The sequence below is a fragment of the Nicotiana tabacum genome, chromosome 19 (genome assembly GCF_000715075.1).
Source record: "Nicotiana tabacum cultivar K326 chromosome 19, ASM71507v2, whole genome shotgun sequence".
NCBI lineage: Eukaryota > Viridiplantae > Streptophyta > Magnoliopsida > Solanales > Solanaceae > Nicotiana > Nicotiana tabacum.
The window spans coordinates 77,230,553-77,302,641 of record NC_134098.1 but is presented as its reverse complement, the minus strand read 5'-3'; the positions used below and the strand labels follow the sequence as shown (position 1 = coordinate 77,302,641).

General features: G+C 39.3%; 2 protein-coding genes, 1 long non-coding RNA gene and 1 pseudogene across 5 annotated transcripts in view; 3 read left to right on the top strand and 1 right to left on the bottom strand.

Annotated features, from left to right (window-relative positions):
* Window positions 1-20,959: 20,959 nt before the first annotated feature.
* Window positions 20,960-34,673, top strand: LOC107791956 (CDPK-related kinase 5). Of its 2 annotated transcripts, XM_016614116.2 has the most exons (11): window positions 20,960-21,674; window positions 23,408-23,538; window positions 23,811-23,852; window positions 23,962-24,070; window positions 24,176-24,254; window positions 24,359-24,655; window positions 24,733-24,845; window positions 33,353-33,460; window positions 33,552-33,614; window positions 33,704-33,871; window positions 34,005-34,673. In XM_016614116.2, exons 1-11 carry the CDS (start codon window positions 21,153-21,155, stop codon window positions 34,143-34,145), a joined length of 1,773 nt encoding a protein of 590 aa, XP_016469602.1. In that variant the 5' UTR covers window positions 20,960-21,152; the 3' UTR covers window positions 34,146-34,673. The 2 variants fall into 2 exon arrangements, with proteins under 2 accessions (XP_016469602.1, XP_016469604.1); XM_016614118.2 differs by lacking the exon at window positions 23,811-23,852 and having other exon boundaries at window positions 20,961-21,674.
* Window positions 34,674-50,556: 15,883 nt separating this feature from the next.
* On the top strand, window positions 50,557-60,037 carry LOC107791955 (uncharacterized; annotated as a pseudogene).
* Window positions 51,973-55,073, top strand: LOC142161730 (uncharacterized). Of its 2 annotated transcripts, XM_075238030.1 has the most exons (4): window positions 51,973-54,223; window positions 54,520-54,625; window positions 54,712-54,811; window positions 54,901-55,073. In XM_075238030.1, exon 1 carries the CDS (start codon window positions 52,483-52,485, stop codon window positions 53,548-53,550), a length of 1,068 nt encoding a protein of 355 aa, XP_075094131.1. In that variant the 5' UTR covers window positions 51,973-52,482; the 3' UTR covers window positions 53,551-54,223; window positions 54,520-54,625; window positions 54,712-54,811; window positions 54,901-55,073. The 2 variants fall into 2 exon arrangements, with proteins under 2 accessions (XP_075094131.1, XP_075094132.1); XM_075238031.1 differs by lacking the exons at window positions 54,520-54,625; window positions 54,712-54,811; window positions 54,901-55,073 and adding an exon at window positions 54,311-54,513.
* A 9,138-nt stretch (window positions 60,038-69,175) lies between the features above and the next one.
* LOC142173243 (uncharacterized) overlaps window positions 69,176-72,089 on the bottom strand; it is an 8,118-nt gene continuing 5,204 nt past the window's right edge. The window contains exon 2 of the long non-coding RNA XR_012702809.1: window positions 69,176-69,433. This is a non-coding gene — a long non-coding RNA (uncharacterized LOC142173243). The remainder of the gene's footprint in view (window positions 69,434-72,089) is intronic.

Genomic DNA, 72,089 nt, shown 5'->3' with positions numbered 1-72,089 from the left:
CTACTGATCTCAATTAGAATGAACTTTTTTGCTTACAACATCAAAAAAGATAGGTTAGTGAAATTCTCCCCTTTTGGTTTAAATATAGTACTAATTCTGCAGATATCTCTGAGCAAAGGATGCTTCTTATGGAGCAGCTTTTATACGCAAACAAAGGCACAATATGGATTATTCCTTGTCATTTTTGGCATCATGGCTCATAATTATGGAAATCTATTTAAGCAAATCCCGCATTTCCATTTAGTCGAAACAAAACAAAAAGACAAAACCGGAAGAAAAACAGACATTTCTCACAACTCTAACTCAAAATTGTGCTCTTGTCGATCAGAAAGAAAACTCTAAATATAGCAATAAGCTTTTTATCATCTTGTTTCCTCAATAAATTTCTAAATGATAATTTCAGTTCTGTAAATAGAATTTCCAGATACGCTCTTGTTAACCCAACAGGCAAAAATTATAACAAGTTATAAAACCAAACTTAGTAAAAAAATTGTAACTTGTTTAGCCGAAAAATCGGATAACGTTAAATTTAGATATGGTTCTAAGGGTATGCAAATTTTTTTGATACAAAATGACGATACAGGTATTTTTTGCTATGAAATGGGAAATGATGGACGGGAAGACTAAAAAATATTAGAAGAACAAGCACAATGAAATCTTAATATGTCTTGCCCTTTCTATTGCAGTCTATCTCCCTTTTTATAGTAGAGGGTCACTACTTTATCTATAATAACATAAAATAATACATATAGTGGAGAACCCATGATGGTTTGTCTCTCCCTTGATTCTCGCCAAGATTCTCTCCCTTGGTGCTGTTGTAACGCCTCTTGTCTGCGAACTTGGCACTGACTCGAGCTTGGTGCTAGATCGAATCCCCAGTCTTAGTTCGAGCTCGGTTCTGCCTTGGAGCATCGATATTCGGGGCCTGTGTCGGTCGTCGTTATCCCATAGTCCGATTCGGACGCGGGCTCGATAATGATATCGAGTTTTGCGGTTGATTGGTCTTATAGCTCGAAGCTCGACGTCTCTACTTCGGAATTCGTCCGAGATCGCCATGCGGATACCCTTCGATTGAAACATCATTGTCTCGACCGGTCTTTATGACTGAGAATCGATTTTGACCGTACACAGATAGTCCTCTTATTTTCTCGGAAAGGATGTGGCGAGGAACGATATGATTTCCCTGCGGCTCGATCAAATTTATGCCGATGTTTCTATCGAACCCGATCTCGACGTATGTGATAGCTGTCCCATCGGCTCGATTTTACCGAGGCATTTAATGTATGTCAGACGGTGGTCGGCCACCGCTGATACCAAACCGTCAGGCCTTAGTCTATAAATAATCTTTCCACACAACTTTTACCATTTTTGCGCCTTCTCTTCTTCCAGACTTTCCTATTTATCCTCTCTACTTCGCTGTTACGGGGCCGTCCATACCAGAATTTTGGTGCTGTCTATTTCCTCCTTTGCACTCTTTCCTTTCATATCCATGGCGAAAACTTCCAAAACCGTACCTCAGAAGGAAAAAGCCTCTTCCTCACGGCCGTCTGATGATAAGGCGTCGGCGGAGCCGTCAGTTCATGACTACATTCCTGGCCCGTGCATTTTGAAAATTGATTTTAAGGTGGAGAACCCTTCCTCCGTTCCGGGTCGATGCGAATACGTATCGATGTATACATGCTCTATAACGGAGGATTACCTCGAGGCCGTCCGAAAAGACTGCAACTGGGGTTCCGAGGTCGTGTTGCAAATTTCGTCTTCCGATGAGGATGTTACCACTTACGTGGAGGGGTTTTTAAGTGTTTACACTTATCCTTCACACTGGGACCCGTCGACCCAGTGATTATTGATTTCTGCAAAAGGTATCAAGTCACCCTTGGCCAAATCCATCCCTCTTTATGGCGTATAGTGATCTTATTGCGCTTCTTCTCCATCAAAGCCGGGGGATTGGATTTTTCTCTGAACCATCTCATACGACTGTATCGGCCTCAGATCTTCCGAGGGCTAATCAGACTTCATCGTCGGGCGTCGAAGGCGTTGATGTCGAGCATCGATGAAGACAAGGATCGAGGTTGGATGGGTCGTTATATCGGAGTGAGGACCTGTGATCTCATTCCGGAGGAGAATGTGTCGTTCCCTGAAGAATGGAATTTTGAACGTAAGTGGTTTTGGTTCACTTTTCAGGTGCTTTTTTGATTTTTTCTGATGTCCTTCCCTGATGTTCAGCTGCCCCTTGGATGCCACAAAGCGGTGCCCGACCTCGAGGACTGGGTTTGGAAGCTGGCCTCGACCTCCTCTTATGCCGAGTGCGCTTGGCGTAATTTGGCAAAAGGCAGATGGAGGCCAAGAACCATGGTGAGGTTTGCTTCTTGTTTCCTTCGAAGTATTCTTTGCGTTCTATTCATTACTGATTTCCTCTTGTGCAGGCGTAACCAGGGATGCCGCTTTGAGGCCTTCGAGCAGCGAAGAAGGGAACAAGTCCTAGGTCTCTAAACATGGGGAAGATAAGAAGCAAAAAGCTTCCTCTCGGTCGGGGGACCCTAAGCCCAAAACTCGTCGGGTGAAGAGAAAAATAATTTCCCTTTCGATTGACTCGGTCCAACGACTGAGAGAAGAAGAAGAAGAAGAAGAAGAAGAAGAAGAAAATAGCTCCTCGGCTTTGGTAGTCCGGTCTACGGAGGCCATCGCGGTTGCCAGAGCTCCCGAGCTGATGGCGGCTGTGCCTGTAGAGGTTGTTCCCGAAGACCAGAATCTCGACCGGAGTACTCCGAGCGATTTACTCGGGGCTATGACAATGGGTGATTCGCCTTCTCTTCTATCTTTTTCTGAGGAGGCGCTGAAGGAAGCTCGAGAATTGAAGACTCCCGATATCAGCGCAGGCTCTGGTGCAGGGGATCCTTTCAGGGATTGTTTTACTAGAGTCGACGATGGTTCCGATATCGATGATGCTTCTCTTTTATTAGAGGAGGCTCAGTGTTTCATTACTCGGGTAATGATTCTTCCATACTTCGTTTATTTGTTCTTTTCCATACTTGACTCGTGTTTCTTACTGTGCAGGCCATTAGTAGGTTTCGAGTCGATCTTAGCCAATGTGAGGCCGAGCTCCGGAAGGTCTCAGGTGAGAGAGATGCCCTGCGGCTTCTTTGCAGCCAAAAGGACGAGGCTATAAAGGACCTCCAAGCGGATTTGGCTAAGGTCCGTGAAGAAGGGGTCGAGCTCGATAAGCAGGTAAGCCTCGTTCTGTTAAAGTATGGGTCTGACTCAACCGTGGAAGTTAACCCTTCATTGTCTCAGTTGCAGCAGAAGATCGAAAAGATCGGGTTACTTCGAGAAGAAGTCGATCAAATCTGAGCTGAATGCAATCGGTGGAAGGAGACCCTCGACCGCCTGGCAGCGGAAAAAGAGACCATTTTAACAAAATTATTATCGGCCAACATTCAAATTCGAAGTGTCAAGAAAAAGGGGTCGGTTCAAGCTAAGAAGATTGAGGAGCTTGAAAAGGGAATTGCTGAGGCTAAGGCGGAGGTTGAGCCGTCGAAAGTCTTGGCGGATAAGTCCATTGTTGTATATCGGGCTGATGCTGAGGCTGCTCAGATGGAGGCCCGGGCAGCAGCGAAGGTCGCCGATACTCGAGCTCATTGGATTGCCGAACTTGCTAAGTATAGGTCTTGGAGGGAGACCCTCGAGGAGATACACGCTCGAGGTTTCGACCTTACCGAAGAGGTGAAAAAGGCAAAACAGCTCGAAGCAGAAGCTGAAGCCTTGGCTTCTGATGATGATGATGATGATGATGGTAGCGAAAGCGGATCCGAGGATGGGGAAGAGCTCGACCAGGAAGCTTAGTTTCGAATTCTTCATGTTTGTACATTAATCTCGTAGGCAATTTTCGTATATATATGTATAATCAGGTTGACTTGTTTTTGTTCTGTGAAGATTTTTAATCGAATGTTGACCTTGTAGTCTCTCTGAGTCGATGATTCAAACTTTGAAGGAACATAATCCGTAGATGTTAAAAGTAGCTTATTAGCCGTCGAGTGAATGTTTGGAACTTGAAATATTGTAGCCCGTAGGCGTAATGGTCGAGTGCGTGCTTGTTCGAACTTGAGATAAAGGTAGTCCGTAGGCTTAATATTCGAGTGATTATTTTGAATTCGGAATGTAAGCAGCCCATAGGCTTAATAGTCGAGTGAATATTTCGAACTCGAAATTTAAGTAGCCTGTAGGCTTAAATGGTAGAGTGAGTGCTTTGCTCAAACTCAGAATAACAGTAGCCCGTAGGCTTAATAGTCGAGTGAATGTTTCGAACTCGAAATTTAAGTAGCCGGTAGGCTTAAATGGTAGAGTGAGTGCTTTGCTCGAACTCAGAATAACAGTAGCCCGTAGGCTTAATAGTCGAGTGAATGTTTCGAACTCAAAATTTAAGTAGCCCGTAGGCTTAAATGGTAGAGCGAGTGCTTTGCTCGAACTCAGAATAATAGTAGCCCGTAGGCTTAATAGTCGAGTGAATGTTTCGAACTCGAAATGTAAGTAGCCCGTAGGCTTAAATGGTAGAGTGAGTGCTTTGCTCGAACTCAGAATAACAGTAGCTCGTAGGCTTAATAGTCGAGTGAATGTTTCGAACTCGAAATATAAGTAGTCCGTAGGCTTAAATGGAAGAGCGAGTGCTTTGCTCGAACTCAGAATAATAGTAGCCCGTAGGCTTAATAGTCGAGTGAATGTTTCGAACTCGAAATGTAAGTAGCCCGTAGGCTTAAATGGTAGAGTGAGTGCTTTGCTCGAACTCAGAATAACAGTAGCTCGTAGGCTTAATAGTCGAGTGAATGTTTCGAACTCGAAATATAAGTAGCCCGTAGGCTTAAATGGTAGAGTGAGTGCTTTACTCGAACTCAGAATAACAGTAGCCTATAGGCTTAATAGTCGAGTGAATATTTTGAACTCGAAATGTAAGTAGCCCGTAGGCTTAAATGGTAGAATGAGTGCTTTGCTCGAACTCAGAATAACAGTAGCCCGTAGGCTTAATAGTCGAGTGAATGTTTCGAACTCGAAATGTAAGTAGCCCGTAGGCTTAAATGGTAGATTGAGTGCTTTGCTCGAACTCAGAATAACAGTAGCCCACAGGCTTAATAGTCGAGTGAATCTTAATTCTGGTTCCACAATAAATCTCAAGTCATTGCACATGTGTTTATGTTTGGGTTGATCTATATGAGCATGGTTCATTTTGACCATTTGGCTCTTACAATTTTTCCTGTTGGAACCTTGTTGTGAGATGACTATCTTGCATCTGAACTCGATGTATTTGAGGGCCCTGATGCTCCCCCGGTATTCGAGGTCTATTGGAAAGAGGCCTCGGATATTGTTGAAAGTGCAGCACGATCGATGGTTGCCTCATTAAAAACCTTGTCGAAAAACCTATTTGGGAGAAAACCGGTCTAAGGGAAAAAGAGTGCAACGCGTGCTCTTGATCGAAAGATCTTCTTCAGCTCTTGTTCGGACTTCTGCATGGGTTAGTTAGATGAATATGGAAAGGTCGTGCCTTAGCAGTAGTACCGTTTTAGATGTGATACATTCCAACCACTTGATAGTTGTTTGCCGTTTATGATGTCGAGCCTGTATGATCCTTTTCCAACGTTCTCGAGCACCTGGTATGGTCCTTCCCAATTTGGTCCTAATTTTCCTTCGTTCGGATTTCGAGTATTGATGGTGACTTTTCTTAACACTAAGTCCCCGGGCTTGAAATGGCGGAATTTAGTTCTTCGATTATAGTACCTTTCGATTCGTTGCTTTTGGGCGGCCAATCGGATGAGGGCAGCTTCTCGTCCTTCGTCCGATAATTCAAGGCTGGTGTTCATAGCCTCGTTATTTGATTCTTCTATCATGAATCAAAATCTGGGATTAGGTTCACCGACTTCGACTGGTATCAATGCTTCGGAACCATATACTAAGGAGAACGGGGTCGCCCCCGTACTGGATTTTGACGTTGTTCGGTATGCCCAAAGGACTTCGGGCATGATTTCTCTCCATTTTCTCTTCGCATCATTCAATCTCTTCTTCAGGTTTTGAAGAATAGTCTTATTCGTTGATTCGGCTTGACCGTTCCTACTGTGGTGGTATGGTGTTGATAATATCCTTCTTATTTTGTGATCTTCGAGGAATTTTGTGATTTTGCTGCCAACGAATTACTTCTCATTGTCGCATACTATTTCGGCGGGTATCCCGAATCGGCATATGATATGATCCCAAATAAAATCTATGACTTTTTTCTCTCTTATTTTCTCGAACGCCTGCGCTTCAACCCACTTAGAAAAATAGTCAGTCATAAATAAAATAAATTTGACTTTACCTGGGGTCAACGGCAGAGGGCCGACGATGTCCATCCCCCATTTCATGAATGGCCACGGGGATAGGACCGAGTGAAGTTGCTCCCCGTCTTGATGGATCATTGGCGCAAACCTCTGACATTTATCACATTTACGAACAAATTCTTTCGCATATTTGCCCATATCGATCCAATAATACCCCGCTCTGATCACTTTTCGGACTAATGTGTCGGCGCCGGAGTGATTGCCACAAGTGCCCTCGTGTACTTCCCGGGGGATGTAATTGGTATCTCTCGGACCCACGCATACCGCCATCGGTCCATCGAATGTTCTTCGATATAGTGTTCCGTCCGCAACCAACGTAAATCGAGCAACTTTAGTCCGTAGGGCCCTGGAATCTTTAGGGTTTGAAGGGAGCTTTCCATTTTTAAGTACTCAATATACTTGTTTCTCCAATCCCAGGTTAAGCTAGTAGAATTTATTTCGGCGTGCCCATCTTCGATTACCGATCTTGAAAGTTGGACGACAGTCCCCGAGCTCAAATCACCAACCTCGACCGACGATCCCAAATTTGCGAGAGCATCAGCCTCATTATTCCGTTCTCGTGGAACATGCCGTAGGGTCCATTGTTTGAAATGGTGTAAGGTGATAAGCAGTTTGTCCATATACCTTTGCATCCTACCTTCTCGGACTTCGAAGGTTTTGTTTACTTGACTCACCACCAGCAAAGAGTCACAGTGCGCCTCAATGACTTTTGCTCCCAAGTTTCTAGCTAGTTCGAGACCTGCAATCATGGCAAAAGGAGTTCCCTTTCGACTTCGGGTATGAGGGTTGGCGTGAAGTCGGCCACGAAGTCTGCCAAAATTTGAGACTTGATGGCCGTGCGGTGTTGAAATTCGATATCGTACCCACTGAGTTCGATGGCCCATTTGGCCAATCGGCCTGATAGTTCGGGCCTATGTAAAATATTTCGGAGTGGGCAGGTGGTTAATGCGCTTATGGGGTGACATTGAAAATACGGCCTTAACTTTCTATATGTGCTTACCAGGGCAAGTGCCAATTTTTCTAAGTGCGGATACCTAGTTTTCGCTTCTCCTAAGGTCCGACTTACGTAATAAACGGGAAATTGCGTACCTTGCTCTTCTCGAACTAGGATGCTGCTTACGGCGACTTTCGATACTGCCAAGTACAGGTAGAGCTGCTCGTCCACTTTCGGAGTATGAAGCAGTGGCGGGCTCGAGAGGTATCGTTTCAATTCCTGTAATGCTTGTTGGCATTCCGGCGTCCAGGCGAAGTCGTTCTTCTTTTTGAGTAGGGAGAAAAATTTGTGACTTCGATCCGATAATCTTGAAATGAACCGGCCTAAGACTGCAATTCTTCCCGTTAACCTTTGTACAGCTTTCACGCTGTCCACGATGGTAATGTCTTCGATGGCCTTGATTTTGTCGGGGTTGATCTCAATTCCCCGATTTGAGACCATGAAGCCGAGGAACTTGCCCGAACCAACCCCGAAAGCACATTTTTCGGGTTTGAGCTTCATGTTGAATTTCCTCAGAATCTTGAATGTTTCCTGCAAATGGGCCAAATGGTCCTCTATGCGCAGGGACTTAACTAGCATGTCATCAATATAGACTTCCATCGTTTTACCTATTTGTTCTTCGAACATTCTTTTTACTATGCGTTGATAAGTAGCTCCTGCATTTTTTAGCCCAAAGGGCATTACGTTATAACAATATGTTCCATATCGGGTCACAAATGAAGTCTTTTCCCGGTCGTCCAGGTTCATCTGAATTTGATTATACCCGGAATAGGCATCGAGAAAGGTGAGAATCTCGTGGCCGACTGTGGCATCGATCATACGATCGATGTTGGGCAGTGGAAAGGAATCTTTAGGGCATGCTTTGTTCAAATCCTTATAGTCCACACACATTCTAAGTTTGTTTCCTTTTTTAGGTACAACAACCACATTGGCTAACCATTCGGGGTATTTTACTTTCCGAATGGATCCTATCTTGAGAAGTTTGGTTACCTCGTCCTTTATGAATGCGTGCTTTTCCTCGGACTGGGGCCTTCTTTTTTGCTTCACCGGTCTGAATATAAGGTTCAAGCTTAACTGGTGCGTCGTTATGTCCGGCGGGATCCCTGTTATATCTAGATGGGACCAGGTAAAACAGTCGATGTTATTGATAAGAAATTGAATGAGTTTCTTCCTGAGTTCGAGGCTCAAACCCGTTCCCAGGTATACCTTTTGTTCGGGCCAGCGTTCGATCAGTAAGATTTGCTCCAGTTCCTCAATTGTTGATTTGGTGGCATCGAAATCATCGGGGGTTACGAAGGATCGAGGGATCCGTCGATCATTATCTTCTTCTTCAATGTTTTGCTTAACTGGTCGGGTTGAAGCCGATGTCTGTGATTGCTATTTGGCACTCTACTTTGAACCTGATCCTTTTATTGGTGAAGGTGAGGATATTGATTTTTCTTCTTCGACGGAGAACATTTCCTTTGCGGACGGTTGTTCCCCGTACACTATTTTGACACCTCCCGATGTTGGGAATTTGAGGACCTGGTGTAGGGTCGAGGGTACGTCTCTCATGTTGTGGATCCACGGCCTTCCGAAGAGGGCGTTATATCTCATATCACCTTCGATCACGTGAAACTTTGTTTGCTGGATGGTTCCGGCCACGTTTATCGGTAGGGTAATCTCGCCTTTAGTAGTTTCACATGCCATATTGAATTTGTTTAGAACCAGAGTTGCGTGTACGACCTGATCCTACAGGCCGAGCTATTCTACGACCCTCGATCTGATGATATTGGCCGAGCTACCTGGATCAATTAACACACGCTTAATCTTAATTTTATTCATGAGTACGGATATTACCAGCGCATCGTTATGGGGTTGGATGATTCCCTCTGTATCTTCATCACTGAAGGATAAAGTCCCTGTGGGTGTATAATCTTGAGTTCGAGATCGTTTCACAATCGACGTTTTAGCGTGTTTAAGCATCGGTCCCTGGGGGGGCATCGATGCCGCCGACGATCATGTGAATGACGTGTTGCGGTTCTTCTGGCTCGTTTCACTTACCGAATTCCTTGTCTCTAAAATGGTTCTTCGCCCTATCGCTTAAAAATTCCCGAAGGTGCCCTTTGTTAAATAAGCGGGTCATTTCCCCTCTTAGTTGCCTGCAATCTTCCGTTTTGTGACCATGGGTGCCATGATATTCGCACATTTGATTGGGATTCTTTTGGGCAGGATCAGTTTGCATAGGTCGAGGCCATCTGGTGTCTTTAATGCGTCCGATAGCCGATACAATGGCGGATGTACCAATGTTGAAGTTATACTCCGATAGTCGAGGGATTTCTACAGGATCTGTATATTTATCAAAGCCGCTCTTGCTCATAAGTCCCCGAGGATTTTGCCCCCGATCAATCCTTCGGTTGTTCCAAACCGTATCACGTGCTGAACAGTTGTTCATCCGATCTGTGTCATACGGTTGGTATCGATCTCTGTTCGACCTTTGTTCTCTGTTGGTTTCCCTTTGATTTTTAGTGGTTGTGTGGTTTTGATGTACGGGCCCATACGGAGCTCCCAATTGATCATCTTCGACCCTGATTTTTGATTGGTACCGGTTGTGTACATCTGCCCAAGTTATTGCTGGGTACTCGATCAAATTTTGTTTCAGCCGACGTGACGCTGTCGAGCTTAGCCAGTTCAGTCCTTGGGTGAAAGCTTGTACGGCCCAATCGTCTGTGACCGGTGGCAAGTCCATACGCTCTATTTGAAATCGGGATACGAATTCCCTCAGCATCTCGTTACCCCTTTGCTTTACTTTGAAGATGTCCGATTTTCTTGTTACAGCCTTTATGGCACCAACATGTGCTTTTACGAACGAGTCTGCTAACATGGCGAAAGAATCAATGAAATTCGGTGGTAAGTTGTGATACCAGATCATCGCTCTTTTTGCGAGGGTCTCTCCGAACTTTTTCAACAACACGGATTCGATTTCATCATCCTCCAAATCATTGCCTTTGATGGCGCATGTGTAGGAGGTGACGTGTTCGTTAGGATCGGTCGTACCGTTATATTTGGGAATTTCGGGCATACAAAATTTTTTGGGGATTGGTTTTGGGGCCGCGCTCTAGGGAAAAGGCTTTTGTATGAATTTTTTTGAATCGAGCCTTTTTATCATTGGCGGAGCCCCCGGAATTTGATCGACCCTAGCGTTATACGTTTCCATTTTTGTTGTTGTTGGCTTCGACTCGCTTTGTGAGTTCCTCGAGCAATTTAGCAATTTCAGGAGCAGTCCCCGATTCCTGCTCGTTTGATTTCACTACGGCGGGTTCCGTTCTGGGGGTGACTTCTCGAAGAAGCGGATTAGAGTTCGGCCCGCTTTGCGTATGAGTTCAGCTCTGCAACTGGCTATCGCTGCTTATTGGGCTTATAACATTTCAAAAATCATACGCAAGTTTACCCCGATTCCCCCGTGCTGTAGGTGTCTCGTGCTATGGATCGAGCACCGCCCTGAACGCTTCTCTCCGGTTCAGAACATTGATTCGCTTCTAGAGCTATTTGCGAATTGATATCCAGTGGTATTTCGGCTCAAATTTCGGGTTCTTCGATTCGAGCCTCATTACCGTTGTCAGGTAGCCTTCCGGCCTCGGGCACCAAGTTGTTGGTTTCATCTTGAAGGCCGGCTTCGAGGTCGATAGGTAGAGCCATGGCTGATTCGAAGTTGTAAGCTGGAGTGTACTGTAGATTTATATCAAACAATCACCGTTACCCTTAGCCCCACGGTAGGCACCAAACTGTTTACCCGAAAAATCGGATAACGTTAAATTTAGATATGGTTCTAAGGGTATGCAAATTTCTTTGATACAAAATGACGATACAGGTATTTTTTGCTATGAAATGGGAAATGATGGACGGGAAGACTAAAAAATATTAGAAGAACAAGCACAATGAAATCTTAATATGTCATGCCCTTTCTATTACAGTCTATCTCCCTTTTTATAGTAGAGGGTCACTACTTTATCTATAACAACATAAAATAATACATATAGTGGAGAACCCATGATGGTTTGTCTCTCCCTTGATTATCGCCAAGATTCTCTCCATTGGTGCGGTTGTAACGGCTCTTGTCTGCGAACTTGGCACTGACTCGAGCTTGGTGCTAGATCGAATCCCCAGTCTTAGTTCGAGCTCGGTTCTGCCTTTGAGCATCGATATTCGGGGCCTGTGTCGGTCGTCGTTACCCCGTAGTCCGATACGGATGCGGGCTCGATAATGATATCGAGTTTTGCGGTTGATTGGTCTTATAGCTCGAAACTCGACGTCTCTACTTCGGAATTCGTCCGAGATCGCCATGCGGATACCCTTCGATTGAAACATCATTGTCTCGACCAGTCTTTATGACTGAGAATCGATTTTGACCGTACACATAACTAAATCAGGCAAACTAATCCGGAGATGATGGGCCTTAGAACGCGCACATAATGCCAGCACAGACTTTTATTCCTGAACTTACATATAAATGCCAATTTATTTAGAAATTAAAATTTATAATGGTATATACGAAAGGTGTAATAAATATTTCAGAGGAGTGGCGTAGGCGGTTTATTTTTGGATGCGGTACGTAATTAGTGATGCAAACCTTTCTCCATTTTGCTGTCCTCAGTTTGTTGCAACTTGCAACATTTTGTTCAAATTAATGACCACATAAGTTTGCATAAATTTTCCCATAAGAAATAGCTTAATCTTTGTTGTGTGGACTGTGGACCATCTTATGTCTCTATCAGTTTCTACTGATTTTTTCTTAAAATTATAGTAGAACTCTATTAAAAAAATTAGTTGTGACTCTCATAAAATTCCAATAATTGACTGTCAAGATTAATTATTAATTATGCTTTGAAAGAGAACACAACTTTTATTGTTTGTATTTTGTCTGGTTGCAAACTTCTAGTGTTTGCTGGCGGATTAGGTTCCTTTCTTACGTTGCGGTATCCCCAAAATCTTGTCATTAATCTAATTGCAGCCCCTGAGTGGGGTTATTCTTTGAAGAAGTAAATAAATAAAATAAGTAAATTATTTATAATGACAAGTGATGTTGTTTTTTATATTTATTCTTCAATACTTTTATTTTGCTTAATTCATATCAATATATATACACTTTTAGGGTGTGTTTGGTTTGAAGAAAAATATTTTTCAATTGTCTCACGTTTGATTGGGTTAAATGTTTTAGAAAATATTTTTCTTATGAACTCATTTTCTTCCCATTTGAGTAAAGGGAAAGTATTTTCAAATCTTTTTTTAACCTTCCCCACCTTGTTCCCCATCACCGCCAACCCAACCCCACCCCCACCCCACCCCACCCTAAATAAAAATATTATTAATAGTACTTTCTTTTTATGTTATAAATAGAGTATTTTTTTCATTTCAACAAAAAAGTTATTTTCTTTTCATGATGTAAAAAAAATATTTTTTTTTATTTCAACAAAATGAGTATTTTATTTTCAACAAAATGAGTACTTTATTTTCATGTTATAGAAAAAGTACTTTCTTTTTCAACCAAAAAAAGAATTTTTTTTTTTGTAATGGAGCACAAATTTAAATGTTATTTTTGTGTAAAAAGATGAAGCACCACATTAGTTCCTTTAAATTTTGTGTGAATTTTTAGAAGAATAATTAAATTCTTGAGAAAATAGAGTCCTGAAAACGTTGGGTATTTGGAGGGAGGGAAAGTACATGAAACATGGGAACTAGGGGGACGGGGACCAGGGGGTGAGGAGAGTAGCATAAAAAAAAATTTCTACTGATCTCTAACCCAATACTAGAAAATATTTTACGAAAAAAATATTTCGCTCACCAACCAAACAAGGAAAAATAAGTGATAAAATCACTCATTTTCCAGGAAAATATTTTCCATAAAAAATATTTTCCTTCCTACAAAACACACCTTTAGTACTAAGAAATTTAGACGAAACAGTGTTCCAGAACAAGATATATCCGCCCATGTCTAGTTGGATGTATGATGTATACATCTGGTTGAATAGTTTTTTTGTAACACATTACCTATAGTAGATATTGAACCTCTTTTAAGTTATAACAATATGAGAATATGAGGTACCTTGGTGGTAAATGTTTACACTAAATTAAGCAAATTACTATTAATAATTAAAATTATATAACATTTAATTACCATAGTTAGATGATAAATATTTGCGTAAAAAATATGCCCTTTGATGTAAATATTATGTGCGAGTAAAATTTCAATCATTCCAAGCAATTATACCCAACGAAAACTACCATGTCTTTCTTGAATAATCTAACGATTTCCAATAATTCTTCCTTCAGAAGGTAAATGCAAAATTAGGATTTTGAAAAGGTCAGAAAAATATTTACTCATATACGACATTATCTAGTCAATATATACGATAGTACCTTCTAAGTTCTAAGACAAACTAGTAAGGGAATTAACAATATTGAATTGGACCAAAACTCACATTTTGATTGAACTGACGTTAAGATCAAAAAGTTCTTAGCTCCTCCACCTTAACTTGAACCAACTATCCAATGTTTCACTAGCAACGAGGTTCATATGTTCCTATTTTTTGGGTAATCATCCATTGTTAGTATATAACACGTAAAATTCAACTGACATCAAAATTTTAATGGGATAATAAAATCAAATAGCTGTACAATGTAGAGCAATCAAAAATAATTCTCATAAAATATACCGTATTTTTTTCTTTTTTACTAAATATATTACAGTAAGAGTTATGTGCACGTGTGGCTGGGTGGCTGCATATCATTAACAACAAAATTGATTTTATTTGTTTGTTTATTGTTATTTGCTGATATTGTCACGTTGTGTGAGCAATGAACATGATACGTAAAGTTTAATTTGGTGTTATGTACAAATAGTCAAAAAGATGATTTGAGGAATCCCAAAATATTTGTGATTTCCGTGAAGTTCAAGTAATATTAGTAATATATTTGCGTGTTTTTCTGGCAATAATAAAGTCTCTCCATGACTTTTAGTTGGATCATGATTTATGGGGATTTGGTCTCTCTCCACATGGTCAGATTGTAAAACACATTTCCTAACAATTTCACTATTAATCTCTTTATTCTCACTCTTTCTTGTTAAAAATATATAAAGATTGTTGTTAAAGAATCTTAATGACGTATTTGAAGGGAAATTCTTGGCTTAATTGTAGTACCATCTGTGGAGATTTTTGCAATTATAAAAACGAGCTTGCAAAACTAAATTGCTAAAGGATCTGTTTGGAATAACTTAAAAATACTATAAAAAAAAATTGAAATATATATCCTATACTATTGATCTTTGAGTTCTTATGAGTTCATGATAAACCCTATAAAATGACAAAAATAATCATTGGAGTTGAGTGTGAAATGGATTTAAAAAGGTTAATGAAGAAATCCAAGTGAAAATAAGATCCTTTATGCAGTCCTTGACTTTGATCAATAGTAAGAATTTAAGTTCGAAGGAAACAGTTAACAAACTTCCTTTTTATTTCTGGTATAAACTACTAATTAATGTCACCTTACACCCCTTTTGTCCTCCTCTTTTATGGAGTATGATATAAAAAGAAGAAAATTTGATTTTCATCAACTTGTACATACGGATAGCATGTTCTTTTAGCTGAACTAATTCTAGCTGTTTTACACTAAAACTGTAACACAACTCACTAGTTGGAAATAAATGAAAATTAAATATGCTTAAGTGAAAAAATTCAAGCATCGTCGTTGTGTCACGACAAATTATGTTATGATCAGTCATCAATTCACGAATGAGAACAACATATTAATACTGAAAAACTTGTATCTTTGACATATGAAAACTACTATCACAGACTCACAGTGCCCCTTCTCGGATATCCCATGAAAAACTACCACTGTAATTTTCTTTTCACTATTAGTATAATTTTACCATGTATATTATCAATTAATGTTTGTATAGAGAATATTTGTAATTATTTTGTAAGTAACTTGATGGTATAAATTATTTATATACCGTTAATGCAACTTATACTCGTCCAATTAAGGATCGCTGGACGTGACCGATTAAGAACTACTCCATCTTAGAAGTTAGAATTAAAAACATTAAATACATCCACGAAGCCAAGGAGATCAATTGAGCAACAAGGACATGTTCAAATTTTATCTAAGCACGAATACAAAGAGTCACAATATGCTCTAGGGAAAGTACAAATTTTCCCTCTTAAACTTGTCCCGAAAGCTCATTTACATATTTAAAACTTTATTGATGATTTTTTACCCTTTAATCTGTCTTGAGCGAATTTATTATCACATATAAAAGATCGCTCGCAAAGTTTTATGTATTTCATATATTTCATTTTCTAAATCTATATTTCTATATATAAGTCTTGAAGTATAAATCCCTATTCATATGGATTACCACTTTAAAGCTATTTTAATTTTCATCTTTGTCCGTGAAATTCAGGTCAAATGATTTTGTGGGTTTTTACAAATTTACTTTTAATTATATGATCCTATCTTCTTTTCTTTGTTTACACAAGTGAGATTTATATTTACACGCAAGAGATATATCTTTTATACATAAAAAATTTAAAAAGGATATTTTCTTAATTGCAACATTGTAAATAGTCATATGCCCATTCCCTCAAATTTGAGTGAGGTAGCTTTTTCCAACTTTAACGATGAGACAAGACCTATGACATTCAGTCAAAATAGGAAAAAAGGTCAGATTTATCCCTCTACTTTAGTAAATTGTCCACATTTATACCTAGTTCTACTATCGGTCCAAATTAGTCCCTACCGTTAAAAAAGAGACAAAAATACCCCCAACCCACAATAAAAAATGCCACGTAATTAAATAACCCACCCCTTACCTTTTTTTGTTAATATTTCTTTTCCATTCTAAATTCTTATTTTTTTCCTTTCTCTTTTTTCTCTATCCCTTTCCCTACCATCAGAATCCCTTCCTTTCTCTCTCTGCCCAGTTGCTCTCCACCATTATAGTGAAAAATTTCACCGAGAAAAATGGTCCCTCTACTATAGCAGTTGCTGGTGTCGGCGATATCAACCGGCCGGCTAACCTCTAGAAACAATCTCTCTCTCTCCCTCCTACTATATCCGCCTGTCACCTACCAAAAAATATCCGCCACCACTAGAAATTAGATCTGTCTGAACACCATCGGAAGCCACCAGACTCAAAAACTCTTTGACCATGATTCACCTTCTTTGCCTACCCATATTCAGATCCTGGTAAAAAAAATTAAAATACCGGCGAGCACCATTGGCCCCAAAAATAGTAAATTGGGAAAACACATACACACACATAGATCTGTACAAAAATCATAAAGACGAGATGGAAGTGGCTCCACCATCATTATATTGCCGGAAGTTGCTCTGGCATCTGTCGTTATTGGTAGCAGCATCTTGATATCTTCCCCTTTGACTTTGTTTTGTTTCGGTTTCGGCCCCCTGTCGCTGTGCGTTTTGGCCTGTGATTTTTGGTCCTATACATTATGGTTGAAAAGTTGTTATCTACTTTACGTTGGTTTGCAATATTTTCTTTCACACTATTTTGTTGGTTCATTTCTTTAATGGATACTCCTAATCTAAATAAAACTATACAGTTTATTAATCAAACCAAGGAAAATAGCAAGTAATTTCAGTTTTTGAGTTCTTTTTGTTTTAAGAAACAGTGAAGACTAGCAATTTTAACAAATGAAGACTAGCGATTTTTTGAAATGTAAGAGAAAGACGACAGAAGTTGAAAATAGTGGTGGAAGGTTAGTGGTTCAAGGTGGAGGACGATGGTTCAAGGTGCCGCCGCAAAGTCTTAGATACCCAATTCTTTCATGGGTTTAGTTGTTAAGGTTGCTCTAATGGTGGAGGGCAAGAGATTCATATGTTCGAGAAAATAAGAGAGAAAAAGAAGAAAATAAAAAAGAATAAAAATTTAGAATTAATTACGTGGCATTTTTTATTCTGGGGTCCTTTGCCACAGTGGACAAACGTTAGGATTGTGGGTGTTTTTGTTTACTTTTTTTAACGGTAGGGACTTATTTGGACCGATAGTAAAACTAGATATAAACGTGGATAATTTACTAAAGTAGAGGGACACATCTGGCCTTTTTTCCAAAAAGGAAAGAGAATAAAAAGAGATGTTCTAAAAGCTTAACAGAAATTACTTTTAAAAAATACTAGCAGTTCAATATTAAAAAAATATTAATTAAATTAAATTATGATCGGGCTTGTTTGAACAAATTAGATCGTATTACTTTAATAAATTTTAATTGTTATCTTATTTGTCACTGTGATATACCCCAATGATAAAATTGCTATTAAATTAAAGGGACTTATATAGTCATTAAATAACTTTTTTGTCATATATTTTTCTTTATTCTATTATCCAATGTTTAGTATTTTTACATTGTTAATAGAAATTTTTATTAGCATATTACTTTGTTTAATATTTTTGCCTACTCGATTTTTTTTTTGTAATATTAGAGAAGATATTTATATTTTATTAATCTTGAAATATTTTTAATTTTTAATTTTATTTTGTTGTTGTCAATAATATTATCTGTATTTTAATGAATAAAATCTCTATCAAATTAAAGGGACTTATATAGTCATCGAATAACTTTTTTTATATGTATTGTTTTAATTATATTATCCAATATTGAATATAATTATATTGTTAAAAAAAAAATTATTAGCATATTACTTTGTTTAATATTTTTGTCTACCATTATAATATAATAGAAGATATATATTTTATTACTCTTAAAATTTTTTTTATTTTAAATTTTATCCTATTGTTCTCAATAATATTATCTGAATTTTAATGAATAAAATCTCTATTAAATTAAAGAGAGTTGTATAGTCATTGAATAACTTTTTTGTTCTGTATTTTTCTTTATTATATTATCCGGTATTTAGTATTATTGCATTGTTAATAGAAATATTTTTTTAGCATATTACTTTGTTTAATATTTTTATCTACTACTTTCTTTTTTTTAATATATTAGAAGATATATATTTTATTACTCTTAAAATATTTTTTTATTTTAAATTTTATCCAATTGTTCTCAATAATATTATCTGAAATTTAATGAATAAAATCTCTACTAAATTAATGAGACTTATATAGGCATCGAATAACTTTTTTGTTATGTATTTTTCTTTATTATATTATCCAATATTTAGTATTATTGCATTGTTAATAGAAACTTTTATTAGCATATTATTTATTTAAATTTTTGTATGATAATTATTTTATAATATAATAGAAGATACATATATTTTTTTTTATTCTATTACTCTCAATAAGTTTTTCTGAATAAATAAAGTTTTTATTATTAAAAAGAAGAAAAAAATTATTAAAAAATAAAGAAATTTTAAATTGTTAGTTTTTTATTTTTTGTAATTTTAGTTTTTTATTTTAAAATAATTTAAAAACTCCAACTTGAAACTACTTTTCAATTTGAATGGACATTTTTTTTAAAAATTTTTTGTATTATAAAATATTTTATTATTTTTTAGATATTTAACTTCAAAAATAATAATCAATAACTAATTATTAACTAAATAACTAATTATTAACTACTTATGCAATCTAGCTTTTTTCTAGACTGCCACTTGGCTTAAGGAGAGTGTTTTTTCCTCTCTTTTTAATAATATATAGATATAGATATAGATTATCCAATTTTTAGTATTATTGCATTGTTAATAGAAATTTTTATTAGCATATTACTTTATTTAAATTTTTGTATGCTACTTTATTTTTATAATATAATAGAAGATAATATGTTTTTATTTTATATTTTATTCTATTATTCTCAATAATATTTTCTGAATAAATAAACTTTTTATTTTTAAAAAGAAAAACAAAAATTATTTAAAAAACACAAAGAAATTTTGAATTGGCAGTTTTTAAATTTTTTGTAATTTTTGTTTTTTATTTTTAAAAAATTAAAAAAATTTCAACTTGAAACTACTTTTCAATTTGAATGGACAGTAACCAATTTTATTTTATTATTTTATAGATATTTAAATTTAAAAACAATAACTAATAATTAATTATTAACTAAATAACTAATTATTAACTACTTATGTCATGTGACTTTTTTCTAGGTTGTCACTTGTCTTAAGGAGAGGGCTTTTTCCTCTCCTTTTAATAATATATAGAAGATTTTCTCATTGACTAGTGACTCGCATCCATATAGATAAGAAATCTTATTAGCATATTATTTTATTTAATTTTTGTATGCTACTTTATTTTTATAATATAATAAAAGATACATATTTTTTTTATTCTACTATTCTCAATAATATTTTCTGAATAAATAAAGTTTTTATTTTTTTAAAAAAAAATTAAAAAAGCAAAGAAATTTTAAATTGGTAGTTTTTTATTTTTACTAATTTTAGTTTTTTATTTTTAAAAAATTAAAAAAATTTCAACTTGAAACTACTTTTCAATTTGAATGGACAGTAACCAATTTTATTTTATTATTTTATAGATATTTAAATTTAAAAACAATAACTAATAATTAATTATTAACTAAATAACTAATTATTAACTACTTATGTCATGTGACTTTTTTCTAGGTTGTCACTTGTCTTAAGGAGAGGGCTTTTTCCTCTCCTTTTAATAATATATAGAAGATTTTCTCATTGACTAGTGACTCGCATCCAACCCATCTATAAATACTATAAATAAGAAAGATTACGTAGTCGTTTGGACATAATAATGTAAGATTTGAAAAAGGTAATTTTTTGAAGTTAAATTAAAAGAAGTATTTAAATATTAAAATTATGTTTGAATATGCATTTTATTTGAAAAAATACTATAGGTTTGTGAGAGTAAACTATTAGTAAAAAATAGGTAAAGACTACTTTTTCAAATTTTAAACTCATCTTCAAAAATTTTTAAAGCTCATCTTCAAAAAGATTAGTTAATTGTATAACCAAACATTGATTTTAAATTTTTTTGATTTTTTTAATGTCCAAGGCTCTTAAGTAGTCTCAAAATCAGGGATTTCTTTATAAAATATAGGAGATTTCCATACCAACTACGGTTAATAATGTACATTTTTACTTACTTGCTACACCCCTATACCAAATTAATTAATGTAATCTTAGCAATCAAAAATTACAACAAGAATCTATAATATTTAATATAGTTTAATAATAAGTATATATGTTATACTTATACAAGTATCGGGTGTGAATAAATTCTTGCCATAATAATTTATAAAAGCCATAATGAGGTACAATACGGTAGAAAAGAAAAGTACTTATTTAGAGTAATTTTTAGAAGAATTAACCCAAATAGTCGTCTACTCAATAACTTAAAATAAAAATAGTAGATGAAATTATAATATATGTATATTTTATTTATTATATGTGTATAAATAAATGTATAATATATGTAGATGGTTAGAAAAACTAAACATGCGAGCTAATTTTTAACCAAAAAATTGGAGTTGACGATTCAGATAATTAACAAGACTTGACCACAGGAGAGTGGAGCCAATTAGGGCGTAGTTAATTTGGGGAGTAAATTCTCACGTGGATGACGCGTGGCTTTCGACATAAAGGTACAAGTACTCTAATTCAGCTCCTCCTTCAGTCCCCGTCCATCCATTATAACGGAGCTACCCATCCCTCTTAACATCCATCCACCCATACATTACATATACATACAGTTTTTTTCTTCCCTCAGGAAATCTTAATCTTCTAAATCTCTACTTTTTTCACACCGTTGTTCTTGATTCTTGAATTTTACTATGTTTTCCCTCTAAGATTCTGTTCCAATAACCATGGGTGCTTGTACCTCAAAGCCTCCGAATAAACCCAATCCTTATTCCCCAAAAGACTCCCTCGAAATCCTTCCACCACCGGAAACTCCAAACCCACAGAAGGACAACAATGAAGTAAAAAAGTCACCTTTTTTCCCTTTTTACTCACCTAGTCCCGCTCGTTATTTTCTATCCAAGAAATCTCCTGCCCGTCAGTCTTCTGGTTCTAAAAGTGGTAATTCTACTCCGGCGAGGTTATTTAAGCGGCCTTTTCCTCCTCCTTCTCCGGCAAAACACATAAAGGCTTTGCTTTTGAGGCGGCACGGTAGTGTAAAGCCTAATGCTGCTGCTATTCCTGAAGGAGAGGAAACTGAGGGTGCTAACTTGGATAAGAATTTTGGTTTTTCTAAGCAGTTTAAGAATAAGTATGAGGTTGGGGATGAAGTGGGTAGAGGCCATTTTGGGTATACTTGTTCTGCTATTGCTAAGAAAGGTGAACTTAAGGGTCAACAAGTTGCTGTAAAGGTCATTCCAAAAGCCAAGGTCACTCCTTTCTCTCTTTCTTGTTCCTTATGATTATACTGCATTGAAGTATATATGTGCTTTGAATAACTTACATCTCTGATCCTTGAAGTCTATGTTGAGAAAAGTTGGTTCTTTTAGGAATTTATTTCCGTTGATTAAAATTGTGTTGGGTTTAAGTTTTGTTCTATCTCTTTCTCTGCCTCACTTCCTTGTGGGGTGGGATGAGTAGATCATCCTCTTGCTCCCTTAATTCTCCCACCGCCCACATGTATTTTAATTCTTTATTTTATTCTCCCCTTTTATCTTGTGAATTTGGGGGTTTTTCACTTAAAACTGGTGTGATTCAAAATCAAAGTTCAAGATTCTTCTGCTACCTTTTTAAAAAAAATTCAAAATCCCTTTCTTTTTTTGTGTGGGCATAAGCACTCCCTTTCTAGGAAATTGCTAGTAAGTGCTGTGTTAGTCTTGGCTTTTAGTAGTAGCTTTTGTTAAAAATTCCAATTGAAGTTTATTGGGGTCCATGAAATGTTTGAAAAGAGTATAGTGGCTTACACTATTAAATATTGAGGAGTTGGTGAGCATTATAGAATTGTGCAATCTCTTGTCCATTTCCTTTGATGTAAACATAAATCAATTAGCAAACTTGCTTAGTATAGAGTCCCCGGTCTGACTCCTAAAGATTTTTACTTTTTTGGTTCACAAAATCACCTATGCAAGTTAAACTATTCATATCTTTCTCAGAACTTCAAGGGCTGACTTTCCTATGTGACTGATGCTAGTCACTGCTTTAAAAACTGATGAACATTGTAATTATCAACCCAAAAAAAAAAAAGGAACACTGCATATGATTATCTTCTCGCTCCAAGAACTCCTCTTTAAAAGGTGCCAGTATCATCACTAGGAAAAAGATATCACTACGATTATGCTAGAACATGACGTACCAAATCAAATGTAATCAGAAATCATGAATCCCGCATGGTTTAGACAGGCCTACACCAAGTGACAAAATTTCAAGCAAGTTGAGCATTTACATAATGACTAACAAACTTTAATCTGATACTTTTGGCCTTATCATTGAGGAGGCTGCAACTGGTATCTTTATATCCCGTTGGTGTTAGAAACTTAACATCGGTTCCTGCAGCCAATATTCTTGTCGCTTTGAGGTGATGACATGACTCACTCTACAACAACAACAACAACATACCCAGTATGACTCACTCTGTAATATGAAATCTTATTCAGTCACAGGGTGTTTCATATAAGGAAATAATATACAAAATGATCTTATATAATCTTTGAAGGGAAAAATATCATGTCTTAGACCGAATGAGAGATTCAATCACACTGTTATGCTTCATTCTGCTTATCTATAATTATCGAAAAGGTAGATATTTATGTTGGAGGAGCTTCTGCTTTGCTAGTAGACAGAAAGACTGTATAAATTCATGAGAATAACTATTGAGGTGCTTAAAAAGATTCTATAGCTGACTACTTTGAGGGACAAAAGAAAAGGTTTTGGTAGTAGATAGGTTTAGTGAAATTTTTCTACCTGATCTCATGAGACCATATCATGTTTTGTAGCTTACAGATGGAGTTACATTGTTGCTAACATTTATTTATGACCCGTTATATTTGTAACACTATAATGAATTCACTTTTGGGGTTTTAAGTTTTGACAGATGCAATTCTTCACTGTATCTTACCCTCTTAACAGCTGACTATCAATTTACTCCAATTTTGTTGCCTTTCAGATGACAACAGCTATTTCCATCGAGGATGTTAGAAGGGAAGTTAAAATTTTGCGCGCCTTAACAGGACATAACAATCTGATACAATTCTATGATGCATTTGAAGATCAGGATAATGTCTATGTAGTGATGGAGTAAGATTCTTAACCACACATTAGTGAGATCTAAATCTATTTTGCTGTAAGGTTTTTCCTGTCTGTCTTAGTGATGCTTCTGGTCAGGGGATAATTCATGTAAGCTCAACATGGAGGAAAGTTTTGGTATTAAGCCACAACTTAGCTACTCAAAGAAAGTGCATGACCCTAAACCTTTATAGCATCAGGCTTTAGAAGAATTTGTTTTGAATCCCTAGCATGGTCTTTTAAGGATATGAAAGTAAGTGAACTCTTGAAAAATTTCTGTTTAGGTTATGCCAAGGAGGAGAGCTCCTTGATAGAATACTTGCACGGTATGTCTTTGGTTAATTTACGGAATTTGACTTCTAATTTATGGATTTGTCTTTTCTAAGTTAACTTTTTGGGTATACTATTTTATTTCCTTCTCATTTCTTTTGGTAGCGGCGGGAAGTACTCAGAAGAGGATGCAAAGGCCGTTATGGTACAGATATTGAATGTTGTTGCATTCTGTCATCTCCAGGGTGTTGTGCACCGTGATCTTAAACCTGAGGTAAACAGATTCCTCAAACTGGCCTTGCAAATTAGAACACTAGTTATACTTTTTTTATTTTCACTAGTTACAAAAGTATCTCATTTTTTCCATGTCCTCCTTCAGAATTTTTTGTTTTCGTCGAAGGATGAATCTTCGCAGTTAAAAGCTATAGATTTTGGCTTATCAGATTTTGTGAGACCAGGTTGGTTTTCATCATGCATATTTGTATGATTTCTTTGTCTTCTCTATACCAATCAAAGAGATATTTGCCTTCTCCATTAAATGCTTTAAATACGATGAATGCAGATGAAAAGCTTAATGACATTGTTGGAAGTGCATATTACGTAGCACCAGAAGTTCTTCACAGATCATATGGTACAGAGGCTGATGTGTGGAGTATAGGTGTGATAGCATATATTCTTCTGTGTGGTAGTCGTCCATTTTGGGCTCGCACAGAGTCTGGAATCTTCAGGGCTGTTTTAAAGGCTGATCCAACTTATGATGAAGCACCTTGGCCTACACTAACTTCGGAGGCTAAAGATTTTGTCAAGCGACTATTGAATAAAGATCCTAGGAAAAGAATGAGTGCTGCTCAAGCATTATGTAAGTGTTTTCTCCTGTGATTTTTTTTTGGCATTCTCTTTCTTTAAATAGCCTCTTCTAATCACCCCCTTGTGCAGGTCATCCTTGGATGCGGAATCACAGTGGTGCAAAACTACCACTTGATGTTCTTATATTTCGACTCATGAAAGCATATATGCGATCATCCTCTTTGCGTAAGGCTGCTTTAAGGGTGTGTATATTATTTAGCTGGAACAATTAATAGAACCTGATATATCTGTCTCTGCCCTTGATAGCTTATCTATTTATTTCTTCCTATCTTTTGGTTTTAGGTTTTGAAATAGTTTATAAGGGTTTTATTCTCAAAAACAAATAATTTATAAGGTTTTTAAGCCACCTTTCCTTTTTGTCTTTAAATAAATTCTGCGATTACTTTCTTTGGTAAGTTTTTTCGATAAGGTAATCATTTATAGAGGAGCATTGACACTTTCTTTGATAAGTGATAAGGTATTCAACTATAGTGGATAATAAGCAGTAAGCTAGTGCGTCAAAACATAGTTACAAGTTGTGCAGCTCCCCTATCATATCTAACTAGGAATTAATATCCTGTACAAAGACCTGTTTGCACCAAAAAGCTAGCAGAGAAAAAGCTCTAAACTAAAGGATAAGTAGTTCTCTTGTTGCCTTAAAAAAATCTGTTTTTCCTTTCTGCCCAGAGAGTACACCAAATAACTTGGGGTATAGTATTCCAAATTTTGAGGGATTTTTTGTGGACACCATCTCTGTTCCAGCAAGTAAGGAACTCTTGAGAGGAGAGTGGGATAGTCCAACTCATGCCAAGAATAGCAAAAATAAACTCCACAATTGAGAAGTGACGTTGCAGTGAAGAAAATGGTGATTTTCTTCTTCAAGATGGTCTTCACAGAGGACATCTACTAGAGTTTGAAAGCCTCTTTGCTGAAGGTTGTTTTGAGTGCAGCAGGCCTCCCTAGCCACTAACCAAGAGAAGCAGGAGACTTTCAGGGGAGTGTTGTTAAAACCAGATTTGATTTCAAGGTCAAGAAGCAGTGTTGTCATTAAAAGACAGGATTTTGTAGCAAGATTTCACTGAAAAAAGACACTTTGGGTGTCCTCTAAGGGTTCGGTGAACCTTCTACCCCAATCCGTGCAGTTATGCGGTGTAGAATACAGGATAAATCTCACCAATTACTTATAAAAAAGAAAGATATGTCTCACCCATTATCAGGGATATGTGAGAAAAAAAGCTTATATTGCCATAGGTATTAGTCATCGGGAATGGACAAGTTGCTTTGATTTTGGGGCAGTGCCTGTTCTCCTGAAAAGCAATTCCATTTTTTCTTAAAACCTTTTTTAGTTCCAGGGATGTTTTACTATAAGATCTTTACTGTTAGGTACTTCCTTGATTCTGAATTACATAGATTGTAACTGGATAGTCATGGGATCTGTGAAGCTCCTTCCCGTTATCACAAATAAGATACTTACCTAAGGAGAGAGGTCCAGGAATAAACGAATAACCGAAGAGGAAATAACATGATAGTTCTTCTGCATTCACGAAGCTATATAGTTTTCGGTAGTTCTTAGGTCTCGGACGCAGCTGTATAGTTTTCGGTAGTTCTTAGGTCTCGGACGCAGCTGTTGTCCTAATTCATCTTGAAAGTGATGACAATAAAGTCTTACTAGGATAAAAGAAACTAGTCTGGTGAATATATCTGCTAAGCTGAGGGTCTATTCGAAACAGCCTCTCTACCTTCCCAGGGGTAAGGTCTGCGTACACACTTGACACTACCCTCCCCAGACCCCACTTGTGGGATTCAACTGGGTTATTTTTGGTGAATATATCTGCTAAATCCCTTTTAGCCTGTGAAATTATCTTGATAGATTATTATTCTACGATGGGAAAAGAGATTGAGGCTAAAGTAACTTGTTTTACTTTAAGATTTTTGCTGTTAGCTACTTCCTTGAGTCTGAATTACATAGATTGTGACAGGATAGTCATGGGATCTATGAAGCACCTGCCCATTATCACCAATAAGATACTTATCCAAGGAGAGAGGTCGAGGAATAAACGAATAACCGAAGAGGATATAACATGATAATTCTTCTGCATTCATGAAGCTGTACAATTTGTCGGTAGTTCTTGGGTCTCGGACGCAGCCGTTGCGCTAATTCATCTTGAACGTGACGACACTAAAATCTTTCTAGGATAAAATAAACTAGTTTGGTGAATATATCTGCTAAATCCCTTTTAACCTTTGAAATTATCTTGATAGATTATTATTCCACGATGGGAAAAGAGATAAGAGGCTAAAGTAACTTGTTCCTACTGATTTTGTTTCTTCACTCTTGAGCTGTTAGTCTCGATAAGTTCACTTGGACAACTTTCAGGATGCGTATCACTCTTACATGGTTTAGTTTAGATGTTCCGACAAGAAAATCAAATGATATGTCATGGGCGGCTTTCCAACCATGCCCCATGACCCCTTGGACGCACCCCGTGGCGTCCTGGCCAGCTTCCCAACGCCCGTCGCCACGGTCGGTCCCGTGGTTTCGGCAGCTCTAAGTGACAAGCGCGCATGTGCCTCTGTCGCCCCACCGATAGCCATCGCCAGCGCCCGGCCACAAGCAGATGCCAACAATGCCGCGCGCGCAGACCCTGATGCTAAAGACAAAGTTGCTGCCAACGGACTTGTTTCTGCTTTGTAGAAGACTAAGTCCTTTTCATTGTAAATATAGAGTAGTTTTACTGCATTTTCTTTAAGTGTGATTTTCCAGCTTTCATAGGTCTAGTCATGTAACTTTGGTTTATTTTTTTTAAGCATTATTAAGGGGGACCAAGCAATCAAACTTTCAAGCAAGCAAACAAGCCTCAGTTGGCAGACAACAACCGTACTGACATCGGTTGCTTAGCCTTACGTCGCCCTTCCAAGGAACTTCAGGAAGGCGCCGCGTAACAGTTGGTATCAGAGCCTAGGCTCGACATCGGACGAGGGATTACATTGCAATTACCACCATTTCTGACCATGGTGAATTATGGGGATCGCATCGCGACCCTTGAGGGAACGGTTGACGCATTACGGCCCATCGTGGAAATGGTGCCTGACCTAAAGTCCAGCCTAGTGCAAAGGTTGGACGACATGGACCGCAGACTGATCCAGGCCGAAGTTGACATAGAAAACATCAGTCGCGACTCTGAAGGAGACCGGCAAACGGCAGCCACAGAGGCAGCCGAAATTTTTGGTAAATTTGAGGTCCTCCAACAGGAGCGCGCCGAGGATTTAGCCAACAGGGCACAAGAGGCAGACAAGGTGACTGCCATGCAACAAACTATAGACAACTTGACAGGCCAACTCAACGTTGTCAATGCTGCTTTACAAGGCCTGCTTCGAGGAGGTGGAAACCAAATTGGGGGTATTGTGAACCTCGCCCCTGTGGCCCAAAAACTGAAAATTCCTGAGCCAAAGCCATACAGTGGAGCTCGGAATGCCAAAGAAGTGGAAAACTTCATCTTCGACATCGAACAATACTTCGATGCCGTAGGGGGCCTAGAAGAAGCTAAGAAGGTAGCAACTGCTGCCATGTATCTGATGCCAAACTTTGGTGGCGGGTGATATACGAAGCCATCAAGGCTGGTGAAGATGCCCTCGAGACATGGGCAGAACTGAAGGCAGCCATACGTCTACAGTTCTTCCCCGAAAATGTTGAGTACAAGGCTAGGAGAAAGCTACGGGAGCTCCGCCAAACCAAATCAGTGCGGGATTACGTGCGGGGAATTCTCTGCGCTCATGCTGAACATCCGCGACATGGGGGACAAAGACAAGCTCTTCACCTTCCTGGAAGGGTTGAAACCTTATGCCTGTATGGAGTTGCAAAGACAAAGGATAGACACGTTACCTAAGGCAATCCAAGCAGCAGAGTGCCTTGGGGATTATCAAGTGGAAGCCCGGAAGGACAGGCCTCAACAGCCTGTCCGACGAGGATACAAAGGAGGCCAGCCGAACACTGGTGGTCCTAGCAGAAGTGGAGGAGACCGGAGTGCAACCAAATCTAAGGCTCCCTCCTTAGGCAGTACTAGCGCTGCATCTAACAACAATGATCGGGGGAGGAAACCCCCCTCAGGCCGTCATTGCGGCGGACCACATTGGAATAATGAATGCCCACATGCACAGATGAACGCCCATCAAGCTTTTGAGGATGGGACGGATGACGATGCCGATGATGCGGACCAGACCAAACCAGTTGGTGCATTCAATGCCATTGTTGGCTCTATTTCTGAGCCTCTAGCGGGAACTAGTGCTGGTATCCGTAAGAAGGAGGACCCCTGTCCAATCACCAAGAAAGGGAAAAAGAAGGCGAACGAGAGGACTCCTCCTCATCAAGAGAGGACCTTAATGTTCGTTGACATGAAGGTAAATGGCAAACCCATTCGGGTGATGATAGACACGGGTGCTACCCACAACTACTTAGCCTCGACTCAGGTGGAGCGCCTTAGCCTAGTTGTAGGAAAGGGCAAAGGTCGTGTCAAGGCTATCAACTCACCACCTCAGCCAGTGGGTGGAATAGCCAAAGAAGTACCGGTGAAACTTGGCCCTTATGAAGGAAAGTTTAACCTGCGCGTGGTGATCATAGATGACTTCGAGTTGATAGTGGGGTTGGAATTCCTGAGACAGACCAATACCATGCCCGCACCATATGCAGACTTGCTACTGATGATGGGAGAAAATGGAGCTAAGCCTTGTATTATTCCGTGCATTCCCATGAAGATGGCCGCCGAGAACATCTCGGCCTTGCAGTTGAAGAAGGGGTAAAAAGACATGAACCCACGTTCCTGGCTACCCTCTGCATGGAAGATATAGAACGCTCCTCGGGTCCGATTCCTGCACCCGTGAAGGAGTTGCTTCTGGAATTTGAAGACATCATGCCACAAGACATGCCAAAGCGTCTTCCGCCTAGGCGAACTGTGGACCATGAGATTGAGTTGGTGCCGGGTGCGAAGCCACCTGCCCGGGCGCCGTACAGAATATCACAACCCGAACTCACCGAGCTTCGAAGACAATTGACGGAAATGCTAGACACAGGGATCATCGTGCCCTCCAAGTCCCCATACGGGTCCCCTGTGCTGTTCCAAAAGAAACATGATGGTAGTTTACGACTCTGCGTGGATTACCGGGCTCTAAACAAAATCACCGTGAAAAACAAGTACCCTATTCCGCTAATGGCAGACTTGTTTGATAGACTGGGTGGTGCGACGGTATTCACCAAAATAGACCTGAGGACAGGTTATTGGCAAGTTCGGATTGCAGAGGGTGATGAGCACAAGACGACCTGTGTGACAAGATATGGGTCGTACGACTTCCTGGTTATGCCCTTTGGCTTGGCTAACGCGCCAGCCACATTTTGCACCTTGATGAACCAAGTCTTCCGAGAATACATTGATGAATTCGTCGTGGTTTATTTGGATGACATTGTGGTATATAGCCAGACACTGGAAGAACACCTGGAGCATTTGCGGAAGGTCCTAGCCCGATTGCGGGAGCACGAATTATATGCGAAGCTATCCAAGTGCTCCTTTGCTCAGAAACAAATTGACTTCCTCGGACATGTCATCGAGGAAGTGCGGATCAAGATGGACCAGCAGAAGATTCAGGCCATCACAGAATGGCCGCCTCCTAAGGATATCCACGTCTTGAGGTCGTTCCTTGGCCTATGCAACTTCTATCGGCGTTTTGTGAAAAGTTACTCCCTCATTGCAGTGCTGCTGACAGAACTTCTCAAGAAGGTCACACCGTGGGATTGGGGGCCCAAGCGGGCAGAGGCCTTCGACGCATTGAAAATGGCTATGTCTAGTAGCCCAGTCTTGGCCCTCCCTGACTTGGCCAAGCCATTCGAAGTGCAAACGGATGCCTCCGACTATGCACTTGGTGGAGTATTGCTACAAGAAGGGCATCCTGTAGCGTACGAGAGTCGGAAACTGAAGGATGCAGAGCGGCGCTATGTCGCCCATGAGAAAGAATTATTGGTTGTCGTTCATTGCTTATGCCTTTGGAGGCATTATCTACTGGGAGCCCCATTCGTGGTCAAGACAGACAACACAGCCGTTAGCCATTTCATGACCCAGCCAAAGCTGAATGGTCGACAGGCTAGGTGGCAGGAACTCCTAGCGGAATTTCACTTCAACCTGGAGTACCGAAGTGGGAAGACCAATCATGTTGTTAATGCACTCAGTCGGAGAGCTGATCTAGCATCGGTGTGTGTACTCGCCTCCCTAAAGGGAAGCGAAGTAACCACCACCATAAAAGACCAGATACAGGATCTACTCATCAAGGATCCTGCTGCATAGTATTTGGTTGATTTGGTAGGACAGGGCAAGACTCGCCAGTTCTACACCGAAGATGGTTTCCTGAAAGTGAAAGGGAACCGACTTTATGTTCCTAAAGGAGGAGATCTGCGAAGGGCTCTTCTGGCGGAATGCCACGATACTTTGTGGGCCGGTCATCCCGGTGAGGAACGCACCATGGCATTGCTTCGCCGTGCATATTATTGGCCTCAAATGGTCGATGACGTCGCTCAGTATGTGAAGACTTGTCTATTATGCCAGAAGGATAAGTCAGACCGCTTGACGCAGGCAGGGCTCTTGGAACCACTAGCTGTCCCAAAAAGACCTTGGGAAAGCGTTTCCCTGGACTTCATCATCGGATTGCCCAAGGTCGGAGATCTCACAACTATCTTGGTTGTGGTGGATCGGTTTTCCAAATATGCTACCTTTATAGCAGCCCCACAATATATATCAGCACAAGATACAACTCGACTATTCTTCTCTCATGTCGTCAAATATTGGGGCCTACCTAAAGACATTGTTAGTGATCGCGACTCACGCTTCACTAGCAATTTTTGGACCCAACTCTTTAAGTGTCTCAGGTCAAAATTGAGTCATAGCTCAAGTTTTCATCCGCAATCTGATGGCCAGACGGAGCGCGATTCAATGGCATGCTAGAGGAATATCTCCGGCACTTTGTGACCGGATCGCAGAAGAACTGGGTGAAGCTTCTGGATGCTGCTCAACTGTGTTTCAATTCACAAAAGAGCTCAAGTACCAACAAAAGCGCTTTTGAAATTGTTACCGGACAGCAACCGCTACTCCCACACACAGTGAACGCACCAAACATGTCAAAATCTCCTCGGGTTGCTAGCTTCTCAAAAGAATAGAAACAAAATTTGAAGATAGTGCGGAGCTATCTTGTCAAAGCCCAAAAGCGGATGAAGAGGCATGCTGATCAGAATCGCCGCTTTGTTGAATACCAAGTGGGAGACAAAGTGATGGTCAAAATCCCAAAGCGGTACTTGTTTGCAGGGGTCCATGACCCTCGCGTATTGCAAAAATATATTGGACCTTTGTCCATTGAAAGGCGCATGGGGAAAGTTGCATACCGGGTGGATACCCAGTTTGATGGAAAATCCATCCTGTTTTTCATGTCAGTCTCCTGAAACCTTTTCGGGAAGATATGGAGGATCCTTCACGAAGCCAACTCACAATACCAAGTATTCGAGGTCCCAATTCAACCGGGAAAAGGCGTGCTGAAGCTATTCTTGATGATCGAGTGATTCACGCCTCAAGAAAAGATCACCGGGAGTTCTTGGTGAAATGGTAGGGATGTGATGCAGAGGAGAATACTTGGGAGAGGGGAACAAACCTCAAAGCCTACAAGAGCCTGATTGATGATTACCTTGCAAGGAAGGCGCCGAGGACGTCGCCAACTCAGGTGGGGGAGAATGTCATGGGCGGCTTTCCAACCATGCCCCATGACCCCTTGGACGCGCCCCGTGGCATCCTGGCCAGCTTCCCAACGCCCGTCGTCACGGTCGGATCCGTGGTCTCGGCAGCTCCAAGTGACAAGCGCGCATGTGCGTCTGTCGCCCCACCGATAGCCATCGCCAGCGCCCAGCCACAGGCAAATGCCAACAATGCCGCGCGCGCAGTCCCTGATGCTAAAGACAAAGTTGCTGCCAACGGACTTGTTTCTGCTTTGTAGAAGACTAAGTCCTTTTCATTGTAAATATAGAATAGTTTTACTGCATTTTCTTTAAGTGTGATTTTCCAGCTTTCATAGGTCTAGTCATGTAACTTTGGTTTATTTTTTTTAATCATTATTAAGGGGGACCAAGCAATCAAACTTTCAAGCAAGCAAACAATTCTCTGTACTGGTGTCTCTCCCCCCGACACCGTGTTGTTTTTCTGTAATAGCTTTCATTCAATGCAATCAAGCTGTCTTTCATTCTCAATTCTCTTTTCTGCTCTCTCTTTCAATTAATCATGACATTGGTTTTCCCGTACGACACTGACAATCTAGTCTAGCGTACGGAGGGGACCTCAGTTGGCGGACAGCAATCGCACTGACATCGGTTGCTTAGCCTCACGTCGCCCTTCCAAGGAACTTCAGGAAGGCGCCGCGTAACATATATTATGCTTCTTTCTCATATTGTGGGTTCATAAAGCTCTATGTTGTACTTTTACCAGAATTCTGAAAGGTGAAAAAGGGAACTCTTTAATTTAATCCCTAGGTATTCGGGATAAAGTTAACCTGATTAATGCCTGAATTTTTCTAAAGTTCTATTGATTTATGTAAATTGATATGGTGATTCTGCCTCTTTTATTAGCTCTGATGCTCATAGTCTTGGTACATTTGACTTGGTAAATTGATACTAATATTTTTGCCTTTGCAGGCAATGTCGAAAACTTTGACAGCAGATGAACTGTTCTACCTGAAGGAGCAATTTGCATTGCTGGAGCCAGACAAAAATGGCAGCATAAAACTAGAAAATATAAGATCAGTTAGTATCTCAACTCTCTCATCTTCAGCTCTTCCGCGTTTTTTGCTAAAGCCTGAAGGTCTTATCTCCTTACTCTTTTTGTGCCATGTAGGCGCTGATGAAATATGGAACAGATGCTATGAAGGAGTCGCGCATTCCGGATTTTCTTGCCTCGGTACTGACACAACTGTCACTTTGTGTGTTTCCCTGCTTCTTCTGTGCTTGTAGCTTGTGAATAACTGTTTTTTATGTCATCTTTGACAGCTAAATGCACTTCAATATAGAAAGATGGATTTTGAAGAATTCTGCGCAGCTGCCTCAAGTGTTCATCAGTTGGAGGCACTTGAGCGCTGGGAACAACATGCTAGGTGTGCATATGAAGTTTTTGAGAAGGATGGCAATAGGGCTATTATGATAGAAGAACTTGCATCTGTAAGTTTCCTTACAAATGCCATGTTCTGCTCTCGCGATTGCATTGTATATGACTTTTTGAGTGTACTGAGTACTTACTGTATGTTTCATGACATGTTTACTGCCTGAAATTGTGATAAAATCTCGCTTTCAGGAACTTGGACTGGGTCCTTCAGTACCAGTTCATGCCGTTCTACATGACTGGATAAGGCATACAGATGGAAAGCTAAGTTTTCTTGGATTTGTGAAATTGTTGCATGGTCCCTCCACTCGAGGACTTGCAAAGGCACAGTAATATGTGAAACATGCTTTGGAGAATATTGGATGTACCGTGTCTAGACAGTGTGGCTGAGACAAACCTTCAAGCGCTTCAACATTTCAGTTATCTGCCACCTTGCACTGAAGCGTCAAAGAGGCCTGTCCTGAATTGGACTGTCTGGAGTATTTTTGATTCACGGGTTCCACTTTTATAGCACGTATTGATAGCTTTTGTTTCCACACCATATAGTGTAAAGATTTCTGATGGTTGCGGGTGAGCAACATTGTTGATTGGATTTGCAGCTGTTTGTTACTAAGGGGAATGATCCTAGTTGCAACTCCTGCCAACTGGGATTAACAAGATGTAGTTAGTTATGCCACTTAAATTGGGAATGTGGCACTCAATATAGAAAACATAGGGCCTTAGTTGATTCAGTGCTGGAATTGGATGATTTAGTTGATGTATTCCCTATTTGTTGTTCAATTTGAGTCCAGGCTAAAAGTTGCCTGGCTGTTGAATTGTATCCTCTTTCCTATAAGATAACGTGCTTCTGTTTCTGGTGCCTAATTATCTCAACTCCATAACCTAAGGCTGTAAATTTTCTCACCATCTGAACTGAAAAATGTAACAGACCTATCTATTTTAGCATCCAACTAAATATTATTACTAAAAGGTTTCTTTTACTACTAATAATGGACTTTGATGAGCATGAGTTCCTGCTATGATTTGAAGTACTGAAAGGTTTGAAGTGGTTGAAAGAAAAGGTTAAATTGGAAACAAAATAACTAAAATAAAGCTGCCTCAAAAAATACATTCCAAAATCAGTGGGAAGCTAATGCACATGGATTTGGCCAGTTAATTTCTGGCTTGAACGTGATAAAGTATTCCCACCACCTATGTTCTTCATACTGTATTTGAAAGTACATATCTATTCCTATTTACTTTAAGGATCAAAGTTTTGAGAATGCTCTGCTTATAACATCAAACGTGATAAAACAAAGGAGACAAACTCATCAACTTTAACAAAGCACATGTTGGTAATTAAAGAGTATTGTGATGATTGATTCTAGGCGTATACAAATGAAACCGACAAATCGCATCAACCCGATAATTCGAGTCAAACCGAGAAAAAAAACCCGACTATGTTTTGGTTTGATGGTTTGGTGTTGGAAAAAAAAAACCCGACCATATTTGGTTTGGTTTGATTTTAACTAAAAAAAGTCAAACTGAAACCAAACCAACCCGATATTATATGCATATAAGTTTTAAATATATTTAATACATAAAAAAATTTATGGTAGTGTAGTTTATAAATATTTCTTAAGCTTTTTCATAATTTTAACTTTTAACGTATTATTTAAAGGAAAAATGACAATGTATAGCCGCTGTAAAAATAATAGCCGAAAAAATATATAAAATTTATATATTTTTTGTATATATATATAAATTTTGTATGTTATATACAAAAATTATACAAGTTTTATATACTTTTTCGGCTACTAAATGTAAATAATTTCTGGCGCGGGCTAAAAATGATAATACCCCTTATTTCAAGCTTGAGCTTATAATTTTTGGATGCTCCAATAAGTTTTATAATCCGTAAATGTTAGTAACTCAAATAAATCCTAAACCAAAATCAAATCAATACTAATGCTAATAAAATACATTCAATTCAATTGTACTGTGGATGAAAATAGTGTTGGATATATATTTTTTAGTTTTTCCATGGTTTAGATAAAATGTATAACATATTTTTCTTTTAGTGGTTAGTCATGTAAATAATAGTACTTATTAGTCATAATTTTAAATTATGTTTATTTTCATTATGGTTTATTAATAATATTTATTTTATGCGATTTTATTATCTTTATTGTTGAATATATTTTAGTACAATGCCATGACTCATCTCATATTTAAGTTATTTTATTGAAAAACACCTTATATAGTTCTGTCTTACTATGATTAAAGAAATATTTGGAGCACAAATTTTACGTTTTGTGCTATGAAGACTTTATGAAAAAAAATCGAAAAACCCCGAAAACCCGAAAAACCGAGATTAAAAAACCCGACTTTTATTGGTTTGGTTTGGTATTTAGATTTAATAACCCGATATAATTGATTTGGTTTGGTAATTAAAAAATCTGAACTAACCTGACATATGTACACCCTTAATTGCTTCTACTTAATATATAAGTAGTAATACAATATAGGGTAGCTTCTATAAGTATTATTGGTTCTCTAAAACCCCAAATGATATTTCAGTCATTCAGAAGTAAATGCGTTGTCTGTTGAGATTCCAGTATGATGTGCTGAAATTTCATAATGTGTTGTAGTTCCATAATTTTTGGCGTGGGCTAAAAATGATAATACCCCTTATTTCAAGTTTGGACTTATAATTTTTGGATACTCCAATAAGTTTTATAATGCGTAAATGTTAGTAACTCAAATAAATCCTAAACCAAAATCAAATCAATACTAATGCTAATAAAATACATTCAATTCAATTGTACTGTGGATGAAAATAGTTTTGGATATCTATTTTTTAGTTTTTCCATTATTTAGATAAAATGTATAACTTATTTTTCTTTTAGTGGTTAGTCATATAAATAATAGTATTTATTAGTCATAATTTTAAATTATGTTTATTTTCATTATGGTTTATTAATAATATTTATTTTATGTGATTTTATTATCTTTATTGTTGAATATATTTTAGTACAATGCCATGACTCATCTCATATTTAAGTTATTTTATTGAAAAATACCTTATATAGTTCTGTCTTACTAGGATTAAAGAAATATTTGGAGCACAAATTTTACGTTTTGTGCTATGAAGACTTTATGAAAAAAAAACCCGAAAACCCGAAAAATTCGAGAAAAAACGATATTAAAAAATCCGACTTTTATTGGTTTGGTTTGGTATTTAGATTTAATAACCCGATATAATTGGTTTGGTTTGATAATTAAAAAAATCCGAACCAACACGACACATGTACACCCTTAGTTGCTTCTACTTAATATATAAGTAGTAATACTATATGAGGTAGCTTCTATTAGTATTATTGGTTCTCTAAAACCCCAAATGATATTTCAGTCATTCAAAAGTAAATGCATTGTCTGTTGAGATTCCAGCATAATGTGCTAAAATTTCATAATGTGTTGTAGTTCCATCATAGTATGCTAAAAGTTTATACGCATGAGCTCCATAATCAACATATTATGCTTGAACTTTCCGTATTTCCGTATTGTAGTTTCAATGGCTTCGCAAACACAGACTATTTTTCAATTACCAATCCGAAAACTGAGTAACCCGTGCTATTTTCACCGGACCAGAAATAAAATGCATTGTCTGTTGAAGTCTTATGTTCCATACTAGATAAAGATTGCGCGTGCTATCGCACGGGCCCAACATATTAAGCATTTTGCTTGTTTTTTTTCTAAGTTCCCTGTTGCCAATGGAATAGTGCTCCATCTATAGATAAGAAATTGGACTATCATAACCAATAGGCTTTTCGATACATCATACAAGATGGTAGGATGGTAAAAAGAGGACATTAAAAGAATCTATAATCAATTAGAAGTAGCAATTACAACCATGTATTATTAATTATAATACCCATAAAATATAAAAAAATGTGTATCTTCAAGCAAAGCAACCCGTCGAGCAGACAAAAACTTTTGTATGGTTCTTTTTATTAGTGGGAACTCGGGGACAAAAAACACATTTAAGAATTTATCTCCTCTGATTTAGAACCGCGGTGGAAGACACAACTGCACAACTTACCATGAAAAACTCTGGGGAGGAAGGATAGAGGCATCATATTGAGAAGTTCCCTTGTCAAAGTTCTAAATGAGAAGTAAAGGACTTATTTTTGGGAGAAGAAAGTGGATTCATTTTTCCTGCAAATTTTCATGTAATCCCTTTTGTCAAGTAAAGTGTATGACATCTGTAAAACTACCATCTCTCACACCTTGAGAAACTTTCAAGAAAAGAAAAGAGATTACAGCTTAGCGGCAGTTTATCAAAATTACATACTCCATCTATCTCAGCAAAAGCACTCAATGCATAGGTGCCATTGCCAGGTTTGATGATAGGAAATGGGAAATGAAATGGAGAGGAATGAATAGGATTTCAACCAAATATTAGATTATTGGAATAGCAGCTATGTGTTGGAAGTTGTTTATTCATTACAAGGAAATAGATGCTACAACACTCAAGTGTTTAGCAAGTTTCTGCTGTGCCTTATAGATAAATTTACATCTTAAGGTATCATCTCTAGAGTAAATTTTCTTTATGATCCTTAACTTAGCTTTGAGCCCTTGACTGCCTGCACAGTTGCTAGATGGGGTTTAGGAGCTCCACCAGCACAAGCTTAAGTTTGTACCTCACCAAATTGTATCACTGTTGATACCTTCTTTATTCACCGACAACCAAAAGAAAGAAAATTCTGACATCAGTACCGTAAGCCAATAGAGGATTCTGATTAATGAATCTTGTAAATCTATCATCGAATAATGAACTAATATAGAGCACGTGCAGAACTTCAAATGTACTTGTTAGCACATACTAAAACAATTTCATGCATGCTTGACATTGCCACATGAAAATTTAAGGAGAAGGAATATCAAAAGAATATAAAAAATATAATTGTCAGAATTAAAACTACACATGGTAATTAAATGGTCATGGGTTCAGAAAGCGGGTTATTACAAGTGCTGAAAGTAACACAACGCAAAGTGTGAAAATAATTCAGTTTGCAGAATGGTATCACTGTTGAAATAATGTCCATAGAAAGAAAAAGAAAAACAGAAAGCTACCCAGTCAGTTAACTTAGCAAGTTCCCTCATTCCTTCGGTATGGTATTATCTCAAAAAGCATAGAGGCCAAATGTCTTTTTTGTCTCAGTTTCTGATAATTATGAATAACATATCACAACGCAGAAGAATTGTGAAACTTACATAGAGATGGGAGTCAAGGTTGAAAAGAAAGAAATTGCAGAGAAATTGTGTCTTATTCCACGACCTGTAAAAATTGAAGTTATACTACCAGAAAGCATGGCAATAGATGTTAAACCAAGTAGGAAAAGAGCAAGCAGCAATAAACAGAAACATAACTTGCTTTACTAAGGACACTAATCTCGAATACTTGAATTAATTATACGTGTAAACGATAATATTACACAATTGGGGTATGAAAAATGGTATCATTTGAAAGATCATCTAATCACTAGCTAGATTTTAATAACTCAAGCCTTTTTATGCAGTATATGTGTGCACCTAATTTTTGCCTTAATGCAAATCACTCCTAAAAATATTTCAAAATAGTTTAGAGTGGTTCATGCATATTTAGAGTTGTTTTTACAACCATTGAAAATCATAAAAATAATAATAATAAATATTAAAATTTTCTATTTCATAGCATTTTAGGTTTTTATTTGCATTTTTAGAAATTGATTTAGGTTTTAATTAGTTTAATTAGGATTTAAAATCAAAGAAAAGAAAAGGAATGGAAAAAGGAAGATTTTGTTTAAGTGTGATCTCAAATTGGGCCACAACAGCCCCAATTGGCCCAATTCCCCTCTTTCTCGCCCAACCCAAAACCCCACCTGCCCGACCCGCCTGCCCAGTCCGGCCCAATCCCCCTCTTCAATTAAGCACTCCCCTATTGTAACGACCCGACCGGTCGTTTTGAGTATTACAACCCCGTTCCCTAATTTACTGCTCAATTTATGCCTTACATTAGTATGTGACTTGCCGGGGTAATTGGTTCGGGTCCGGTGAGATTTTGAAATGATTTGGAACACTTAGTTCCAAGGTTTAGAAATTAAGTTGAACGGTTGACCGGATGTTGACTTATGTGTAACGACCCCGAAGAACTTTTGCTAAGAAAATTAGGATTTTGTGGTGCCGAGGTAGATTAATTAATACAAAGATTAGCTCGGACTTTTTGGGTTGAACAATGTACCGATGTGTAAAGGAAAACTTTTGCCGAAAAAGGGTCATTTCTGCGACCACTATGCGGTCGCAGAATCACTTTGCGAACCGCATAATGGTCGCAGAGTGGATCAGGAGAGGGGCAAGATTTGAGAAAAATTTGTGGTGCATTATGCGACCGCAGAACAGGTATGCGGGCTGCATAATGACCGCAGACCGGGTCAGTCACACCCAGGTTTGGAGGCCAAATTATGCGGACGATATGAGGACCGTATACGTGTTATGCGATCGCATAACTGCGTCGGGGCTTCCATCCTTTCTAATTTTTGACCCGACCCAACTTCGATTTATAGCCCTTGAAGCTCATTTTTTAGCAAAAAATCTGACATTTTAGAGAGAGGTGAGAGAATTTTAGAGAGAGAGAGTGAAGACTTAGTCATTTATCCATCAATTCTTGTTCAAGGTTTGAAGATTTCACAAGAATCTTGCTAGGGCTTCAAAGAGGTAAGAATTTCTTTCCCTAATTCTTCAATTTCGGGTTTGGAGTAAAGATGGGTAATTAAAAGTATGATTCTTGGATGTTAGAGTATTATTTATACATACACATACTAATAAGGTTTATGGAAAGAATATTGTGTTCAAATGGGTAAAGATTGAGTTGAAAATGGTAGAAATCTTTAAGGACTTTCTTTGAAGATTTGAGGGTCGAGTTGATGTCGGAATTTGGTAAAATTTGTATGGTTGGACTCGTGGTTGGATGGGCATTCATATTTTGTAAATTTTGTCGGGTTCCGATACGTGGGACCCACAGACGATTTTTGAGTGAATTTTGAATTTTTATTGAAAAATTAGTATTTCCTTATGGAATTAATTATAATAATGGGTATTGACTGAATTGAATTAATTGTGGCTAGATACAAGGCTTTCGGAGACCAATTCTCGGGGAAGGGCATAGCGGAATAAAGAATTACACGGTTTTAGGTAAGTAATAGTTCTAAATTTGGTCCTGAGGATATGAAACCCCAGATTATGTGTTATGTGATTTGCTTTGAGGTGACACACATGTTAGGTGACAGGCGTGTGGGCGTGCACCGTAGAAATAGTGACTTGGTCAAATTACACGGAACTCTCTAGTTGAATAATTTGTTGATATTCGTACCTTCTCTACGTGTTAGAGAAATTTGAGCTTAGACTCGTATTAAAAATCATGCTTAGGCATATGCTGTTATTGTTGGTACCCATTGGGGTCATTTCTATTGTTGAATTATATGTTCAAATTGAAATTTCACACTCAGTCATGTTCATTCATTTCATATCATATCTCAGTCTCTGTTGTTATTTATTGATGCATCATATTATCATTTTGGGCTTGTTTTCATGACATCTTGAGCCCGAGAGACTGGAGAGGTTGATGACCGAGTGAGGCTGATGGCCTAATTGTGAGGATATATATGGGATCGGGCTGCACATCGCACCATGTTTCATTGTTATATGTCATGATTGGCTTGATATAGCGCTTGGGCTGAAGGAGCCCCTCCGGAGTCTGTACACACCCCTAGTGAGCGCAGGTACCTACCGAGTACGAGTGCCGAGTACCGAGTGATGAGTGACTGTGAGGAATGCATGACTGTGAGGAAAGAGTGACTGTGAGGTTGGAGTGAATGGGTAGACTGAGTGACTGTTACTCTGAGAGGATGTATTGATTTCATTATTTGCTACATTTCAGCTGTCATATATCACTATTTTAAAAATTTCGGAAAAATATTATTTTCTGTTTCGGTCAAACTTGATATGAAATTTCAGTGAAATCTTAAATGTTGAACTTGAGAGCATGCCTACTCTTTTATATTGGAAAGTATTGTATTTGGACTTAGCTGAGAAGCTCGTCACTACTTTCAGTTCTTTATTTATTATTGTTACTTACTGAATTGGTTGTACTCATACTATACCCTGCACTTCGTGTGCAGATCCAGGTGATCCCGGATACAGTGGGGGTTGATTCTTTCGCACAGTCAATTTTCTGGAGATTCCGAGGTAGCTGTCATGTTTTGCAGACCTTGTCTCTCCTTCCCTATCCTTTTGTTATTGTATTTGGTCTCAAATTATTATTAAAGACCAGATTTTTCCCAGACTTGTAATGTATAGATGCTCATGTACTCAGTGACACTAGGTTTTGGGAGTGTTTATATCGATATTTGCAAGACTTGTGGATTGTGTTTAAATATTATATTTTCAAACTTAAAAGAAATTGTGAGTTTTTGATGTTGTCGGCTTACCTAGAATCGGGAAAGGCGCCATCACGACAGGTGTGATTTTTGGGTCGTGACACCTATCCCATATCCCCTCGGGTAAAAGGAGGTGTTACAGCTCTGGCGACTCTGCTAGGGATCGAACCCAGAATCTCTAATTCAGGGTTCAGAATTCGAGCTTAGAATAACTGTTATACTTGGCTTTCTTGTGATTGTCTGCTATTACATGTTTGAGCCTAATGTGCTAAATGCTGCTTTTTACCACTTTGATATTGTTTGAACTGTATATAAAACTGTTACGAAACCCTTTTTCCCTCCGAGTCTTCTAAATCTTCTGGGAAGTGCACGCTGGCGTGGCTTCTTTTCTGTTAGTGTCATACCCTAATCTAGAACGAGGATCGGATCAGTTACAAAGCCGAATGATCTTTTGGTTACCAGTACGTTGCCCCCCTCCCCCTCCCCCCTCCCCCGGACTCGAGTTGTCCGCTCGGGTAAGCCAGGTCTAGAACAATACACCCAGGATTCAAACTTAGAATGACATAGCCTCATGTCGGATCCCTAGTAGGTACGTTGTTTGCATCACGTGCATTTGACTTTGGGGACTCAACACAGGGGTTGGGTCCGTCTAGGACAGGTGTATCCAAAAATTAAAAGACCATCCTGATGCATTTTATGTGCTACTTGTGCATTCATTTGCTTCGGCTTGTATGTTGAACGATTTCTAGAATAAGGAAAGAAAATCAAGAAAAAACAAGAGTGAGGTAGGTATTTGAAACATTTCGAAACTGTGCCGAAATTTTGAGGAAAAAAAGAGAGAAAGAAAATAAGCCAATGTTTTCAAAAGTCATTGTTTCCTCTGTTTCGTCAAAACTGACCGAACTACGCGGGTCTGATTCTCACTGGATGTGAGATACGTAGGCAAACCTCATCGGTTCCGGCCCCAATTTTTAAAAATCCAAAAAAATATTTTTCTTTAATTCCTTCTTTAGCAGTCTTTTCTTAGAAAAATCCAAACAGATAAAAGATAAGAAAACTTTTTAACTCAAAAATATTTTTTCTTTGTAGAGGTCTTTCATTCGAAAAAAAGAAAACAAATCAAATCAAAATCCAAAAAATATTTTCCACCATTTTTAGAAGTCTTTTGCCCAGAAATTCAAAAAAATAAAATCAAAAATCCAAAATCCAAAAATATTTTTCTTCTTCTTTAGAAGTCTTTATTTCGAAAATTTCAAAAAAATAAATCAAAACCAAAAATCCAAAAATGCTTTCTTTCCTCTTTAAAAGCCTTTCCTTCGAAAATTCCAAAAGAGAAAAAAAAAATGAAATGAAAAAAAAAATTATATTCTTTTTCTAATTTCTTTCATAGTGTGAGTGTTATAAAAAGTAAGTAAAAAAAAGTTATTTTATTTACTTTATTCCTGAGTTTTCTGAACTACACAAGATCTGATTCATGCGGCGTCATGATACGTAGGAAATCCCCATCAGATTCGATCATAGCCATAAACAAATTGAGTGAAAAAAATAAACCGAAAAAAAATAAAGAGAGAAAAATTGAGTGAAAAAAGAAAGAAAAGAGTGGCAAAAATAATAGAAAAAACAAAGAGCAAAAAAAAAAACAACCAAAAAAAAAGCAACAATGAAAAAATCCAAAAAAAAAGAAAAAGAAAAGAAAAGAAAAGAGAGAGCGAGTAATTGAAATGATAGAGGTATAAAATGGAAAGAGACATTTAAAGGCCTGGATGAAACACGCAACCGTTCAAACACATGGTAGAACCGTTTAACTGTTAGGTGCATTGCATCCTAACGTGCGATTTCCTATCTGTTAAATATCTCAAAACTAACAAGGTTGTTGGGTGTGCAAATTAGCCAGGTTTTGTTCAGGTGGTTAGTTTTGTTGGTAGTATGGCTTCCCATCCTCCATAAGATCCAAAGGCAGAGATGGCCTCAGCAAGCAATCTACCAATCATCGGTCCTGAGGATAGCCCGGCATCGGCTATTCCGCAGCCAGAATCAGTAGGTGCTGAAGAAAATAGAATGTTGCGTCTCCGCATGTTGGAAATGTGGGACGCCTGGTCTAATGGTAGGGAACCGCCAAAGTGCAATTCCTGGGTTTCCTAAGTTGATCCCGAGATCAGGTGGGCTTACCAACATCCTTGTGCCCAACTCACTCATCCCATGCGGGCACCCTCTAATGCCGTCTAATGGCCCCGGAATGCCTTCTGTGGTTCACCCCCAGGCTCCGGATTCAAGGGCACTGCCAGCAATGTTCGCTGCAGCACCAGTCTGCACCACAACACAACCAACTATACCACGGCCGTATGTTGAGCCTCCGATGTTCACCTTTCAGGGTCCACAGTTTGAACTAGAAATAACATATATGACCCCATGCTCATTTACTCAACAACCACAGTGTGACTTCTCGTTTTGCAAGAAAGGGTTGTCAAGAATCCTGAGCAAGAGGAAATGGCTCAGAAAATAAAGAGCCTAGAACAAATCCTGAGGAACATGCAGGGTCTGAGCGGCCAAAAGAGCGTCTCATTCTCCGACATGTGCATGTTTCCCCATGTCCACTTGCCAACTAGATTCAAGATGCCAAAATTTAAAAAGTACGACGGGCATGGAGACCCGATCGCTCACCTGAAACGATAATGTAACCAGCTTAAGGGTGTTGGCGGAAAAGAGGAGCTGCTAATGGCCTATTTTGGAGAAAGCCTCATCGGAATCGCTTCTGAATGGTATATGGATCAAGAAATTACCCATTGGCATGTGTGGGGTGATCTAGCCCGAGATTTTGTCCGCTAGTTCTAATATAATGTGGACATCGCTCCCGACAGAAACTCTTTATCTAATTTGAAAAAGAAAACAATAGAAAGCTTCCGTGAATATGTCGTCAAATGGCGCGAGCAAGCCGCCAGGGTAAAGCCTCAAATGGACGAAGCATAAATGATTACGGTCTTCCAATAGGCCCAAGAGGCGGACTACTTCTGGAACATGATGTCCGATATGGGTAATTCGTTCGTCCAAGCTATCAAAATTGGGGAGATGATCGAAAATGGTTTAAAAACGGGCCGAATCTTGAGTCATGCTGCCTTTAAGGCCACATCATAGGCCGTTATGAATGGTTCGGGGGGGTTTTGATGAACAAAAATGGGAGAGAAGAGGGAGCCATGATGGCTTCAAGCTCGAGGGGTCCCACATGTCATTCAACCAATCATATATGCTTTCTAAGGTCCCACAACACTATTATCCCCATCAAGATGCTGCTTATGCCATGGCACCGCCTCCCTATGCGGTGATGAACGTGCAACCTTACACGCGGCCAAAACATTATACACAAAACCGAGCTCTACCTCCTAGAAATGTCAGTCTCTACCAAGCTCTATATAATCTCCAACCAAATGTTCCCCAATACAATCCTCGCCCAAGAGAACCCCCAGAAGGAATCAGTTCACTCCTATTGGTGAATCATACTCTAACTTGTTCCAAAAGCTAATCAGGCTAGGTCTGCTGCAGCTAGGGGTGTTCATGGTTCGGTTTGGGTCAATGTTTCCCTAAAAAGAAACCAAACCAAGTAAGTCAGTTTTTTAAATATTAGAACCAAACCAAACCAATTAAGTTGATTTTTTATCGATTCGGTTTTTGTCGGTTTTTCGATTTTTTTGGTCTTCTGTCGGTTTTTTCTTAAATATGAGACATACACTACCAAACGCATATTCCGGCGAGTACATTTTCAACATAACGCTATCAAACTAATTGCTCTTTGAGAAATCTATCAGTTACCAAGATATATTGATGATAATTGACTCAAATAGTGATGAATAACTTAAATACTCAATTAAAAATTGATTATTTTAACATGAAATAAATTCTTGTACTTAATGAAAGAAAACTACCAATCAAACTAGAAAGCAAAGAATTAGATTATTATAATAGCAAAGAACTAGACTAAAAATACAAATGACTAATATGTACCATAAAATTTTAGAAACTTTATATAAAAATATACATATATATATATAGGTGTAATAATAAATTTAAATAGCTACTTTTATAGTCGGTTTGGTTCGGTTCTTTTTAATTAAAACCAAAACCAAACCAAATTTGATCGGTTTTTAAAATTTAAAACCAAAACCAAACCAAACCTAAAAATATCGATTTTTTTGGTCGGTTTGGTTTGGTTTTCGGTTTGGTTCGGTTTTTCGGATTTTTATGAACACCCCTAGCTGCAGCCAGTGGCCCCGAACAGGCCAAAACTCGAGTACCCCTTGCACCGAGCTGATGCTAGATGTAAATACCACTCCGGAGCAGTGGGATATGATACTGAAGATTGTTGGACTCTCAAAAGAGCAGTGGAAGACCTCATCGAGGTCCATGCAATAGTGCTTAGGGATGAAGAGGACCTTAATATGATTAACAATCCTCTGCCTACTCACACCAATGGGCCATTAGTCAGAATGATTTGTGAAGATGAAGAATTTGATCTGACACTGAAGGCCATTGCATCCATTGCCGAGACAGAAGAAAAGCCAAAAAATTGTCGTCAAGCCTGAAAGTTCCCCATCAGACGGGAGCCTCGGTAGCCAGTCTTGCTATCCTTTCTGTGTCCGGATTATCTGAGGGTGTGATGCGGATGTTTTACTTTATTGTCTTACCTTCCGATGTAAACCCTTCTATCTTCAAAATTCAAAAAAAAAAAGAAACAAAAAAATAAAAATAAATAAATAAATAAATAATAATAATAATAATCAAATGAAATTAATATTTCATTGTGCAGGAATGTCTTTTTTCTTAATCTTGTCACTTTTATTATTCTATTTTTAATTCTATTAAATGCAGATTTCAATAACATGACATGCTTGAGGACTTCATGCCCAGATCCTAAAAGGTTGTCAGACCTCGAAATAATGAATCAAGAAACAGAATGTGTTGAAGATAAGGCTTGTGAGAAAATAAACAAAGAATTGGAACAGTAGGCCTAAGCCAAGTCCGAATGAAATCGGAAGAAGTTGAAATTCCCTCTTCGGATCATTGTTGAAGCCGAGATTGAGGATAAAGATTGGGTCAAGAACCGATCGGAACAATTGACATTGATTGATGAAAATGATTGATCGTAGTTTGCCACGGGCAGTTGTACCAACAAAGAATGGCCCGTGTCTACAACAAGAAAGTGCGGCCAAGGAAATTTGAAATAGGACAACCCATTCTGAGACGTATCCTCCCACCTCATGAAGAAGCTAAAGGAAAATTGGTTCCAAATTGGAACGGTCCATATATTGTAACGAGAGTACTGCAAAAGAGAGTGTTGTACCTGCGAAGCATCGAATGAAATGTCCATGAAACAACTGTCAACGAGGATGCAGTCAAAAGGTACTATGTTTGACCCTCTATATAGCATTAATATTCTCTTATTGGGATGACAAAGGCTTTCATTCTCGCTATCCAAACACTATCAACCCCTTGCTAACCCTTTTGATCCGGTTATCTTTCTTTGATTACCATCTTTGGAACCTGAAGATGTTATTAAAAAAAAAAGAAACAAGAAAGAAAAAGAGAAGAAAAACAAAACAAAGAAGAAAAAAAGGAAAACAAAAAAGAGAAAAAAAAAGATAAAGAAGAAGAAAAAAAAACAAAACAAAAATCCAAACAAGTTCATGTTGCTTGAACTACGTTCGACTTGATTCCGAAAGGACACGTAGGCAGCCTCTCTCCAGGGTTCAGTCACACCAAAATAAAAATCCAATTTCCCCCAAAAGTGAAACTGGGGCGGATGTTATAATGGTTTGGCGATGGTTTCGTTTGAAAGGTTCCAAAGTTGTAATTCAATTCAAATCCTTTTTCACCCAAGTCCTTTTCAAAGTCCTTACGATCAAGCAACGAGAATGTTCAAGAATTGGAGGATACAACCACTTGGATCTGATACAACAAAATGAGAGAAATAAAATAAGAGAGTCTTATTGGTGAAAACCCTCACGGGCACCGTAAGGCGATGGTAAGTAGAGAAATTAAAATGAGATAATCTTGTTAGTAAAAACTCGCAAAGAGTACTATAAGGCGATTGTAAGAAGAGAAATGAGAGAGGTTAGCTGGTGAAAACACGCAAAGGGCGCCACTGATCGAAAAAGAGGATCCTCAGTCACTGATATTGACACAGTCCTAAGCAAGGTTTCTCAGTTTCGAGGCAAAAGTTGTGATGCATTTCTGAGAGTCAGACGGTTTACACAGATCAGGCATCCAGTCCAAAAGGCATGTCATGTTCATTGAAGTCCGTATGTACTCCAGATAAGTCCTTCTGTCCTTTCCCCGAAAGGTATACCTTTCGTCTAAATTTATTGTCCATTTTATTATTTGTTTTTCTTTGAATCCTTATCGGTCTAACTCTGTCCCGAAACTAAGACAAAGAAAGGATGGTAAGACTGATTTATAGGGTTCTCATTTGATACAAGCTAATATGCAAAAGGACACCTAGCCTCAGCAGGGGGATCAAGTCGACTTCGGCTGGCCATGGTCGCTGATGTTTTGAAATTGAAAACTCTCGAAAGAAGGAAATCAAATTGAAATGCCTACAAGGGCAAAAATGAAGTTGAAAAGGTTGAGTCCCACACGACTAACTGCTTTGGTAAGGTTTGAAAAGCCAAAGATTCCCCAATGCTTTGAAGTTAAAAAAATTGAAAGAAGGAATTCAAACTGAAATGCCCACGAAGGCAAAACAAAGTTGAAAAAGGTTAGGTCCCACGTGACCAACCGTCATGGCAAGGTTTGGAAAAGCCAAAGGTTCTCCGGGTCCAGAAGTGCAATCGATATTCAGGAAACAACCAGTTGCAAGTAAAAGTATCATCAAAGAGGCCGACCAAGATCAAGTGACTGAAACACTCAAGGTCGCAAACCAACCACCGTTTCAAACCGATAAATTGTTCTTTGTTTGAACCACAAGAAACTGGAATCCAAAGTAACCTTGCAAGAAGCAGGTGCAACCCAAAAGAAACCGCGCGGGAGCTAGAAACAGCTCTGCAGTAGCAACAACTCCAAAAGGGAATTCTACTTCGAATTCTGCTCCAATAGGGTCTTCACTCCCTAGTTGATTTTATTTTAGACATAGGGTCTCCACTCCCTAGTCTTCTTTTCCAACATAGGGTCTCCACTCCCTAGTTGATAGTTATTTTAGACATAGGGTCTCCACTCCCTGGTTTCTTTTCCAACATAGGGTCTCCACTTCCTAATTCATTTTATTTTAGACATAGGGTCTCCACTCCCTAGTCGTTTTTCCAACACAGGGTCTCCACTCCCTAGTTGAAGTTATTTTAGACATAAAGTCTCCACTCCCTAGTCTACTTTTCCAACATAGGGTCTCCATTCCCTAGTTGAAGTTATTTTAGACATAGAGTCTCCACTCCCTAGTCTACTTTTCCAACATAGGGTCTCCACTCCCTAGTTGATTATATTTTAGACGTAGGGTCTCCACTCCCTAGTTGATTATATTTTAGACGTAGGGTCTCCACTCCCTAGTCTGCTTTTCCAACATAAGGTCTCCGCTTCCTAGTTGATTTTATTTTAGACATAGGGTCTCCACTGTCTCTACTCCCTAGTTGATTTTATTTTAGACACAGGGTCTCCACTCTTTATTCGCTTTTCCAACATAGGGTCTCCGCTCCCTAGTTGATGTTTTTGGACATAGGGTCTCCACTCCCTAGTCTCTTTTCCAACATAAGGTCTCCACTCTCTAGTTGATGATTTTTGGACAAAGGGTCTCCACTCCCTAGTCTCCACACCCTAGTTGATTCTATTTTAGACATAGGGTCTCTACTCCCTAGTCGCCCTTTCCAACATAGGGTCTTCACTCCCTAGTTGATTTTATTTTAGGCATAGGGTCTCCACTCCCTAGTCGCCCTTTCCAACATAGGATCTTCACTCTCTAGTTGATTTTATTTTAGACATATACTACAAACTACGGAATAATAGTTTCATTGCAAAAAAAGCCAAAAAATAATTAGTATCTAATATAGCGACGGAATAGCGACGAAATCGAAAATTTATCGCTAATTGTTGGCGCTAAATATTGGCGCCCTCAATTTACCTACGGATTTAACGACAAAAGCTGAGCGACAAACTTTATTTAACTACACGACGGATTTAGCAACGAAAAATCCGTCGATAGCCTTAATTTCTTTATCAAAATGTTTTAAAACTCCTTGCTATGGAAATTTCCGTCGATAATGTATTCTTTAATGAAAATTAATGTTATTTTTAGCGACGGAACTTTGTCCGTAGCTAAATCCGTCGCTGAAGACCACTTAATTATTTTCCCTAGGGCACAAATTTGGTAAAACATCAGTCTCTTCTTCTAAAGCAGTAGAAACACACGCTGGGAGCAAAATCAGGCGGCTGGAGCAAAATCAGTAGAAGACACACGATGAGGGTTTTCAAGAACAAGAGCAAAAATCAGTAGCCAACGTGAATCTAAGGTTTGTAGATGGCTTTGTTTCTTCTTCTGTTTCTTATGCTTTGTACTAATTTTGGGTACCAAAAATGCTAAGCCACTGATTTGTTAGAGCCAACTTGTTTGAATCTTGTTATGTTGCGAAGCTGATTGCTGTCCGAGGCCGCCATCTTCATAGCCATCAGAAATGGCCTCGATTGACACAGGATTTTGTCAATCTTCTGTTTGCTTTGGCCACAGGATTTTGTCAATTTTTACACAGAAATTTTTACTCGCCACATTTTGTTTCCTTGTAGAATACGAATTTTTAATTTATTTATTTTTCAAAGAAAAATGAAAAGCAAAGCGAAAAAGATGAAAAAAATACTCACACGATGTAAACCTTGGTAGCCATTTTTCGGATTTGGTTAGATTTAGGCCTTCGGTTCTCGAAAGAAAAATGGGGTAACTGTCTTTCTCTATATAGTTGGGAAGAACAGCAAGAAGATTTGGACTACAGCTAATTGCAGTGTAATTACTTCATTGCACAGTGAGTAACTCATATACTCACTGTGCAAATAGAAAATTATACCATCATTGAGTTTTAATCTGTTATTGCAGGTTATCTTTCTCATTGTTCGGATGAATTTAAGTTATACATACTAATTGGGTAAATATTTTTAAACCATTAGTGAATCTTAACTTGTGATAGTAGATCAGTTACTCATTTTATCAGAAATTTGATTAATACTATATATAAAGAGATTTACGGGTAATTACCTAATAAGTAACATGATTTGGTATAAATCTTTTATCTAATTGTTTTCCTATCATGTTGACATGTCTTGACCTTCATTGAGCTAAACTTCTAAGAATACGATGAAAAGGGTTACCAATAGCTTGGCGGCCGTCATAATTTGGTCTCATTACTTGACTCTCTTACAAATATCACCAATAGCATGGTTTTCAAGAAGGATTTTGTAGTTGCTATAGTGATTTTGACACCTTTGGATGGTAAACGCTTGGAGAATTTTTTGGTAGATTCCTTTGGTAGTTTAATTAATCTTCTCCTGCTTATCTTCTTAATTTTTTGTCCAGTACTTCCCTTTAGAACATTCTTATTATCTTACTCATAGAAAAAAGAAGTCTGATTATCCTATTTTGTTTCTATATTAAATAGGAATATGGATAATTTAGAGCGTGCTTGGATGTACGAGAGGTTGGATGGCCGAGGGGGTATTAATTCTAATTTTGTAACTGGTATGGATAGCTTTCTCCTGTTTGCACGTTCTCAGCGAAATCACATGAGTGGTGAGAATGTTAGATGTCCATGTAAAAAATGTCGCAACATTATATACATGGATGTTGAAACGGTTAGATTTCACCTTTTTAAGTTTGGATTTGTTGAAAACTATTCTGTTTGGAAGTATCAAGGGGAAAAAGATGTGACTGGTGTGACGTCTTCTAGCAGTGATCTACATGGTGGTGTTCAACCTGCATTAGGATATGACAATCCATACCGACAAATGGTTTTAGATGCAGCTGGACCCAACTTTGGCCAGGATTCTAGTTGGCAATCTTATAGTAACACTGAATTTGAGCCGTCTCATCATTTTGAGCCTTCAATGGAGGACGAGGCTAATCCTTCAATGGAGGAGGAGCTTAATCCTGAGTCTCAAAGGTTTTATGATTTGCTAAAGGCCGCTGATACAGAATTGTATCCTGGTTCTCCCCTCTCTCAACTCGCAGTAGTTTCTAGGATGTTAAAAACATTAAAATGGAGAACACTTTATCACAGAGGGGATATGACCAAATGATACAATTGCTGAAAGAGGCTTTACCTGAAGATAACATAATGCTTGAAAGTTATTATCAAACCAAGAAGCTAGTGCGTAGCTTGGGTTTGCCGGTTGAAAAGATTGATTGTTGTAATTCGGGATGTATGTTGTATTGGGGTGACGATGAAGACCTCACATCTTGCAAGTTTTGTGGCTACGAGTTTAAATGTCGCGTTGGTTCTCGTAAGAGGAAATTAGTCCCTTATAAAAAGATGTATTATTTTCCTTTGATTCCTAGATTGCGAAGATTATACGCATCTCATACTACAGTCGGTGACATGAGATGGCATCATGAGCATATACAAGAGGAGGGGGTAATGCGTCATCCATCAGACTCTGAGGCTTGGAAGCACTTCAATGAAAATCATTCATTTTTTGCTGCTGAACCAAGGAATGTGAGGCTGGGTTTATGTACTAATGGTTTCCAACCATTTGGTCAATTAGGAAGAAAATACTCTTCGTGGCCGGTGATTGTCACTCCATACAACTTACCTCCTTGGATGTGTATGAAAGAGGCGTACATGTTCTTAACTGTCATTGTTCCAGGGCCAACCAATCCTAAACAAAAAATTGATGTTTTTCTACAACCTCTAATAAAAGAATTGACCTTGTTATGGGAGGAAGGTGTGGAAGCATTTGACATCTCAAAAAAGCAAAACTTTCAATTAAGGGCGGCTTTGATGTGGACAATCAATGACTTTCCAACATATTCTATGTTATCAGGATGGAGTACTGCTGGCAAGTTAGCATGTCCTTATTGTATGGAGGAAGCACAATCTTTAAGATTATGTCATGGTGGGAAAACAACTTGGTTTGATAGTCATAGAATGTTCCTCGACCAACACCATCTATTTAGGAAAGATCGTAAAAACTTTCTTAAAGGTCAGACTGTCAAAAGGCTACCACCAGCACTTAGAACGGGAGAGGAAATTTTGAACCAAATTAGTGAGTTAGGGCTAAGGAAAGTAACAGAGGAAGATGCACAAGTAGTTAATTCGAGACTGTAAATCTTGTGGATGGAAAAAGCGAATCATCTTTTGGGATTTGCCTTATTGGAGTTCTAACATGATTCGGCATAATCTTGACGTCATGCATATTGAAAAGAATGTCTTTGATAATGTATTTAACACAGTTCTTAATGTTAAAGACAAAACCAAAGACAATCCCAAAGCACGTTTGGATATGCTAACCTATTGCGATAGACCTCAGTTGGCAAAGGATGCTAGTGGAAAATATCCCAAAGCTGCATATACAATAGACAATGAAGCAAAAGATATCTTATTCGATTGGGTGAAAAGTTTGAAGTTTCCAGATGGGTATGTTTCAAATTTGGGTCGATGTCTAGAGACGAACAAGTCTAGGTTATTTGGCATGAAAAGTCATGATTGCCACGTGTTTATGCAACGATTAATGCCTATTGCCTTTCGTGAACTACTTCCTAGTAATGTGTGGCAGACACTTACAGAATTGAGCTTATTTTTTAAAGATCTTACTTCGACCACTCTACGAGTGGCTGACATGGAGAGATTAGCAATAGACATCTCACAGATCTTGTGTAAGTTGGAACGTATATTTCCACAGGGGTTCTTTAACTCAATGGAACATTTGCCCGTGCACCTACCATATGAAGCAAGAATTGCTGGACCTGCACAAATATCGATGGATGTATCCTTTTGAGAGGTAAATTTAAAACTTCTATGTCATAATAGTGACAAGTATGCTACACATGACTTTTTAATTTTATGGTCCATTCATTTATCTATTTAGGTACCTTGGAACTTTGAAAAAAATGATTGGGAATAAAGCTAGTGTTGAGGGATCTATTTGTAAAGCATACTTGATGACAGAGTCAACACAATTATTTTCTCATTATTTTGAACCTCATGTCATTACACGTAATCATAATGTGGACCGGAATGATGATGGTGATGTTGTGGAAGATCATAAAGGAAATTTATCAATATTTACACATCCAGGTCGACTATCGGGAGAAGCAAAAAAGAGGAGTTTATCCTTGGAAGAAATCAAGGCTGCCCAAACTTACATTCTACTAAATTGTAAAGAGGTTGAGCCATTTGTAAGGTAACATTTGAAAGTTATACTTGCTTAATATAACAAATATTCATATATCTGAAGCACTAATTTTAACTTATTTTGTTGCAATGAAGTATGTACGTGGAACGTTTACAAGAAGAATATCCGAGTCTATCTCAGGATCAAATAGATGAGAATCTCGAAACATATTTCTCTATATGGTTCAAGCAATATGTAAGCCTCCAACAATAATTTACTTTTATACAATAATGTACATAAATTGACTTGTTAAATTTAACTAAGTCTCACAATTTCTTAAATAGGTCCGAAGCAACCATATTGAGAATGCATTCTTGCGTAGCCTTGCTCATGGACCATTGATAAGCGCGATATGTCAGTCAGTGTATTTTGTTAATGGATATAAATTTCACACAGAAAGTCATGGTAGCACAAGATCAACAATGAACAATGGAGTTTGTATATCGGATCCAAATGTTGGTGAGTACTATCATTAGATATTAGAGATTATACAAGTAGAATACCGTGAAGAACCTTTAAAGAAAACTGTATTATTCAAGTGTGAATGGTTTGACCCAACGATGAATGTTGGTGTTAAAAAGCATAATCAATACAAATTGGTGGATGTTAACCTTTAAAGAAAACTGTATTATTCAAGTGTGAATGGTTTGACCCAACGATGAATGTTGGTGTTAAAAAGCATAATCAATACAAATTGGTGGATGTTAACCATCGTCGTCGATATAAAAAATATGAACCTTTTATTCTTGCGATGCAAGCAACTCAAGTGTGTTATGTTCCTTATCCTAGCAAGAGAAAGGACAAGGAGGATTGGTCAGCTGTATTGAAAATTAAACCTCGGCATGTTGTTGAATTACCCGATGAGTAAGTGATGGCAATTTCAGATGCGAATCTCCCCTTCCAAGTTGAAGAAGTTGAAGATCATGTGATAGATATGAACATTGTCGTTGATGAAAATATACTCTTACATGATCCAAATGGGGATTTAATTGAAATGGATGAGCACGTTGATGATGAATTATTGCTAGATCATCATGAAGAAGAAGAAGAAATAGATAGTGACTAGTGTGTTAATTAAAAATATGTTGATGCATCTTACTGTGTTTTGTTTGTTATAATCTAAGCTGAATGCTATGTGTTTTGTTTGTTGTAATCTAAGTTGAATGCTATCTGCAAGAATATATCTATATTTATTGCTTTTCTTTGATGTCTAACTTCTCACTCATTTCCCTAAATTTATCACTTACTATAAAATTGAAAAATCTAGCAGTAATTTTGGCCCAATTCTTGACTTATACCAATGTTTTCTATTTGCAGGGACTTAATTCTTGACTTATACCAATTTATGACTCTAATTTGCTTACATGTAATTATTTTTGTAGATATGACTCGAGGGAGAGGCAGAGATAGCATAGCTCGTGGAGGCAAGTCCTGAGTTAGGGGTAGGGGTAATTCTGCTATTCGTGCAAATATGCCTTCTGTTCCCATTCCTATAATTAGTACTCAACAAGGTGGTACAAGTTCTTTAGGTGGGCAGAATCACATAAATAAAGTACAAACTTTAGCTCCTAGCAGTACGACACCCGTTCAAACATCAGGTCATGGTAGTACCCCAACTATCCATTCTGAATCATCTCCTAATACACCTGATCAGAGTAACCCAATAGGTGAGGGCATATCTACTCAAAGCAACACAATTGGCGAAGGTGAGTGCACCAGTAGTCGCGGGCAGCGGACACTTGTTACTCTTGCTCCTACAGGGTTAGTCCATGTTTTTACTATTATTTTTTATATAGAAATTTTGATTTCTGATACCCCTTCAACTATTGTCTTCAAATTTTTTCAGGTTAGAACCTAGTGGATTATGCTCGAAGAATATATTTAAATCTTTCAAGCATGAACTTGATCCCAATGGAATCAATTGGAAAAGTGTCTCTGACGAGATAAAAAACTTTTATTGGGGAGAATTCAAGGTATAACTTCTCATTATATAATGAATTTAGGAAGTGTATTAACTGTTATAAATAAGATATTAATGTTATTACTTTATAAAATTATTTCAGAAGAAATTCTATTGGGACTCTTCCATAGCTAGTGCAGTGAGGAGCCAATGGGAGAATAAGGCATCAATAAGGTACAAAGATTTCATTTCCAAAATAAAAACTAAAAAGGTTAGGCCAAGAGGTGTTCCAGAAGAAGTGTGGGAAAGTTGGGAACAACTTTGGAAAGATCCCAAGTGTATTGAAAAGTCAGAAATAAATGCAAAATCGTCGTGGCGGTAGGAGTGGAGTCTCCACCGAGACTCACACATGCGGCTCTGTCTCCAATGGGGAGTATCGCAAGAGACTTGTAAGTATATCGCAACCTTAGCTTTATTGCAACTCTGAACTTAAAATTTCTTCTTGTTGGTGTTAAGAATTGCTTATAGTAACCTTAGCTTTCATTCCTTGGCGTTACGATTGATTGATTTGTTACTTAACGTATGTAATTTCATTGGTTGCTGAGAAAATCTATTCTACAAAACAATAGTTAGCTCCCCGGCCAGGCTATAATAAATGCGGCTAAAGAGTTTAAGGAAAACTTCTGATTAAGTATTCACAGAGACAAGCTGTTTGAAAGACAAAACCAACTGAAGAAGGTACTTAATGCTTTCTGCATGTTCAGTATGTACCTGTAGTCATTGTAGATGCACTGTAGACTAGATAGGTATTAACTAAATGAAATGGAAGTAGGAGTGCAACAGAATCAGAATGTAGGTGCTTCATGTTATCTGTAATTCTATTTGAGCAACCTCGTGTATGTTGTAACATTTGTATGAAGTATAGTGCCTGATTAGATACATTACTGAAGTGTCTGCTTCTCTGATGTTCTCTCATCTTGTACATATACCAAATATTGTAAAGACTAGCATTTTGAGCTGTTGATGATGGTTTCAGTCCTGAACTCACGAGGTATTGTGGATCTCATATATTTTGGTGAACTTCGTTTATTAGTTAGAGCGCCCTTTTTCTTGTTAATACACACAGGATTTCATGGGAACTTTCACAAGACATCTAAGGTTAGAGCATTTTATAGTTATGTATGAATTGAATTTAGCAAAATAAAAGTTAGAACCATGTCCTATAGTCTTGCAATCTTTGTAAGAACATCTCATGTAATGTGTTTGGATGCCCTTTCTTAGAGATTCTGCACTCGTTCTTGCTCAAACAGATCCCCTGCTTGCTTGTGCTCTCACATCTGTTAGAACTGTGTCACTTCATAAAGAAGAAAGCTACATCTTTGTAATGGAAATGCAGAAGATTAGAAGTTACATCTGTACCAAATTTTGAGCCAATTTATCACTGTCTTGATCACCTTTTTCACTGGTAGAGCATTCAACAATTTGCTTGTTCATCATGTCGTCTTTTGGGGTTGTTGAATCGAGTATACCTTCGTCCACAACTTCTAGTGCTTCAAAAGTATTTGAGATCGAAGCAGTGGTGGAGATATTTAGTCGAACACCTGAATTTTGTTGCCTTGGCGATACCACCTGCTTAATAGGTGATTTTCTAGATGACACTACGTTCCAGTTTCCCTCCTTTGTATTTGAATTATTGACCTTACCATCATCAATTGTACCACCAGTTTTTGCCTCCACAGATATGCATTTTTGTCCAGTCTTTTTACTTGCAAAAGTCTGGTCCTCAGCATCGCATACAAGAGTGTTTTGTGTAGTTGTCAACTGCTTACTTTCAGCCACCCCTTGCACTTGTTTTGCCCCTGTATTGGAAGCCTTAACACTTGAAGGAAATACATCAAATACTGTCACAGCATTTTGAGCTGTTGATGATGGTTTCAGTCCTGAACTGTTGATGATGGTTTCAGTCCTAAGCTGTTGATGATGGTTTCAGTCCTAAGCTGTTAATGATGGTTTCAGCCCTGTATTGGCAGCCTTAACCCTTGTATTGTATATTTATAAGTGTAATTGTTTTCGACTGAAATTGGTGACACTAAACTAGAATTAATAGCTTATTGAATCAAACAAAATTGAATCTCTGTCAGCACAGTATCAATATGTTATTCCTCACAACGTGTAGATACTTTCTTATAGGCAAGCTGATCTCGTTTAACCTTTGAAAATTAGGTGCTTTTAGATTTCTTCTTCTAATTTGATCTTTTTTAACCAAATTGAAGGAAAATGTTTCAGCTATTTGTGTGCGCTAATAATTGTAGCTGGATGGATAATGTAAGTAGATTAGAAGTTCAGAAAGATAAAAAGTTCAGAAAGATTAAAAGTTACAAGTTCAGAAAGATTAAAAGTTACAAGTTCAGAAAGATTAGAAGCTAGAACCTTTGCTTTCTCAATGTCATTCTGGTGCAACAATCTTTGAAGGATCGCTAGATTTTCCATATTGAGTTTAATTCTAGTTTCTTGTGTGCTTTGTTTATTTCGTGCAAATTTTTCGTACTTTTCTCTTTTATTATCGTTGTGAATTGTTTGGTTCAAGTCCGTTTGCTTTAAATTTCTTCTGGGATCATGTCATCTTCTACTATAGTAATATTTTCATCCTTTTAAAAATAAATTATTTTTTGTATAGGCTGTTGAAAAGGGTCGAAACCCAACACCAAGTGAGATACATTTGTACGTCCATACACATGGGCATGCTAGAAAATCTTTTCTTGATGAGAAAGCTCGAATCGTGCATGTAAGTCCAATATTTTATAATCTTATTTACTACAATGTAAAAAGAGTATGAAAAGTATCCTCTCTGTTGGTTAATTAAATGCTCAACATTCTTGACTATTTTAATTTCACTATTTATTACACCTCTTTTACAGGAAAGGTATCAGGAAATATTACAGGAACAAACACAAACTCAATCTGATATTGATCAATGTAAAGCATATTACGAAGCCGCAGGAGGGAAAAAGAAGAGAAGAGTATATGGTCTTGGATCTCAAGCAAAATGCTACTATGGACCGAATCTTCGTGGCTCTTCCGGATCAGATGCTTCATCATCAATACCATCTTCGAGTGCTCAATCAGCATCGAACCTGGAAGAGTTAGTGATGCGTTTGAATCCAGCACTAACAGAGCACATAGTTCCTGTGCTAACTGATCATATGCTTCCAGTATTGACTGAGCGGGTGCGTGAAATGATTTCGTCACCCTCGCTGACTTCTACTGACCACCCATCAGATATGGTACCAATAGTTCATGCTCCTACTACTGCTACTGTTCATGGGGTTCATCCATCGGTTTCAGATGATGACCTTAACCCCTAAGCCTCGTATTTGGAAGCTTTTTGGTTTGAACTTTATTGTTGGTGTTAGGGATAATTCGCACCTTTTTGGTTTGAACTTTATTATTGGTGTTAGGGATAATTCGAACTTAATTGTATTAGCTATATGCATTTTGATATCATTTTGGACCTTGAAGTATGTTAATTTATATGAATTTTATAATTTACATACAAAGTGCATGAACAGAGAAATTTAAAATGTTAAATAAAAAATATCTAAAAGGGAAAAATATTGTGACAGATTGCGACGGATATTTTTGGTAACAAAAATAAATATATAAAATAACATTGCGACAGATTGCAGCAGACGATTTTGGTCGCCAAATGCAAAGCTGAAATGATTCTCAAATTATTGGCGACGGATTCGCGACCGACTTTCTGTCGCAAAAGTATACCAACGACGAAATGCATTGTGAATTTAGCGACACAATTTTCCAATATAGCAACGGAAATTCTGTCGCTAACTGTAGCAACGGACAGTGTTCGTCGCTAGAACGTCGCTAATATTGCGACGGATTCCCTTTTTTCCGTCGCGAAGAGCTTAGCAACGAGCAAATCAGCAGCAAATGGTAATCCGTCGCTTATCCTGCTTAGCGACGGAAAAAGGCTCTTTAGCGACGGATTTCGGTCGTCGTTAAATGCTGTTTTTTTGTAGTGATAGGGCTCCACTCCCTAGTCGCTTTTCCAACATATGGTCTCCACTCCCTAGTTGATTTTATTTTAGACATAGGGTCTCCACTCCCTAGTCGTTTTTTCCAACATATGGTCTCCACTCCCTAGTTGATTTTATTTTAAACATAGGGTCTCCACTCCCTAGTCGTTTTTTCCAACATATGGTCTCCACTCCCTAGTTGATGTTTTTAGACATAGGGTCTTCACTCCCTAGTCTCTTTTTCAACATAGGGTCTCCACTCCCTAATCGATGTTTTTGGACATAGGGTCTCCACTCCCTAGTCGATGATTTTTGGACATAGGGTCTCCACTCCCTAGTTGATTTTATTTTAGACATAGAGTCTCCACTCCCTAGTCTACTTTCCAACATAGGGTCTCCACTCCCTAGTCTACTTTCCAACATAGGGTCTCCACTCCCTAGTTGATGATTTTATTTTAGACATAGGATCTCCACTCTCTAGTCGCTTTTCCAACATAGGGTCTCCACTCCCTAATTGATGTTTTTAGACATAGGGTCTCCAATCCCTAGTCGCTTTTCCAACATAGGGTCTCCACTCCCTAGTTGATGTTTTTAGACATAAGGTCTCCACTCCCTAGTCGTTTTTCCAACATAGGGTCTCCACTCCCTAGTTGATGTTTTTGGACATAGGGTCTCCACTCCCTAGTCTTTTTTTCCAACATAGGGTCTCCACTCTCTAGTTGATTTTTGGACATACGGTCTTGTCACGACCCAATTTTCCCTCTGTGTGATGTCGTGACGGCACCTAGTCTCTACAACTAGGTAAGTCTAACATTTTGCGGAATAATAAAATAAAAATAAAAATTTAACCAATTATTCAAAAATACACAACAAATCCCAAAACCCGGAATATCGTGAATCACAAACTACAGAAGGAAAATCTAGTTTCTCTATACATCAGAGTCTAACAAGAAAAAATACAGAAGATAATGGGCATGAGAAAGAGTAGAAGGGGACTCCGAGGTCTGCGGACGCGACAGATATACCTTTAAGTCTCCAAAGCTGTCCCAGCTCACTAACAGTGCAGCTGATAAGGTACACCTGGATCTGCACACGAAAAACATGTGCAGAGAGTAGCCTGAGTACACCACAATCGGTGCCCAGTAAGTGCCAAGCCTAACCGCGGTCGAGTAGTGACTAGATCAGGTCAAGGCCCTACTGGTAAGTATGTAATAAAACAATATAGAGTGTAATACCGCAATAAAATAAAGGCTGAAATATAACAATAATGAAATCATAGAAGGTAACAACTTAGTACACAAACACAACAGGGGATCTCCCGAGATACTGTCCCGTAGTCCCAAACGTAAATGTGTAGGGGATCTCCCGGAATACCATTTCGTAGTCCCAAAAAAATATGTATGGGGGTCTCCCGGAATACCGTTTCGTAGCCCCAAAATAAATGTGCAGGGGGATCACCCGGAATACCGTTACGTAGTCCCAAAATAAATGTGCAGGGGGATCTCCCGGAATACCGTTCCGTAGTTCCAAAGTAAATATGCAGCGCGAATGATAGAAATACAACTACATCACGAAATTCTTACAATTTAGACTAAGTACCCGTGAGGGAAGAAGCACGAAATTCATTAAGCATGCTGCACATAATTCACATAAACAATTAAGACACGTAGACATATTGTATTAGACTAAACATGATAGCTACATATATTGGAATAACTCAATTAAGAATGAAAATAGATTAGTACTCATTAAAATGGTATAACTCAAAATAACAAGAAAAACATGTTGTCGTTCAGTAAGAAAAATCGGGTTTTCCATAACTAGCCCGTGTACGTACTCGTCACCTCATGTACACGACGCTCACTAGTTCCAAATCTTAAGGGGATTTCCCCCTCACAAAGTTAGGCAAGCCACTTACCTCGAACCAAGCTCAATCAATCGGTTACAATGCCTTTCCCACGAATATCCGGCTCCAAATGGCCCAAATCTAGCCAAAAGCAATTACATATCATAAATACAACAATAATAGACTCATCTAATTAACGAAATCAACATTTTAACAAAAATTCCGAAATTAACTCAAAAATCGCCTGTAGGGCCCACGCCTCGGAATCGGGTAAAAGTCATAAAATACGAAATCTTGTTCACTCACGAGTCTAACCATATCAAATTTACTAAAATCCGACACCAAATGGTCCTCCAAATCAACAAATCAAACTTCCAAATCCCTAGCCTCCAATTCCTAATTTCCACCTTAAATACACACTAACTAGGTGGGAAAATATATGGGGAAGCAAGATTATTGAAAAAAAATAAGCACAAGGGAATTACCTCAAGAAATGCCTCGAAAATGCTCTCAAAAATCGCCCTAAACCGAGTTTGCAAAGTCCAAAATGACAAATCACGAAGCCCTTCGGTTTTAACCACTGCCCAGGTATTTCCGCACATGCGAAACCTGGGCTCGCACCTGCGGGTGCGCTTGTGCGGAAATTGTGCGCATCTGCGCAATTCACTTGCCCCCTCTGCCTTCGCACCTACGATGAAAGGGTCGCATCTGCGAGCCTGCGGAATTCCCTTACGCTTCTGCGGACCTTGCGCACCTGCGAAGACCCCTAAAGGATCTGCGGGCATCGTAGATGTAGAAAACTCCTCGCACCTGCGACCCCTGGCACTCCTCCATTTTCCCGCTTCTGCGCCAATTTACTCGCACCTGCGGGCAGCCTTGCGCAGGTGCGATTACAGCAGAACCAGCAAAAGCACCAGATTTTCCGAAGTCCAATTTCTTTCCGTTAAGCATCCGAAACACACCTGAGGCCCCCGGGTCCTCAACCAAACCTACCAACCAATCCTATAATACCATACGAACTTAGTCGACCCTTCAAACCACATCGAACAACACCAAAAATCATGAATTAAGCACGGATTCAAGCCTAAGAATTTAGAATTTTTCAAATTCTACAAACGACGCCGATCCACGTTAAATCTAGTCCGAATTACCTCAAATGTTACACACAGGTCACCAATGACACTACGAACCTACAACCACTTTTGGAAATCCATTCCGAGCTCGATATCAAAATTTCCACAATCGGCCGAAATCGCCGAAAATCGAACTTTCGCCAATTCAAGCCTAAATCTACTACAGACATCCAAAACATATTCCAGACGCGCTCCTAAGCTCGAAATCACTCAACGGAGCTAACGGAGTCGACGGAATTCCATTCCGGATCCGTCTTCACACAGTTCCGACTGCGGTCCAAATTCTAAGACTTAAGCTCTCATTTAGGAACTAAGTGTCCCAAAACACTCCAAAACTCAAAACCAATCATCCCGACAAGTCACAATAGCAGAAATAGATATGGGGAAAGCAGTTAATAGGGGTTTGAGGCTCTAACTCTCAAAACGACCGGCCAGGTTGTTACATCCTCCCCATCTTAAAATAATCGTTCGTCCTCTAACGACTATAGAGACATACCTGAAGTGGTGTAAAGATGAGGATAACGGCTACGCATATCCTGTTCGATCTCCCAAGTCGCCTCCTCGACCGGCTGTCCCTTCTAGTGAATCTTCACGGAAGCAATGTTCTTTGATCTTAACTTTTTGACCTGACTTTCTAAAATAGCCACTGGCTCCTCAACATAGGATAGATCCTTGTCCAATTGAACTGAGCTGAAATCCAACACATGGGACGGATCGCCATGATACTTTCGGAGCATAGAAACATGGAATATCAGATGAACTCCTGCTAAGCTGGGGGGCAAGGCAAGCTCATAAGCAACCTCCCCAACTCGACGCAACACCTCAAATGGACCAATGAACCTTGGGCTCAGCTTGCCCTTCTTTCCAAACCTCATAACGCCCTTCATAGGCGAAACCCGGAGCAAGACTCGCTCTCCAACCATGAATGCCACATCGCGAACCTTCCGGTCCGCATAACTCTTCTGTCTGGACTGGGTTGTGCAAAATTTATCCTGAATCACCTTTACTTTTTCCAAGGCATCCGGACCAAGTCCGTACCCAATAATCTGGCCTCACCGGGTTCGAACCAACCCACTGGGGACCGACACCGCCTACCGTAAAGAGCCTCATATGGTGCCATCTGAATGCTGGACTGATAACTGTTATTGTAAGCAAACTACGCAAGTGGCAAGAACTGGTCCCAAGCACCCCCAAAATCTATCACATACGCATGAAGCATATCCTCTAATATTTGAATAGTGCGCTCGGACTGCCTGTCCGTTTGAGGGTAAAATGTTGTGCTCAACTCAACCCTAGTACCCAACTCATGTTGTACAGCTCTCCAGAACCGTGATGTAAAATGCGTACCCTGGTCAGAGATAATAGATATCGGTACACCATGAAGCCTGACGATCTCACGGATGTAGATTCGAGCTAGCTGCTCGGAAGAATAGGTAGTCATCACAAGAATGAAATAAGCCGATTTGGTCAACCTATCCACAATCACCCAAGCTGCATCAAACTTCCGCTGAGTCCGTGGGAGACTAACAACGAAGTCCATAGTGATCTACTCCCATTTCCACTCCGGAATCTCTATCTTCTAAAGCAACCCACCAGGTCGCTGATGCTCATACTTCACCTGCTGGCAATTTAGACATCTAGCCACATACTCTACTATGTCTTTCTTCATCCTCCTCCACCAATAATGTTGCCTCAGGTCCTGATACATCTTCGCGGCACCCGGATGAATGGAGTATCGAGAGCTGTGAGCCTTCTGAAGAATGAACTCACGCAAACCATCTACATTGGGCACACATAGCCTGCCCTGCGTCCTTAATGCACCATTATCTCCAATAGTAACCTCCTTAGCATCACCGTGTCCTTAAGGACAAGCAGATGATGGGTCATCATACTGACGCTCCCTGATACAATCATAAAGAGAAGACCGAGAGACCACACAAGCCAATACTCGACTCGGCTCAGAAATATCCAATCTCACAAACTGACTGGCTAAGGCCTGAACATCCAACGCCAATGGCCTCTCTGCTGCTGGTAGATGTGCTAAACTCCCCAAACTCTCTGCCCGGTGACTCAAAGCATTGGCCACCACATTGGTCTTCCTAGGGTGGTACAAAATAGTGATATCATAATCCTTAAGTAGCTCCAACCACCTCCGCTGACGTAAGTTACGATCTTTCTGCATAAACAGATGTTGCAACTCCGATGATCGGTGTAAATCTCACAAGGAACACCGTACAAATAATACTGCCATATCTTCAAGGCATGAACAATAGCTGCTAACTCAAGATCGTGGACATGATAGTTCTTTTCATGCACCTTCAGTTGTCTGGACGCGTAGGCAATCACCCTGCCGTCTTGCATCAACACCGCGCCGAGACCAATCCGCGATGCATCACAATATATAGTATAAGACCCCGAACCTGCAGGTAATACAATATTGGGGTTGTAGTCAAAGTTGTCTTGAGCTTCTGAAAGCTCTCCTCACATTCCTCTGACCACCTGAACGAAGCACCCTTCTGGGTCAGCCTAGTCATAGGTGCTGCAATAGATGAGAATCCCTCTACAAAGCGACGGTAATATCCCGCCAAACCAAGAAAACTTCGGATCTTTGTAGCTGAGGACGGTCTGAGCCAACTCTGCACTGCTTCAATCTTCTTTGGATCCACCTGGATCCCCTCACTCGATACTATATGACCCAAGAATGCTATTGAGTCTAGCCAAAACTCACACTTTAAAATTTTTGCATATAACTTCTTTTCTCTCAAGGTCTGAAGTGCAGTCCTCAGGTGCTGCTCATGATCCTCCCGACTCTAGGAGTATACCAGAATGTCGTCAATAAACACAATGATGAATGAGTCAAGATAGGACCGGAACACACTGTGCATCAAGTGCATAAAAGCTGTTGGGGCATTGGTCAGCCCAAAAGACATCACAAGAAACTCATAGTGACCATATCTGGTCCTGAAAGCAGTCTTCGGGATATCCGGCTCCCGAATCTTCAACTGATGATAACCTGAACGTAAGTCAATCTTGGAAAACACTCTGGCACCCTGTAACTGATCAGATAAGTCATCAATACGAGGCAATGGATACCTGTTCTTCATTGTGACTTTGTTCAACTGGCAGTAATCAATACACATCCGTATAGAACCATCCTTCTTCTTCACAAATAAGACAGGAGCACCCCAAAGTGACACACTAGGCCGAATGAAGCCTTTATCAAGCAATTCTTATAACTGCTATTTTAACTCCTTCAATTCAGGAGGAGCCATACAATATGGAGGAATAGAGATGGGCTGAGTGCCCGACAACAAATCAATGCCAAAATTAATATCTCTGTCGGGCGACATGCCCGGAAGATCAGCTGAAAACATATCTGGAAAGTCCCTCACTAGTGGAACTGACTCAACTATAGGGGTATCAATACTGACATCTCTCACATAATCTAGATACGCGTCACACCCCTTCTCAACCATTCGTTAAGCTTTAAGAAAAGAAATAACTCTGCTGGGAGTATACTCTAAGGTACCTCTACACTCTAATCGCGGTAAACCTGGCATAGCCAGCGTCACGGTTTTAGCGTGACAATCAAGAATATCATAATGGGGCGACAACCAGTCCATGCCCAAAATAATATCAAAGTCCACCATATTGAGAAATAATAAATCGGCTCTGGTCTCAAAACCACTAAGAGCAATCAAACATAACCGATACACGCGGTCCACAACAAGAGAATCTCCCACAGGAGTGGATACATAAATAGGGGAACTCAAAGAATCCCGAGGTACGCCCAAATACGGAGCAAAATAAGAGGACGCATAAGAATATACAAAGCTTAGGTCAAATAATACCGACGCACCTCTATGACAGACCGGAACAATACCTGTAATGACAGAATCAGAAGCAACTGCCTCTGTACGGGCAGGAAGTGCATAATATCTGGCCTGGCCTCCCCCTTTAGGGCGACCTCTACCTCCCCGACCTCCACCTCGAACTGGTTGAGCAGGTGGGGTGGCAACTGGTGCTGTAATCATAGCCTGAGGACCCGGTGGAGCATGCTGTGGCTGAAAAGTCTATAAAGGTGCACCCCTCATAATCCTGGGGCAATCCCTCACCATGTGGCGAGTGTTGCCACACTCAAAACAAGCTCTGGGAGGGCGTGGCTACTGTGACTGGCTCGGGCCAAGTCTGCTGGACTGGCCGCTAGGAACACCCCGTGCAGGAGACACACTAGATACTGGCGGTGCATAATAAGGCTCCTGGTGTCTAGAAGGAGCTGGAACACCGCTGGAGGCTGGAAGAGCTGAATGAACGGTGCGGCTCACATAACCCCTACCATGGCGAGCTGCTGGGGCACGAGATCCCGAATAATAACCAGCCTCTCGAGACCTCTTGGCCTCCCTGTCCTCTCTATCCCGGGAAAACATGCCCTCGAATCTCCTGGCAATACCCACGACTTGCTGATAAGAAATATCCATCTCCAATTCCCTGGCCATACTACTCTAGATTCTAGGATGGAGACCCTCAATAAACCGTCGAACCCTCTCTCGAACTGTGGCAACAAAGGCCGGTGCATGTCGGGCCAAATCACTGAAACGAACTGCATACTCTGACACAGTCATAGCACCCTGGTGCAACTGCTCAAACTCCGCGCGTCATGAGTCCCTGAGGGACATACTCTCTCAAAAACAGGTCCGAAAACTGAGTCCATGTAAGTGAAGCTACCTCAGCCGGACTACTCAACTCATAAGCATGCCACCACTGATAGGCTACTCCTCTAATCTGGAATGTGGTAAAAGAAACCCCGCTCGTCTATGCTACGCCCATGGTACGGAGAATACGATGACACTCCTCCAGAAAACTTTGAGCATTATCTGTAGCCAATCCGCTGAAAGTAGGTGGGTGGTACTTCTTGTACCTCTCAAGTCTGAGCTGCTCCGCCTCAGAAGCTGCTGCCCTAACCTCGAGCTGAGCTGGAGCTACCGGCTGCATTGGAACAATCTCTGGAACCTAGTCGACCTGAACCCGTTGCTCTGGAGTACCGACGACGGGAGTCTGTGCTCCTCCCCCGACCTGAGATGTGGTAGGAGCAAGTGGAATCAATCCAGCCTGAGCTAAGGTGCTGAACATGCTCAGAAACTAGGCTAGAGTCTCCTGGAGGGCTGGTGCAATAACAGGTATCTCAGGTGTCTGCCCTCCAGCTTGAGCTACTGGGGGCTCCTCTGTAGCAGCTCGTGCGGGTGCTCTGGCTGCACCACGTGGACGGCCTCGGCCTCTACCCCGGCCCCGGCCTCTTGCAGCTCTAGCGGGGGCGTGGGTGCCTGTTCATCGGATCCGCTTGTACGTGTCCTCACCATCTGTGAGAGAATAGAATACATAAATTTAGAATCTCTGAAGTCAACAATTTTCACACGACAAGGAATCAAAGAAGTGAAAATTTTCTAACAGTTCCATAGCCTCCCGAAGATAAGTACAGACATCTCTGTACCGATCCGCGAGACTCTAATAAACCGGTTTGTGACTCACGACACCTACGAAACTAGAGCTCTGATACCAACTTATCACGACCCAATTTCCCTTCTGTGTGACGTCGTGACGGCACCTAGTCTCTATAACTAGCTAAGCCTAACATTTTGCGGAATAATGAAATAAAAATAAAAATTTAACCAATTATTCAAAAATACACAACAAGTCCCAAAACCCGGAACATCGTGAATCACAAACTACAGAAGAAAAATCTAGTATCTCTATACATCAGAGTCTAACAAGGAAAAATACAGAAGATAATGGGCATGAGAAAGAGTAGAAGGGGACTCCGAGGTCTGCGGACGCGACAGATATACCTTTAAGTCTCCAAAGTTGTCCCGGCTCACTGACAGTGCAGCTGATAAGGTACACCTGGATCTGCACACGAAAAACATGTGCAGAGAGTAGCCTGAGTACACCACAATCGGTACCCAGTAAGTGCCAAGCCTAACCTCGGTCGAGTAGTGACGAGGTCAGGTCAAGGTCGTACTGGTAAGTATGTAATAAAACAATATAGAGTGTAATACCGCAGTAAAATAAAGGCTGAAATTTAACAATGAAATCATAAAAGGTAACAACTTAGTACACAGAAACACAACAGGGGATCTCCCGAGATACCGTCTCGTAGTCCCAAACGTAAATGTGCAGGGGGATCTCCCGAAATACCGTTCTGTAGTCCCAAAATAAATGTGCAGGGGGATCTTCCGGAATACCATTCTGTAGTCCCAAAATAAATGTGCAAGGGGATCTCCCGGAATACCATTTCGTAGCCCCAAAATAAATATGCAGGAAGAATCTCCCGGAATACCGTTCCGTAGTCCCAAAATAAATGTGCAGGGGGATCTCCCGGAATACCGTTCCATGGTCCCAAAGTAAATATGCAGCGCGAATGATAGAAATACAACTACATCACGAAATTCTTACAATTTAGACTAAGTACCAGTCAGGGAAGAAGCAGGAATTTCATTAAGCATGCTGCACATAATTCACATAAACAATTAAGACACGTAGACATGTTGTATTAGACTAAACATGATAGCTACACATATTGGAATAACTCAATTAAGAATGAAAATAGATTAGTACTCATTAAAATGGTATAACTCAAAATAACAGGAAAACATATTGCTGCTCAGTAAGAAAAATCGGGTTTTACCACAACTAGCCCGTGTACGTACTCGTCACCTCACATACACGGTGCTCACATATCACAATAGTTCCAAATCTTAAGGGGATTTTGTCACGACCCAAAGTTAGGCAAGCCACTTACCCCGAACCAAGCGCAATCAATCGGTCACAATGCCTTTCCCACGAATATCCGACTCTGAATGGCCCAAATCTAGCCAAAAGCAATTACATATTATAAATACAACAATAATAGACTCATCTAATTAACGAAATCAACATTTTAACGAAAATTCCGAAATTAACTCAAAAATCGCATGTGTGGCCCACATCTTGGAATCAGGTAAAAGTCATAAAATACGAAAGACCGTTCACTCACGAGTCTAACCATATCAAATTTACTAAAATCCGACACCAAATGGTCTTCCAAATCCACAAATCAAACTTCAAAATCCCTAGCCTCCAATTCCCATTTTTCACCTTAAATACACACTAACTAGGTGGGAAAATATATGGGGAAGCAAGATTATTGAAAAAAAATAAGCACAAGGGAATTACCTCAAGAAATGCCTCGAAAATGCTCTCAACAATCACCCTAAACCGAGTTTGCAAAGTCAAAAATGACAAAAATCACGAAGCCCTTCGGTTTTAACCACTGCCCAGGTATTTCCGCACCAGCGGAACCTGGGCTCGCACCTGCCGGAGCGCTTGTGCGGAAATTGTGCGCATCTGCGCAATTCACTTGCCCCCTCTGCCTTCACACCTGCGATGAAAGGGCCGCATCTGCGCGTGCGCGCCTGCGGAATTCCCTTCCGCTTCTGTGGACCTTGCGCACCTACGAAGACCCCTAACGCATCTACGGGCATCGCAGATGTGGAAAACTCCTCACACCTGCGACCCCTAGCACTCCTCCATTTTCCCGCTTCTGCGCCAATTTGCTCACACCTGGGGGCAGCCTTGCGCAGGTGCGATTACAACAGAACCAGCAAAAGCACCAGATTTGCCTAAGTCCAATTTCATTCCGTTAAGCATCCGAAACACACCTAAGGCCCCGGGGACCTCAACCAAACCTACCAACCAATCCTATAACACCATACGAACTTAGTCGATCCTTCAAACCACATCGAACAACACCAAAAATCATAAATTAAGCACGGATTCAAGCCTAAGAACTTAGAATTTTCCAAATTCTACAAATGACGCCGAACCACGTCAAATCTAGTCCGAATTACCTCAAATTTTACACACAGGTCACCAATGACACTACGAACCTACAACCACTTTCGGAAATTGATTCCGAGCTCAATATCAAAATTTTCACTATCGACCGAAATCGCCGAAAATCTAACTTTCACCAATTCAAACCTAAATCTACTACAGACCTCCAAAACACATTCCGGACGCGCTCCTAAGCTCAAAATCACTTAACGGAGGTAACGGGGTCGACGGAATTCCATTCCGGATCCGTCTTCACACAGTTCCGACTACGGTCCAAATTCTAAGACTTAAGCTATCATTTAGGGACTAAGTGCCCCAAAACACCCCGAAACTCAAAACCAATCATCCCGGCAAGTCACAATAGCAGAAATAGATATGGGGAAAGAAATTAATAGGGGTTTGGGGCTCTAACTCTCAAAATGACCGGCCGGGTCGTTACAAGTCTCCACTCCCTAGTCTTTTTTCCAACATAGGGTCTCCACTCCCTAGTTGATTTTATTTTAGACATAGGGTCTCCACTCTCTAGTTGATTTTATTTTAGACATAGGGTCTCCACTCCCTAGTCGCCCTTTCCAACATAGGGTCTCCACTCCCTAGTTGATTTATTTTAGACATAGGGCTCCACTCCCTAGTCGTTTTTCCAACATAGGGTCTTCAATCCCTAGTTGATTTTATTTTAAACATAGGGTCT

Excerpts from the sequence above, each read along its gene's own strand:
- LOC107791956 (XM_016614116.2), top strand. The coding sequence starts at position 21,153 with ATGGGTGCTTGTACCTCAAAGCCTCCGAATAAACCCAATCCTTATTCC. Across the intron at positions 33,461-33,551 it reads AACTAGAAAATATAAGATCA|GCGCTGATGAAATATGGAAC; the intron begins GTTAGTATCTCA and ends TGTGCCATGTAG. Across the intron at positions 33,615-33,703 it reads TTCCGGATTTTCTTGCCTCG|CTAAATGCACTTCAATATAG; the intron begins GTACTGACACAA and ends CATCTTTGACAG.
- LOC142161730 (XM_075238030.1), top strand. The coding sequence starts at position 52,483 with ATGGAGAACACTTTATCACAGAGGGGATATGACCAAATGATACAATTG.